Source organism: Coffea eugenioides, chromosome 4 (genome assembly GCF_003713205.1).
Source record: "Coffea eugenioides isolate CCC68of chromosome 4, Ceug_1.0, whole genome shotgun sequence".
Classification (NCBI taxonomy): Eukaryota; Viridiplantae; Streptophyta; class Magnoliopsida; order Gentianales; family Rubiaceae; genus Coffea; species Coffea eugenioides.
The window spans coordinates 16,023,944-16,096,032 of record NC_040038.1 but is presented as its reverse complement, the minus strand read 5'-3'; the positions used below and the strand labels follow the sequence as shown (position 1 = coordinate 16,096,032).

General features: G+C 34.1%; 2 protein-coding genes, 1 long non-coding RNA gene and 2 other non-coding genes across 5 annotated transcripts; 2 read left to right on the top strand and 3 right to left on the bottom strand.

The window, feature by feature from the left end:
- Nucleotides 1-7,643: 7,643 nt before the first annotated feature.
- On the bottom strand, nt 7,644-7,715 carry TRNAM-CAU. The gene has a single exon. It is a non-coding gene; the product is annotated as a tRNA-Met (tRNA).
- Nucleotides 7,716-30,670: 22,955 nt separating this feature from the next.
- Nucleotides 30,671-30,742, bottom strand: TRNAM-CAU. Its single transcript has one exon. It is a non-coding gene; the product is annotated as a tRNA-Met (tRNA).
- A 5,177-nt stretch (nt 30,743-35,919) lies between these two features.
- LOC113769130 lies at nt 35,920-43,018 on the top strand. Its single transcript, XM_027313605.1, has 7 exons — nt 35,920-35,976; nt 37,170-37,248; nt 37,706-38,220; nt 38,305-39,045; nt 39,311-41,661; nt 41,913-42,561; nt 42,737-43,018. Exons 1-7 carry the CDS (start codon nt 35,920-35,922, stop codon nt 43,016-43,018), a joined length of 4,674 nt encoding a protein of 1,557 aa, XP_027169406.1.
- Nucleotides 43,019-45,108: 2,090 nt separating this feature from the next.
- Nucleotides 45,109-60,124, top strand: LOC113768394 (alpha-N-acetylglucosaminidase-like). Its single transcript, XM_027312734.1, has 19 exons — nt 45,109-45,427; nt 48,443-48,519; nt 49,027-49,238; nt 49,356-49,477; nt 51,441-51,526; nt 52,548-52,642; nt 53,162-53,243; nt 53,781-53,887; nt 53,994-54,024; nt 54,760-54,877; nt 55,194-55,241; nt 55,953-56,062; nt 56,977-57,079; nt 57,829-57,927; nt 58,120-58,230; nt 58,733-58,977; nt 59,094-59,331; nt 59,407-59,485; nt 59,693-60,124. Exons 1-19 carry the CDS (start codon nt 45,200-45,202, stop codon nt 59,947-59,949), a joined length of 2,448 nt encoding a protein of 815 aa, XP_027168535.1. The 5' UTR covers nt 45,109-45,199; the 3' UTR covers nt 59,950-60,124.
- Nucleotides 60,125-66,023: 5,899 nt separating this feature from the next.
- Nucleotides 66,024-68,432, bottom strand: LOC113767581. The gene is made up of 3 exons (XR_003468029.1): nt 67,220-68,432; nt 66,133-67,141; nt 66,024-66,053 (listed from the first exon to the last, which is right to left on the bottom strand). It is a non-coding gene; the product is annotated as an uncharacterized LOC113767581 (long non-coding RNA).
- Between the last annotated feature and the right edge of the window lie 3,657 nt (nt 68,433-72,089).

The window sequence follows — 72,089 nt, the reverse complement described above, 5'->3', positions numbered from 1 at the left end:
AAATTTATTTATCGGATAAAATAAAAATAAACACATTTTTCAATAAAACACTAGTTCTTTATGACTTTCCTCCATTATAAGAACAGAGTACCCATTTTTTCAAAAAAAAAATTTTATTTATTGGATAAAATAAAAATAAAAATAAATCCGCTTTCCAATAAAACACTAGCTGTTTATGGCTTTCCTCTATTATAAGAACAGAGTACCCATTTTTCATAAATAAATTTATTTATTGGATAAAATAAAAATAAAAATAAATCCATTTTTCAATAAAGCACCAGCTACTTATGGCTTTCCTCCATAAATTATCTATTTTCATAAGTTAATTTATTAGTTGGATAAAATTAGAATAAAATTAGGTTGAACAACAAATTACCCTTTAGGATAAAATTGAAATACAGTAAAGTAACCTATAGCAAGTTTTAACTCCATTTCCAATACAAAAATATGCTAGAAATTCTTTTTGCAAATGCAAGACACCTAATTCTTCAAGTCTCAAGAAACCTTTACAACCGTTATGCAAAAGCAACTTATTCATTCTAAATTTTTAGCATCAATTTGATGATCTGTTGGACGTATCCACCTGAATAGGATAATATGTATTTTCTGGGATACGAGACATAATAAGAATTAAACTTGTATTAATGTAGACCTAACAAAATGAGAGAAATAGCGTAACAATTAATACAATAATAAGAATAATAGAGTTGGTATAACAAAATTAGTATAGTCTAGAATTTTATTTTTGTCTACAGATAGTTCACGAATACTAGATTCAACCACTAAAAAAAAGACATCTATATCTATCTATATGTATTGCAGAGGGAATTTTGGATAAGGAGCTTTCCAAATTGTCAAAAGTCTGAATACTATTTTATTAGAATTTTACATTTCTAAAATTAAGAAATGTTTATCTCACAACTAATCCTATAACTGCTCGTACAAATCCTATAATCATGCTCATGTTTTTCCCACATTTCCCTCACGTTTTCCCCACTAACCCATAAAATTAAAACTCCTAAATTTTAACTAACAGATAATAACCACAAATGTAAAATGATATCTGCAAATTCCAATTAATGTCTCACATTTACTGCTGACTTTACTGATAGTAATAACTAACAGTTATTACTGACATTCACATCTCATACTTACCACATTACTTATAGTAATAACTAACTGTTAATTTAAGAAATTCGCAACTATGAAAGTCACATATCCAAAATTTAGGAGCATGTTTAAATTATAATTTTCACAATTCAACGTATTTTATTGTCATAATATAGTTTACTCTCATAATCATTCACAAAACTGATGCTCACTAATCCAATTGACCCATTTCATTTGTCATCATATAAATTCAATACAGTGAAAAAATTATGTATCATACATTCACCATGGATAAATCTCAGTTACAGACATTTTAGTCAGTGACAAAGCCAAGATTTTTTTTCTAGAGGGGCTAAAATTGTAAAAACTTAGGAAGGCTAACTTCGTTTTATACAAATAATTACAAATGTGAAATAAAATTTTTAAAATTTGGGGGAGAGTTGAGCTATGGCCCCATTAGTCCCTATTGGTTCCATCATTGAATTCAATGGCGTCTTAATTTCAAATCTGCAAGATTACAAAGGAGAAAACAACTAATCATAAAACGAATTTTATACTATGGTGATCCCACTCAAATATTTTAAGAAGCTTCAACAAGTTCACCTCCAAAACTTTGGAAAATGGGTTTGATTTTTATTTTATCCGATAAACAAATTTGTCAAACGCGTCCAAAATGGGTACTCTTCTGTTATAATGGAGGAAAGCCATAAAGAACTGGTGTTTTGTTGGAAAACACCATTTTTTTTTTTATTTTATCCGATATATAAATTTCTTTTTCGCCTAATGGGTATTATTTTGTTGTAGTGGAGGAAAGCCGTAAAGAGCTGGTGTTTTATTTGAAAACGGGTTCGATTTTTATTTTATCCCATAAACAAATTTGTTTTTCGCCTCTAAAATGGGTACTTTTTTGTTATAATGGAGGAAAGCCATAAAGACCTGAAATTTTTGCCCGAAAAAGGGTTTCATTTTCTATTTTATCCGATAAACAAATTTGTTTTTTGCCTACAAATGAGTACTCTTTTGTTATAATGGAGGATAGCCATAAAGAACTAGTGTTTTATTGGAAAACGGGTTTATTTTTATTTTATCCAATAAATAAATTTGTTTATGGGAAAATGGGTGTTGAAGAGGTGGTATTTGATGGGAAAATAATACTTTAGGATACCAATGGATAGCAGTTAAAAAAAAATCACAGATTTGGTATTTTAAATAATGAAGAATCGGTTCCGTTTGGATTGGATATTTTTCGGGGTATTTTTCAAAAACAACACTGTAGTCCTTCGAACGTGAACTACAAATATTGTACGTAATTGCTATTCCTTTCCCTTTTAGACCATTCCTTTTGACTTATGTGCTTTCTGATAAAAGATTTTCATTAATTTTTTTAAAATGGAAAAAAAATTTAATGAAAATATGTATAAATCGAAAAAAATACTATTTTAATTATTGCCACTTTGTTCATACGTTGGACGACTGGTAAGAAAACCACGAAGAGCTGTTATTTTTATGAATGATAACTTTTCCTGTAAATAGCCTGCTCTTTATGGCTTTCCTTTGTTATATGTCAAGGTATCTGCTTTTAACGAGCATTTTACATCTAATTTATTTGGTACTTTAAACAATGATATTTAGATGTTTCTTTCCCTTTTAGACCAACTATTTTGACTTGTGGATTTTTGTGCTCTGGGAAAAAAGATTTTTGCTTACTTTTTTTTTAACTGCAAAAGAAAAAATTTATTTCCCTATAAATTCCAAAAATATTTATTTATTCACATACGATCAAGTATGTATACAAGTATATTAACAGTACTTACTAAGTAAGGTACTCAGTTTTAATCATTAATAATACATTTTAGTCTTATTTCAAATAACACAAAAAAGTACGGGTTTGGTATAAGTTTTTTTAGCATAATAGAATATTTTTGCCATAAATTAGCATATTTTTGTCATTAATCAAATTTACTATGTTATAAGTAAAAATCACTATTTATGTATAAAAACATACTTTTACTTCAAATAAACTTACTCCCTCAAAAGTATATTTGAGATATAAAATTGTAATTTATCTCTTTAAAAAGTATGTTTCATATTACTTTCAATTTACCTTTTCGACTACAAAAGTTACTAATTTATTACGTTAACTTACTATTTTAGATGAGAAACTTACTTCCTTATTTTTACCCATAATTCTATTCAAGCGGATAGGTCCAACGGGTAATCAAATGGTCGCTAAAATTTTTATAACCTATTACATCATGTCTAAAACTGTTTTGTTTACCATAACGATAGTTATGGCACCATTTTCCCGGATGCTTAAGCTGAACACTTGGGTACTAAATTTATATATGTATATAAATATAATGAAGCCTTCAATCCCTTTGTGTTTTGCGTTGCCACGAAACTGCTACGTTTACCTCTGCTCCACTTTTCCTTCTTTCTTCCAAGTTATTATCCCCCACACGTGTGAGATTTACATTTATTATTTGTTAAAACTTCGGTACCTTCTTTACGCACATTTTTTTGTCGCAGGCATTTACAGTATTTTTCCATTGCTAACGGGTAGATTTGCAAATGCATAAATGCCAGTGGTTCTGACCTGCAATTACCCTTTCCTGGCCCAATCTACTACATTGGAAAACGGAAGTCCGAATGTGTGCTTTTTTGCTTGCAGCCGCAGACAAAAAATTAATGTTTGCTTTCCACGCGATCTTCCACAGCTTAACGTCTCCGTTTGTACTCCATCCAACTCCAACACGTGTAGCTTTCTGCAGGCCTTCCTACCATAGGCACGGTCAAAGCGTTCCTACCATAAAGGTTTCCCTAGTTAATGCCGTTGGACTTGAAGTCCACATCACGTGATTGGTATATTGTTGGAATGATCGGTGGTCCATCACAAACAAGCCCACATTCGGGCCATTTTGTGAAGTACTACAACTTAAATGCCGTGGTTTGCGGTTCAATCACTTCTTGACTAGTTCAACCATTTTTTTTTTACGGATCAAAAGCATGACTGATTCAGACTCACTATTCAAACCAACCGTTCTGGTCACGGTCTAACTGGTCAAGTCACTGGTTGAATTTGACTCTTATTTGATTAATCGTACTTCTGAGGAAACTAAAGAATGCTGAAGGTTCTTGTTGATGCAAAGCTAACTGCTAACTGATTTTGAAAGGTGCACGAAGCTGATAAAAGGCTCAAGTTGATATCTGTTTGAGAAAAGACTTAATGTGCCAATATAACTTTTAAATAAGGATCGATCTAAGAAGTCAATATGAAATTTGGCTTATTTTGGAGTCTCTAAGGACACCCAAGAAGAGTTTTAAATATTTTCCTAGTGATCAACTACTCTAGAGGTAATTGGTTGGCTTATTTTTGGAGTCGATGAGAAGGCCGTTGGTGTAATATGACCTAATTACAGGGCCAATCGAAGAACCAATAATAGTAGCATCCATCCATGTTATGTAATTTAGCAAGAGGCAGTTAGTGGAAGTCTATCGGCAAGTCATGATCGGCAGCATATAATAGCTGATGACAGGCGGTGATTCATAGGAATGCTAGCAAGCCGATAATCTGCGAGCTGATAAAAGTATAATCAGAGAACTTAGTTACAAGATCACACCCCAAAAATAAGGGAATAGTGGAGCTTGTTAATGGCTTGATGAAGTAGTGGCCGATTTAGTGTTGGAGTGGTCCCTTAAATGTGATTGAAGAACATGGGAGAAGCATCTACATGCAGTTACAATCTGTTGGTGATTACCAGTTTTAAGAAATTCTCAACTATAATACTTGGGAAGAATGCCAAAGAAAGGGATAGAAAAACAACTTCCAGAAATACATCTTGAGAAAAGGTTCTCAACTTTCTTTCATATTCAAGCCCTTTAGATTAGGATTTCCAGCATTCTTGGTCATTTTAATTCGTAGAGCAGAGTTAGGAGCTTTGTTGAATTTCATTTGATTCCTTTTGTGTAAATTTATTTTGTTCAAATAGTCACCAGCCTAGTTTCTTTTCTTTCTCAAAGCCAATGACAAGTTCAATTTCAAGAAGTTTTCAATCAACTTCCTTCATCATTTATTGCCTTATGATCAGCCGTTTTGCAGGACGATTTTAACTTCTTGAGTCGATCAAGGTGGCATGAACGACAATCTCTGATGGGTTAGATGTAGGCACACTTTTGGTCAACTCTTTTACATTTTCAACCAGTTCTTTTTCATACAGCCTGGTCAGTTTTCATACAGCCTATTCTAAGGAGGCTACAACCCACGGTTCTAATCAGCCTGGTCGACAAACACCTCATGAGAAGGCAATGGAATGAACAATAAAACAGCTCTTTAGTATGGATAGCGACGATGTGCAGCACAATTAAGAAATTCACTACTAAAGAAGATAGCCATGCCACTATGTTGGGAAACAATATGAACAGATCGTTTCATTCATTTGAAGCCCGCGATATAAACACTATGGGGCATGTTAGAAGTTACTTTAGTTCGCCAACAGTTTGCATTACTGGAAGACCAAAATCGACAAGTTGATCATGCAAAGTTTGTCATATTTTATGCCGAGGAGAGGAAAGCTCAGCCGATCAATACCCTTGCAATTGACATTTGTTGTCGAGATTCCAAAAATTAATATTGGTGCTCTCAAGTTTGCCGATTCATCAGTGCATAGCGTTGCTAATTTATCGGTGCATGATGCCATCGGTTTACCGGTGTATTTACATGCAGTATGTATTATAAAGGTGTATATGGTCACAACCCATAAAAGGTAGAGCGGTTCTAATGGCCGATGGCAAAATAGTGTCTTCATGAGTTTTGATTGAAAGTGCAGTTTTAAAATCAAACATTCCTATTTTATATATTTCTTCAATATCTTTTTCTGGAATAGATCAATTTATAGTATTGATAGGTATGTGTAGTTCATTAATATGTACTAAGTCTGAGCCTTTAAAATCGGAACCTATCAGCATTTTTCTGAATCTTGCAGCCATCTTGACTGTTTTATCAATTTTGTTCTCTATGAGTGTAATTATTCTATTGGGAACACCGGAGTCCAATGCCGAGAACACCTAGACTCAAAACAAGCTTATCAATAGACTAATAAGGTCTTCCATGACTTACTAATACTAGGATAAGAATACTATATGCATGCAGAACTAAATATGAATAAACAGATATAACGAAAGCAAGAAACAGATTTATACCGTTCTGGCTCTAATGTCAATTCAAAAGGAAGTGTCAACATGAGATGAAATGCAAATGACGTTGGCATGGAGATTAAATGCAAATGAAATTATCCTAGACTATTATAAATAGATGTTTGTATATCATCAAAGGGAGAGTTTTTTTAGCTTTAAAATCACTATTATAAATAGATAAGCTTCCCTTTTGCCTTCTATTGTAATCAAATTAAATAAAAAGTTATTTTGAGAATTTATTCAATCTCAAGTTTTCTTTAAAATAAATTCAGCAATTTCATTTATTTTCAAGTAAGTCCTCATTCCAATCTCTTTTATTTATTACGTCTTGGGCTAGGTTTGGTATCAGAGCCAGAACAATATTAATCTGTTTCTTGCTATCATTATATCTGTTTATTCGTATTTAGTTCTGCATATAGTTTTCTAATTCCAGCATTGGTAAGCTATAGATGACCTTGTTAGTCTGTTGGTAGGCCTGATTTGACTCTAGGTGTTCCCGACTCTAGTGTTTCTAATAAAATAATTAGACTTATAAAGAATTAAATTGATAAAACAGTTAAGATGGCCGCAAGATTCAGAAAAATGCTGATAGGTTCCGATTCTAAATGTTGAAAGGTTTTTTCTACATAAGGGTGATAATTGTGCAAACCAAAATCTCTTATTTTCATTTTTTTCGTCATTAAAATCTTCTTGTAAGTATTTATGCTTAATTTTAAATTTAGCTTTTGTTTATAATATTTATTCTTCCTTTCATTTGTGAATGTGTTGGTGAATACTCAGACTAATTTTGATGTATTACCTCTGGTACTGGGGTTTTAAATCTGAATGTTGAATTATTTTCAATAGGAGGTACTAATTCAGTAAAATCGGAACAAGATTGTCTAACTGGTATCGATGAATAATTTGAAGAGGTTGAAGGTCTTTCTCGGAATGAATTAAATTTTATAAACACTTTCCCATCCGGTTCTTCTATTATTTATCCTGCTTCTGTTCTTTCTAAATTTCTTGGGACTTGAGGATTTTGTATTTGAAATTCGGGAGGTACTGTGATTTCATTCCATTTTAATCTTTTAGGTATATATACTGTTGGTCTATCTGTTTCTACTTGAAGTATTACGGTTTCATCTTTTAATGTAGGGATGCGATTAATGAAGTATTACAGTTTCATCTTTTAATGTATTACAGTTATTAATAAATAAAACTTAACATAAATTTGCAGTGCAATTCTATGACCATGTCATGCAGCCTTTTGTTATTGAGTTTGTGACTTAAAAAGCACACCGTCTAGCCATAACAATAACAATATGAGAATAAATGTATATTTATAAAAATAATAAACATATCAGAGCCAGGTTTCGATCCTAGGACCTGTGGGTTATGGGCCCACCACGCTTCCGCTGCGCCACTCTGATTGTTGTTTCAACTTATAGTTATTAATTAATACAACTTAACATAAATTTGCATTGCAATTCTATGTCCATGTCAAGCAGCCTTTTATTATTGAGTTTGTGACTTAAAAAGCACACCGTCTAGCCATAACAATGACAGGATGTCCTTAAGCCTATGTCATGTTTGAGTTCTAACTTGTAAGAGAAAGTAATTTATACCAACTCTGCAATTAATAGTGCAGTATAGACAATATAGAGAATAAATGTATATACTAAAAGTTATAAATATAGACACTAATACAATAAGTTAAAAACATATCAATAAATATCAACTCATAGCTTTTTTATTCTTTTCCTAAAAAATAGAAAATAGTGGGCGGAAACAATTCTAATATATCAGAGCCAAGTAGATTTTTTATTCTTTTCTTAAAAACATAGAAAATAGTGGGTAGAAGCAACTCAGATATATTAGTTAGGTTTCAATCTTGGGACCTGTGGGTTATGGGCCCACCACACTTTCGCTGAAATGGTCAGTTTATCAAGTTTCAAAAGGAAGTAATCGAAGCACGTCTCAAAAGAAAGACCAAACATCACAATTAGATGTGACAGCAAATGAATTTTTACTCAAACAAAATGATGCAAAATCCCGAAATATTGCAAGAATACATGAGCTTCTTCCAAAATCAACAAAAGAAATTAGATGAGTCAGCAGGATCCTCATCGGATTCTACTTTTGATTCGTTTGGTGGGCCATGCGCATAAGACCCAAATGATATCTAAACAAATGGTGTCGGCCAATTTCAAAAGAAGATAAGATGAAATCTCTAAAGAACCAATCAAATGAAGATAAGAGTGTCAGCATGAAAACCTGAAATGCAAGTGGCTGTCAAATGAAATTCAAATGTAATATTCTGATAGCTATAAATAATCCTCAAAATGAGGATTAGAGCATCGAGTTTTAGCAGAAAGTTCTATCTTGTTCTGAAATTCGTCCTTCTTTAAAAATTCCCCTCTCTTGTAAATCTTTAAATTCCAGCAACTTGTGTAAATTGTGTTTGCATTCAAGCCAAGATCAAAGCTTCCGCAATTGATAAAGCTTCCAACATTTCTGATTAAAGCTTCCTGTGACACCCCGAAAGAATGAGTGTGAGAACCCAAAAATTTTGTATATTTTCGAGACATTATTTTGTTTCCTTGTCTATAATTTTATGCCTTTCTTCAATATATTAATTTTCTATACATTTTTATAAGTAAATATAGTTTTCAAATCATTTCCTTGATACAAGTTAGTCCACGTTAATTTTGAAGTGTATTTTGGACGTGAGACCCGCTAGTGCGGTAAATGCATTATATTTTTGACAACTTGTTGGAGTTTTGTATTGAGTGATATTATTTTACAAGGTGCTAAGAGATTTGTATTAGAGAGACAAAAAGATAAGCTTTAAGCTTAAAGGTGACAAGTGTCACCATTCCATTCATCCTTGGACTTTTGACCAAGATATTTTTACTTTCTTAAAGCTAATGTTGGCCAATTTATTTCTTCATTTTTAGCTCCTTTGGCCAGCCCTCTCAACAAGAAAAGAAAAAAAAGCTCTCAACTTGTTTCTTCCATTTCTTGCCTTGATCTCACAAACCAACCGTTAAAATTCTAAATTCCTCCATAAAAGTCACTTGCTTAGGAAGATTGAAGATAGTGGTGGAGTGATTAGAGAAGGGAAAGGACTAAGCCATCACCTTTCTTGAGATTTCAAGGTATCATGTCTGGCAATCCTTTCTTTGTTCTTAATAATGGTTTAGTAGTGACTTGTGTTGGCTTAAGAGGTGATTTTATGGAAGATTTCATGGATTAAAGTGAAGTTAGTTAAATTTCTGATTTTTTTTGGGATTTTTCTGTTTTCATATGATGATTATGGTTGGCTTTGAATTGATGGCTCTAAAGTGTGTTAAATGGATCCCTTGTGCATCAATTGCGGTTATTTGCGGAAAATTTCTGGTTTGATACGAAATTCCAGGTTTAGGGTTTGAATCTGCCTTGTTCTGACCGGATTTATTTGAGCATGTTAGAGGCCGAATCAGGCTTAGGTTAAAACATGAAAGTTGTAGAAAATGGTGTTAACTAGTTTCCTGCAAAATTTCAACTCGATCCGAGTACTGTAACATATGAAATGACCGAAATACCCTTGACTGCCCATGAACCCTGTTTCGCGCCCAGATTTCTGTTTTCGTGGAGTTTTCCATTTTTGACCATGAAAATGCATGATTTGGCTTTGGAGGTCTACATAAGAAATGTAGGGTTATGGCTTGGCTTCAAAACGCCATAATATTCGTTTCAATCCGATAAGTGTAGCTTCAGTTATGGATATTGTGCCGAAAGGTGTATTTGATAGTTTATGATGTGTATGTGATTGATTTGAGATGAAATGGTGTTGCTTGTAGGATGGAAAAGTAAGGAAATTAAGGGGATATGCTGTCCGATCTTTGAAAGCATTTGATTGCTTTGAGTTTGAGTTGAAGGGCTTAGATTTGGGCAAGGCAATGATATATGATGGATGGTTCCTAAGCCATGGAGGTGAGTGACCCTAAACCGTTTCCAAAGTTACTTTTGAACCGTTTCTTGCATTATTTACTTGTTTGCATATCATGTGTGCCGGTATGTGAGTTCATGACATGATTTGGCTTAACTGAGTTCTTGGGAAGTCTATGCTGAACACCAACGTCTCCACTATCTGTTTACTAGTTATTTGGAGCACGATGGCTCCTTATTCCTGTTTATCTGTTATCTGAGCTATTTGAGCGTTGGGTGTTTAAGTGCAATGATTTCACTGGCTCACGAGAGCAAAAATACGTACATTTGATCTTGGAATCATGACATCATCGAAATGCATTATTGTGAAATATATTTGATTACTGATTTTATTGGTTACTCATTGAGCTTTTAGCTCACCCCAAAAATATTTTATTCCCCTCCACAGGGCTCGTGGTGAAGGAAGGCTTGTAGTACTTATTCACGTGGCTGGATGGCATATATCTTGTACAGTTTGGATTTGGAATCATTTTATGTATAGTTGGGAATTGTTTCCGCTTTGCTTATGACATGTAATTATTGGAGAATTTGATGTAATATTTGAGATTTATATTGTCATTTATTTGAGGACTGTAGTGACTGACTGAATCCCGGCGAGAGCTGGGCAGGCGGTCCGCCGAACCCTTTAGTTTGCCTTAGGGGGAGGTGGGGCTGTCACACTTCCAAATTTCCAATTTCAAGTAACACCTAGACTTAAAACAGGCTTACTAACGGACTAATAAGGTCTTCTCTGACTTACTAATACTAGAATAAGAATACTATATGTAGAACTAAATATGAATAAATAGATAAAACAAAAGCAAGAAACAATTTATACCGTTCTGGCTTTGATGTCAATTCAAAAGGAAATGTCAGCATGGAGATGAATACAAATGATGTCGGCATGGAGATTAAATGTAAATGAAATTATCCTAGACTATTATAAATAGATGTTTGTGTATCATCAAAGGGAGAGTGATTTTAGCTTTAAAATCACTCTTATAAATAGAAAACTTTGTTTGGAATTGGATATCTTTTTTATTTGAAAATCTTTTTTATTTGGAATTGGATATCTAATCCATTGTAAAACTTTGTTTAACGGTTTATAATTTATTACTAACCTTGGTACTCCTCTTTCTTTTTCTGCTTAATTCATAACATAGAATGCAACACAACTCCATGGTAATTTTGATAGGGTTATTAATCCTTTATCTAATAAAGTTTATATCTCTTTTTTACATAATTCTAATAATTTCAAAATTCATTTGTATTGGTCTAGCCTTTGTTGAGATATCTATTTCATTAAAATCTTTTTCATAGGGTAAATTGATTATATGCTTTTTTCTATCCCAAAATGCATTTGGTATTTCTTCACATACTTCTCTTTTTATTATTTCTTCTAAAATTATATCTATATGAATATGTTTTACTATAATAAAATTATGTCTTATACAATAATTATTATTACATATTGATCTCTTAGTAAATTTATATTTTACTTGTAATTTTTCTCCATTTGCAGTTCTTAATTCTTCATTTGTTCTTTCACAATGCTTTGTTGGGATTAATTCTTCTTTTATACAACTCTGATCTGCTCTATTATCTAATAGGGGTACAATTTTTTTTAAAAAATCTTCTACCATTACTGTTACTCATACATACCATTTTTGAAATGTTATTCTCTCAATCATATTTAAATATTGTTTTTCATCTGATGGATTTTCAGAAATAACTATTTCATTTGTTTTTTATGTAGAGGGTTGATCTATAGGTTGATATTTTATTAATGATATTCTTGTTTCAATCTCTAAGTCTTTTATTTTTAATTCTAATATCTCATTTTGTAATTATTTTACTTGTGTTTTTAGATTATTAATTTCTACTTGAAGATCTTTAGTAGTTTCTTTTCTTATGTTGTTCATATTTGGGTATTTATCTATTAATTTTGAAATACTAAAAGGTTCTATTATTTTTGGCATTTTATCTTCTTGTAAAATTAGATTTTTTAGTCTTTTTAAATATTCTCTTTTAGTTTTAGGGTCATCTATTTTTTCTATAATATCTAGTAAAAATTCTTTATCTTCCTTTTTTGTAATGACATTTACATATTTTAAGAAGTTTGAATAAATGCAATCTTCTTGTTCTTTTGAACTAGATAAATTATTATAATAGTCATTTTCTGTATTTTGTTCTTTTTCATTTATCAATAATGCTATTAACTTATTTTTTTAGTTCATCTTCTTCTGCGCATATTTCATTTATTTTTTCTTTTAATTTACATTTATCTGCTTTATGACCTATTCTTCCACATTTCCAACATACTATTTTATTTTTTCTAAATTTTCTCTTGTATTTCTTTTTATTATAATAATGTTCATTATTAATTTTTTACCCCCTTTTTCTTTCTTTTTATTTATTGATGACGGAGATTTTATTCTTTTAATACCAAAAGTTTCACAGAATGATCCTACATCTATCCTTTCTTATCTATATTTTATTTGAAGTTTCAATTCAGAGCATAAAGCTAATCCTTCTTTTTTGGCCAAAGAAAATAATTGTCTGAAAGAAATATTTTCAAATGAAATTGCTTCAATTCCCATTTCCTTTTGTAAATTATTCATAATTCGTTGAGAAAATAAATTTGGTAATCCAGTTATAAATCTTTCTTTCCAAAATGAAGCATTACAATCTAGTCTTCTTAATACATTAGTCAAAAACATATCTTTATATCATCTAAAATCTGATAGAGTTGGACAAGGGATGGCAACGGGGCAGGGTTGGGGCGGGGGACCCCTCCCCCACCCCCCGCCCCGTTGCCTATTAATTCCCCCCGACCCCGCCCCGTCCCCGCCTCCCACTCCCCCCGCCCCGCTCCGCCCGCTTCCTCCTCGGGTGCCCCCGTGGGGTTAATAAAATTGTCCTCGCGGGGTTAATAAAATTTTATTATAGTTAAATTTTAATAAATAATCAAGTACTAAAATATCAACACATCATCAAGTTATTATTCATTGTAATTTTACAATTGAAACTCATAAAAACAATCAAACAAAAGTTATTTGAATACAATCCAACATGATGAAATAAATACAACTAAAATAGTCAAGTTTTCACTTTTGGTACAAATACAATCACTAATTCATTATTATGTTTGTGCTTTTTTTTTGAGAAAAAAGTGTTATTCTATTAAGTGTAATTAGAAATTTAGTATAAATGTATTAGTAAATTTAGTACACTAATTAATAAATTCTATTAGTAGACATGTCTAATTATTCATATAATTGATAATATCAATTATATTACATACACTAATATACATTATATAATACATCTAACTAATAATATCATTATCATAAGTTTATAACTAATTAAATTACATATTATATATATTTATTTATATATATACTTTTTTTTTGCCCCCGCCCCGTTTCTAAACGGGGGGAAAAAATTCCCCCCCGCCCCCGCCCCGAGAGCCCCCCGCGGGGCGGTTGCCCGCGGGCACCGGCCCCATTGCCATCCCTAAGTTGGATATCTTAAATTTGTTAAAAATGATTTATTAGCATTTAACTCTTCTTTTGGATTTCCTACAAAATACATGGCTAATGTTACTACTAAAAATTCTGCTCCATCTGATTGGATTTGAATATTTCCTTCAGTGTCTTCAACTTCTATTGTGTGATCAAAGATTGCAAGTTTGTCCAGGAGACTTAGGGTATTATCCCACCAATTTTTTAATTATCCTGTGAATCCAGACACTAATAAAGTTGCTACATTTCTTTCTTGAATATTTTTTAATTTGTACGCTAATCTAGCAATTCCCATTTCTTGGAGTTTATTTAATATTTCATATTCTGTTTTTCCATCTATATTCCATTCATATATTGAATCTCCATCATATTTTGTAGTACGAAATTTTGATCGTTCTTCATATTGAATATCTAGGGTAATAATTTCTTGTGTCTATTATTTTCCAATCTTTTCTATGATTTTTTCTTCTTTTTATTCTATTGATTTGATTGTTTTCTTCTTCCTTAAACTGTTGTTCTATTGGAGTTATCATTTCTATTTCTTCTAAATATTCTTCTGAGGATTCGAATTCTTCTGATGTTAATTCTTCATTAATAATTCCACTATCTATTGTATTAATTCTTGGTGTATTAGTTAAAGATTGTAACGATTGAGATATTCTATTAAGTATAGTGTTGGTTGGACTTACATTTTGTACTAACCCTTGCTCATTATTTCTTGGAAGACTTCAAGGTTGAAAATGAGGTGCTGATATATCATTTGGGAATCTAGCTGAAGGTTTTGGAATACTATCTACTTTAGTACTTAATACTTTTATATGTTCAGCTATAGTATGAAGTATTTGGTTTGTATAATTGTTTGGTTGGTATAATTTTTTAATATCTTCTAGATTTACATTATTGTTAATACTTGATTCTGCTTCTCTTCCCTTTTTAAATGGCGATGCAATTATATCTCCTTTAGTAGTATTTATTTTTAGTTCCTGTGATGGATGAATAGTTGTAACTACTTGATTATCTTTTAAATTTCATTTTTTTATATAAATTAGTTTGTACATTTATTTGAGATGTATCATATATATCATATAAATCTATTTTTGAAGTATAGAATGACAACCGAGTGACAAAAGGAAAATCAAACTTCCTTTGTTTTAATTCATTCTTCCATTCCTTTTTCAAATTTTTTCTACATAAGGGTGATAATTGTGCAAACCATAATCTCTTATTTTTATTTTTTTTCGTCATTAAAATCTTCTTGTAAGTATTTATGCTTAATTTTAAATTTAGCTTTGTTTATAATATTTATTTCTCCTTTCATTTGTGAATGTGTTGGGGAACACCCAGACTGATTTTGATGTATTACCTCTGGTACAGGGGTTTTAAATCTAAATGTTGAATTATTTTCAATAGGAGGTACTAATTCAGTAAAATCGGTACAAGATTGTCTAGCTAGTATCCATGAATAATTTGATGGTTGAAGGTCTTTCTCAGAATGAATTAAATTTTATAAACACTTTCCCATCCGGTTCTTCTATTATTTGTTCTGCTTCTGTTCTTTCTAAATTTCTTGGGACTTGAAGATTTTGTATTTGAAATTCAGGAGGTACTGTGATTTCATTCCATTTTAATCTTTTAGGTGTATATGCTGTTGGTCTATCTATTTCTACTTGAAGTATTATGGTTTCATCTTTTAATGTAAGGGTGCAATTAATGAAGTATTACAGTTTCATCTTTTAATGTATTACAGTTATTAATAAATAAAACTTAACATAAATTTGCAGTGCAATTCTATGTCCATGTCTAGGGGTGTTTCGCGAATCGAGCCGATCGCGAGCGGCTCGAATACGAGCTCAACTCGAGCTCGTCAATATCGAGCTCGAGCTAATTAAGTCGATCTCAAACTCGAGTTCGAGCTCAAAAACATTAAGCTCGTTGGCTCGCGAGCTCAATTATATATATATATTTTTTATTTTTTATTTTTTATTTTAATAGTAAAATTACATATATATCCCTAATATTTTATTATTTATTAAAAAAATTATTATTTTATTCATTTTTAAAAATAAATAATTATTTTTTATTTTTTAAAAATAAAATAATAATAATAATTTTTAATTTTTAAGCTCGAGCTCGAGCTTGATATTTTGAGCTCGTCGAGCTCGAGCTCGAGTTCGAGCTTCACAAAATTAACTCGAGCTCGGCTCGATTAGCTAAAGCTCGACTCGAGTTCGGCTCGTTTGCACCCCTAGTCCATGTCATGTAGCTTTTTGTTATTGAGTTTGTGACTTAAAAAGCACATCTAGCCATATCAAGTGACAGGATGTCCTTAAGCCTATGTCATGTGTGAGTTCTAACTTGTAAGAAGAAAGACATTTATACCACCTCTGTAATTAAGGGTGCAGTATAGACAATATGAGAATAAATGTATATTTATAAAAATAATACATATATCAGAACCATGTTTCGATCCTGGGACCTGTGGGTTATGGGCCCACCATGCTTCCGCTGCGCCACACTGATTGTTGTTTCAACTTATAGTTATTAATTAATATAACTTAATATAAATTTGCAGTGCAATTCTATGTCCATGTCATGCAGCCTTTTATTATTGAGTTTGGGACTTAAAAAGCACACCGCCTAGCCATAATAATGACAGGATGTCCTTAAGCCTATATCATGTCTGAGTTCTAACTTGTAAGAAGAAAGACCAGACATCACAATTAGATGTGACAGCAAATGAATTTTTACTCAAAAAAAATGATGCAAAATCCCGAAATATTGGAAGAGTACTTGAGCTTCTTCCAAAATCAACAAAAGAAATCGGATGAGTCAACAAGATTCTCATCGAATTCTACTTTTGATTCGTTTAGTGGTCCATGCGCATAAGACCCAAATGATATCTAAACAAAAGGTGTCGGCCAATTTCAAAAGAAGATAAGATGAAATCTCTAAAGAACTAATCAAATGAAGATAAGAGTGTCAGCATGAAAATTCAAATGCACCTGAAATGCAAGTGGCTGTCAAATGAAATTCAAATGTAATATTCTGATAGCTATACATAATCCTCAAAATGAGGATTAGGGCATCGAGTTTTAGCAGAAAGTTCTATCTTAGTTGTTCTGAAATTCGTCCTTCTCTAAAAATTCCCCTCTCTTGTAAATCTTTAAATTCCAGCAACTTGTGTAAATTGTGTTTGCATTCAAGCCAAGATCAAAGCTTCCGCAATTGATAAAGCTTCCAACATTTCTGATTAAAGCTTCCAAATTTCCAATTTCAAGTAACACCTAGACTCAAAACAGGCTTACCAACGGACTAATAAGGTCTTCTCTGACTTACTAATACTAGAATAAGAATAATATATGTAGAACTAAATATGAATAAATAGATATACCGAAAGCAAGAAACAGATTTATACCGTTCTGTCTCTGATGTCAATTCAAAAGGAAGTGTCAGCATGGAGATGAAATGCAAATGATGTCGGCATGGAGATTAAATGTAAATGAAATTATCCTAGACTATTATAAATAGATGTTTTGTATCATCAAAGGGAAAGTGATTTTAGCTTTAAAATCACTATTATAAATAGATAAGCTTCCCTTTTGCCTTCTATTGTAATCATATTAAATAAAAAAGTTATTTTGAGAATTTCATTCAATCTCAAGTTTTCTTTAAAATAAATTCAGCAATTTCATTTATTTTAAAGTAAGTCCTCATTCCATTCTCTTTTATTTATTATGTCTTGGGCTGGGTTTGGTATCTGAGCCAGAACAGTATTAATCTGTTTCTTGCTTTCATTATATCTGTTTATTCGTATTTAGTTCTGCATATAGTTTTCTAATTCTAGCGTTGGTAAGCTATAGAAGACCTTGTTAGTCTGTTGATAGGCTTGATTTGACTCTAGGTGTTCCCGGTATAGGACTCCAGTGTTTCTAATAGAATAATTAGACTTATATAGAATTAAATTGATATAACAGTTAAGATGGCCGCAAGATTCAGAAAAATGCTGATAGGTTCCGATTCTAAAGGTTCAGACATGGTACATAGTAATGAACTACACATACCTATCAATACTGCTAATTAGTCTATCCCAGAAAAGATGTTGAAGAAATATATAAAATAGGAATGCTTAATTTTAAAACTGCACTTTCAATCAAAACTCATGAGGAAATCATTTCAATTCAATTGATAGAAATTTTTTCAATTTAATTGATAGAAACCATTTCAATTTAATTGATACAAATTTTTTCAAAAGTGTAATCAATAGTTTAGTGTAATATTGCAAGTTTGGCAAAATTATGCATATAAATTCATACTTTGATAGTACGAAATATTTGAAAGCTATGAAACTAAATATATAGCTAAGGTCACCACAACTTTAAAAATGTTTGCTACATTAATACCAATTTTAACTCTTATCTACGTATCTGAGGCATTAGATTAATTCAAAATTCATCACCTGTTATGAAACAATTAAAAGTATGGATGTCCCTTTGTATTCCCAAGAGGATTAATTCATGATTTATGGCTACATTATGTATATAAGTTACAATCCATAAATCTATTCATGTAGTGGAGAAACCGTTTCATAAGTTTCTTCATGTTATTGTAGTAGTGGGTGTTTAATAGGATTTATGTACCTTTGATCTTGTAGTACCTATATATAGAGGTACATTGACACCCTTTGTAAGGACTTTTGTATCTTGTTAGAATACAATAATATCACTCTCCATTTCTCTACTTATTTCTCTAATATCTCCAATATTTCACTTGACATTATAGTAGTTTATTTTATTAGTTTTATAACACGTTATCAGCACGAAATCTCTACTTTTGAGCAAAAGATGAAAACGGGGGCTCTACCTTGAACAAAGGTGAAGTACAAGATTTTGTCGAAATTCTGTCCATATTTCTTCAAGAAAATTTTGAGGTAAATTTCTAACTCAAAAACTTATTTCAATTTCTTATGGCTAATATTTGAATTATCGTAAAATACAAGTACCTACTGTTGAACAACCACTAAACACAAACATATATTGTTTGATATCTTTGAGGTAATATTTCTCCTTTTAATTTTACTTATTTATCTTTATAATTATTTGTTATAAATAATTATATTCTGATGCATTGAGTTTTGGAGATGTTATTATAAAAAATCAATTATATTTGAAGATCTACTTGTCCTTTGAAATACTTAAAGAAAAAGATTCGACCACCTGAAGATGGTCGTTGTTTAACGAAAATATTTGCCACTAGAAGATGGTCATTATTTCAAAAGCCTGGTATGATAAATTTACCTGTGGCTACAAGAACATAATTATGCAATTTTTAGAATTACTTCTCAGTTGAAATTGTGTTGAGAAAATTTTACTCATAAGATATATTAAAAATAATACTCTCCACAATTGATTTCTCGAATATGCTCCTGTAGTAGCAATATTGAGAGAAATTTTGAGAAGTATTTTGTACTTATTGCATGCTAGTTCTAGTCCATTCCCAGAAGTGAATGCGACTAAATTTCAATTTATTAGTTATGGTTGTTGCCATGACTATGATTTTGGTAAATATATATTTTACCATGACAAGAGAAAAAATTACCACTTGAAGTGGGATAATAATGATAAGGACAAGAAAATAAAGGTCCTAAAGATAAATGTCCTGAAGTACATTTGACAAATCAAAATTATAATCGCATCTTCACATGGCCAATTTCTTTAAACACCCTGAAGGTGTATGATGTTTGATTTAATTTATGATAGTAATTAGCTTTTCTTCCTGAAGAAGAAATGAATGTTAAATATTTGGGATCAAAAAAAAAAAAATTATGGTGATGATATTTGTCCCATAAGAATTATAGTGACAATGATATGTGTCTCATTAATAAGTGCTACTATATATACTATATTCCAATGAGAGAGACAAACACAATCTGTTGTAGTGTTTAAGTGATTGAAAGCTCCAGAAGAGCCACTACTATATTTCTCCCTGTAGGAGAAAAGTTTATCATAAATAAAACACTACTTTTTATCATGTCTCGAAAAATTTATTGAATTTGAATATCCGTTGAAATGGATATCAAATTGAGACATTAAATGAGACAATAATGGAGATCATGTTTAGAAATCAAGTGAGATAAAGGTTGATTATATCATAATAACCATTCGAGAGAGAAATGGTTATCGATATAGTTGTCTTCATTCTCATTTGATTTATAATTATCACCTGCAGTAACTCAGAAGTTTACTGATCCCAATGAATACATGATTTAACGAAAGTGAGAATATTTGAGAGCCGACAAATATTTATACATACCCCCTTTATATTATATATGGCTCCAAAAAGAAATTTAAAATTTATGTCGGGTATGAATCACTTTTTACGATTAAATATCGTAAAATATTGATGAGTGATTTATTGAATGATTTATTTATTCTGATGAACTACGAATCCCGACATTAGGGGGAGGACAAAATCAACCGACAGGAAATCACCTGAAAAATTGAATTTCCTCGATCCTCATACAAAATAATGTGAACTAGAAGTTCAAGAAATTCTTCATTTGTAGAAAGTTATATTTATCGACTCCAGAAGAGTCATTAAATCAACTATTCCTGCAGGAAATACTCTAGCTAAAATTGATGTCCCTGAAGGACATGCACAAGTGCTACAAATAAATTTAAGGCCGGCCTACCTAAAAAAAAGTATAAATTGATTTGAAATATCTCTGGAGATTAAATGTCATGACAAAATTCAACCTCTTGAAGAGGTCGCTCCTGAAGAGCCAACTCCTGAAGAGAATGAAATCATAGAAAATTTAATTGGAGCCTAATAAAATGTAGCACATGATATTATAGAAGTTGATGAGGATCATGAATCTAGATCGGTTGATGAATGTCGGTATAGAAATGATTGGGCAAAGTGAAAAGATGCGATCCAATCTAAATTGGATTTATTGGTTAAAAGAAAAGTTTTTGGACTTGTAGTCCAAACACCTAAAGGTGTAAAGCCAGTAGAATATAAATGAATATTGATATGAGAATTCCCGAAGGATTCAACATGCCTGAAGCATGCAAATCAAATTCTAAAAATATTTATTCTATTAAATTACAAAGGTCTTTGTATGACCTAAAACAATCTGGACGTATGTGGTATAACCGCCTCAATGAATGTCTGACTAAAGAAGGTTATATCAATGATCCAATATGTCCATATGTTTTTACCAAGAAAAATGGATCAAATTTTGTGATCAATATTGATGATCTAAATTTGATTGGAACTCCTGAAGAGATTCAAAATAATGTTGAATATTTGAAGAAGGAATTTGATATCAAAGATTTTGGAAAAATAAAATTCCTTGGTTTACAAATTGAACATTTAAAAAGTGAAATTTTTGTCCACCAAACTGCATATACCCGGAAGGTATTAAAGCGGTTTTATATGGATAAGGTACATACATTAAGTACTCCAATGGTTATCAGATCATTAGATCCTAATAAGGATCCTTTTAGATCACGAGAGGAAGATGAAGGGATACTTGGTCCTGAAGTACCATATCTCAGTGCAATTGGCAAAGAATATTGGAATGTGACGATTAAAAGATCTCAAATGATGTTTGCATCAGGGGGAAATAATACACAAGAATAGTGTACTCTTTTTCCTTCACTAGGGTTTTTGGTCCCACTGGATTTTTCCCTAGTAAGGTTTTAACGAGGCATATTCTTTGTGTAATGGACATCCAAGGGGGAGTGTTATGAAACAATTAAAAGTATGGATGTCCCTTTGTATTCCCAAGAGGATTAATTCATGATTTATGGCTACATTATGTATATAAGTTACAATCCATAAATCTATTCATGTAGTGGAGAAACCGTTTCATAAGTTTCTTCATGTTATTGTAGTAGTGGGTGTTTAATAGGATTTATGTACCTTTGATCTTGTAGTACCTATATATAGAGGTACATTGACACCCTTTGTAAGGACTTTTGTATCTTGTTAGAATACAATAATATCACTCTCTATTTCTCTACTTCTTTCTCTAATATCTCCAATATTTCACTTGATATTATAGTAGTTTATTTTATTAGTTTTATAACATCACCTTATTTGTTTTATAGCACAAATTTATAAAATTATGAAATGCACTACTTGCTATTTCTGAATTATAAGTACATAACATGTATTATACAAGTATAATATAATTTTAGATAAAGTGCATGAGAGGTCACTAAAAATTTAAAAAGTTTCATGTCTACCATTAAACTCTAAAAATGCTTTATCTAGGCAATTGTGTTAAATTTGGTTTCATTCCAACCTTTTTCTCTCAATCAATCAGTCACGTGAGAGGCAAGTTGGTCCTCGAAGGACATTTTCAATATTTTATCCAAAACCCATCATGCTTGTAGATTAACTAGCCTTTCTCGCACAAAAAATGACCACAATCTACACATTTCCTTGTTTGGATTGTGATTTTTTGTAGAAAAAGTTTTACGTTTTTCGTGAATATATTTTTCTATCACCTTTTTACCTTATATATATTTAATCGCTACAGTACATTTTTTTTTTATAAAAACTCCTAAAAATTGCAATCCAAATGAAAAGAGGCTACTTAATTGACTTAGGGATGGTAAGTTTTGAACGTGTTAAAATTGTATTTTGAGAACCTACGTGCGTGTCACGTGTATTGACTGCCATTCAACTTATGATGCGTTTGATAAATTGAAGTTTGAAAATTGAAAATTGAAAATTGAAAATTGAAAATTTGAAATTTGAAATCTCAAGTCTCAATCTATTAATTTACTGAATTATTAAGTACTAAATTTGATACATTTAAATTAAAGTATCACATTAAGTGATAAGTGAATACCTTATCACTTATTTATTGGAGTATGTTATGTCTAAAAAATTCAGTACAACTTAATTAATTAAGATGTTCTATTTTCAATTTTCAAACGTGTCTAAATATGTTAATATCTGAACTCATCAAATTTAAGTGTTTAATTGAGATATCAAACAAGGTCTTAACTTTCAAATTTTAATAGATTGGTTTGGATGAACACTTTTCGAAGTTTAGTGGGCAATTTAGTACAAGAAATAGTTTAATGGGTGATATGAACCTTTTCAATAGTTTAGTGGTCTTTCATGCACTTTATAACTTTTACTGAGTTGTTTGGATTCTACTTCTTGAAGAGTTTTTTGGGGAAAAATAAGTGCACTTTTTTAAGATGTGATGTATATGAGAAAAAAAAGATAATTGAAAAACATGTACAAAGAATATTCATGAAAAGTGGTAAAATTTTTCCATGAAAATTAACAATGCCAACAGGACCAAGTAGCCATACCATGACAAAAAATTGGCTTCTCAAGCCTATTACAAAAAGTTAAAAAAGTTACGAGTCACACCAACACTCCTCAATCTATGTTGTTAAATCGGTCTCTAATTTTGAGATTCTATTGGACCAATACAATTGAAGATAGAGATGGGAAATTTTGAAATTGGATTGTGGAGATTAAATGTAGAACACCAATTTTAATGTATCAAAAAAGATTTTTTCTTTTGTATTTTTTATCTTATTGCATTAATATCTATACCTATTATGTTAATATCTACATCTGTTGTACTGCTGTCTATATTATACTGTTAGAAATAGTAACGGGCCGGAGTGGAGCGGGGGACTCTTTCCCTGCCTACTGCCCCGTTGGCCAAACATCCCCTAGCCTCCATCGAGCTCCTCATCACTTGCCTCATTTTGTAATGGGGATAAAATTATCCTGTGTCCTGCTCCGCCCCCAATCCCATCAACCCCTACCGGGCAGACACTCACCTCAATTACCAGCCCCACGTACCATGTAGTCACTGCTCGCTAAGAGTGATAGTAGAAGCCCCTCGTACGATTCTACCAGAACCATAACCAGGATAAAAACCAGTTAAAAGAATTTAATAAATGAAGTTCAAAATATGATATGCTTACTTGAAATTGGAAATTTAAAAGCTTTAATCAAAAAAGTTGGAAGCTTTTTATCAATTGCGGAAGCTTTGATCTTGGCTTGAATGCAAACACAATTTACGCAAGTTGTTGGAATTTAAAGATTTACAAGGGAGGGGAATTTTTAGAGAAGGACGAATTTCAGAACAAGTAAGATAGAACTTTTTGCCAAAACTCGATGCCCTTTATCTCATTTTGAGAATTATTTATAGCTATCAGAATATTACATTTGAATTTCATTTTGACAGCCACTTACATTTCAAGTGCATTTGAATCTTCATGCCAACACTCTTATCTTCATTTGATTGGTTTTTTAGAGATTTCATTTTATCTTCTTTTGAAACTGGCCGACACCTTTTGTTTAGATATCATTTGGGTCTTGTGCGCATGGCCCACCAAACGGATCAAAAGTAGAATCTGATGAGGATCCTGCTGACTCATCTGACTTCTTTTGTTGATTTTGTAAGAAGCTCATGTATTCTTGCAATATCTCGGGATTTTGCATCATTTTTTTGAGTAAAAATTCATTTGTTGTCACGTCTGATTGTGATGTCTGGTCTTTCTTTTGATGCGTGCTTGGATTGCTTCCTTTTGAAACTTGATGAACTGACCATTTGAGTTTTCTCCTGTTTCTAAAAATTTAATAACATTTTCTTGATCACAAAGATCCAAATTGAATCCTGCCCACCACTTAATTTTGAATTCTCTTACTAATGACATTGAAAGTGGTTTTTCTAGTTTTTGATGAATTTTGAAACTCCAGCAGAAAATCCACGGGACTTTGAATTCAATATGGAACATTATTGGCCTTGAATAAATTTCTCCTGTGGCCTTCTTGAGGTAGGTTTGAAATCCCATTAATGCTCTTGAAGGTAAAATTTCTTTTTGGGATCCAAACCAGTTCCACCAATGATGAAACCAGATTGGAAATTCTCTACTGCAACTTTCTTTGAAAGTAAAGAACCAGAAATGATTGAATGGTCTAAATAAAAATGCACGGTACCAAGCCATTTTGTAGTCTTGGTATGTGAATCCATCTGGAATGAATCTGACTGAAAATAACTTTTTTGAGTATAAAGAAGTCCATTCACTAGGTGAACAAACTTTTTTGATTATACATTTAGAATGGCTGATTATTTCAGATTTTTCTTTATCCGAAATTAGTTAAATCTCCACAGACTAAGTATCTGTGAGGATTAATTCATAATAGTCTAAATTTTTTGCTGAATCATTTGGTTGCCAAAAGCATTTTGAAGGGAAAAGTCTTTGAATAAGAGTTGTAAGTGCACTATATGGTGGCACTTCTTGAAATATAGTCAACGTGATATGTTGAGTGAAAGGTTTGACGAAATAACCAGAATTTTCATTGGATTTATTTGGTGAGGAAGGTTTTGAAGAACTTGGGTTTGTTTTTGAAGTGGTTGGATTTTTGGCTGCTTGAATATAGCTTAAAGTTGGAAAATCCTAAAGTGTTTGGAATCTATTGGGAGTTGTAGAAATTTGAGTGATGGACATTTCATAATCTTTTGGAGTTCTTGGTTTTGAACCTCCTGCTTTGGAATCCATGTTTCCTGCAATTTTAACAGATAACACTGCTCATTTTTTCTTTCTCCTTTTTAATCCATCCTTTGTAATGAGAGCTGTTTTGACCACTTTGAGTAAGCCAATACTTCATCATAATAAGGTCATTAATCTTTCTTCTCATATGGTGTATAGTATATGAATCGACGAGAGGTTAATAAGGTTTCTTTTTGAACTTGTTGTTTTGAATAACGATGTTTTCGAATAATTTTTATAAACTGATCTTGAGCGAGTCTATCCTTTTGATCCATTGCCCTGTAAAAATTCTCTTGTTAAAAAATCAGGAGGGGAATTATTTTCTCCTTTAATAAATTCTATTTCGAAATCGAAGACTGACAAAATAGCTTGTCATCTTGCAAAAATTTGTTTTGAAACTATATTTTAACATCTTTTTGCAAAACTTCTTTTGCTGATTTACAATCTATTTTAAGTAAAAACCTTTTGTTATATAAATCATCTTGAAATTTTGATATGCAAATTACTATGGATAAAATTTCTTTTTTAATTGTAGAGTAATTCTTTTGTGGACCTGACCAGGTTCCAGAAAGATATCTAACTAATTCTTCTTTTGAATTATTTATCCTTTGTTTTAATATTCCTCCATACCCTAATTTCGATGCATCAGTTTCAACTATCATGAATGCTTTAGGATGTGGAAGGCATAAACAGGGTAATGAATGGATTTTTTTTTAAAGATATCTAACCTTTTGAGTATGAGCTTCTGACCAAGCTTGAGGACTTTTCTTAAATCTATCGAATAATATTGAACATTCTTGTCTAAGTTTTGGGGAAAAATTAGCAATATAATTCAAACATCCTAAAAATCTTTGTAATTGATTTTTATCTTTAATTTCATTTGAAAATTTATTTGCAAATTCTAATACTCTGTTTATAGGTTTTATTGTTCCTTTATTAATGTCGTGTCCTAAAAATCTTATTTGTGTTTGAAATAACTTTAATTTTGATGTTGAAACTACCAATCCATTTTTCTTTATAATTTTTAAGAAAATATTTAGATGCTTAAAATGTTGTTTTAATGATTCTACAAATATTAGTACATTGTCTATGTAAACTATGCTAAATGAGCTATAAGGGTTAAATATATCATTCATTATATTCTGAAATTCTGAAGGGACATTTTTTAATCCAAAAGGCATTACTTTCCATTCATAATGTCCAAATGGTGTAGTGAATGCTGTTTTATATCTGTCTTCTGGTGCTATTATAATTTGCCAATATCTAGATTTTAAATCAAACTTTGAGAATATTTTAGCTTTGAATAATCTATTTAGAAAATCTTTTTTATTTGGAATTGGATATCTAATCCATTGTAAAACTTTGTTTAACGGTTTATAATTTATTACTAACCTTGGTACTCCTCTTTCTTTTTTTTGCTTAATTCATAACATAGAATGCAGCACAACTCCATGGTAATTTTGATAGGGTTATTAATCATTTATCTAATAAAGTTTTTATCTCTTTTTTACATAATTCTAATAATTCAGAATTCATTTGTATTGGTCTAGCCTATGTTGAGATATCTTTTTCATTAAAATCTTTTTCATAGGGTAAATTGATTATATGTTTTTTTCTATCCCAAAATGCATTTGGTATTTCTGCACATACTTCTCTTTTTATTATGTCTTCTAATCCTAAAATTCTTTTTTGCATAGTTGTATCTTTTAATTGTTCTAGTATTCTTAAATATGAATTTTCTTCTTTAATATAATTTATTTGTTGTTTAAGATGTTGAATAGTATTTATTGTTTTATAAATAGAAGAGGATTGTAATATTAGTAATTCTTTTTGTTGTATTGGTGTTAGAAATTTAAAAGTTATAGTTTTTCCCATAATATTTGTGTGTACTCCTTCACTGTTTACAGCAAAATGATATATTTGAATAAAGAAGGGTATTCCTAAAATTATATCTATATGAATATTTTTTACTATAATAAAATTATGTCTTATACAATAATTATTATTACATATTGATCCCTTAGTAAATTTATATTTTACTTGTAATTTTTCTCCATTTGCAATTCTTAATTCTTAATTTGTTCTTTCACAATACTTTGTTGGGATTAATTCTTCTTTTATACAACTCTGATCTGCTCTACTATCTAATAGGGGTACAAATTTTTTTTTAAAAATCTTCTACCATTACTGTCACTCATACATACCATTTTTGAAATGTTATTCTCTCAATTATATTTAAATATTGTTTTTCATCTGATGGATTTTCAGAAATAACTATTTCATTTGTTTTTTATGTAGAGGGTTGATCTATAGGTTGATGTTTTATTAATGATATTCTTGTTTCGTTCTCTAAGTCTTTTATTTTTAATTCTAATATCTCATTTTGTAATTATTTTACTTGCATTTTTAGATTATTAATTTCTACTTGAAGATCTTTAGTAGTTTCTTTTCTTATGTTGTTCATATTTGGGTATTTATCTATTAATTTTGAAATACTAAAAGGTTCTATTATTTTGGCATTTTATCTTCTTGTAAAATTAGATTTTTTAGTCTTTCTAAATATTCTTTTTTAGTTTTAGGGTCATCTATTTTTTCTATAATATCCAGTAAAAATTCTTTATCTTCCTTTTTTGTAATGAAATTTACATATTTTGAGAAGTTTGAACAATTGCAATCTTCTTGTTCTTCTGAACTAGATAAATCATTATAATAGTCATTTTCTGTATTTTGTTCCTTTTCATTATCAATAATGCTATTAACTTATTTTTTATTTCAACTTCTTCTACTCATATTTCATTTATTTTTTCTTTTAATTTACATTTATCTGCTTTATGACCTATTCTTCCACATTTCCAACAGACTATTTATTTTTTCTAAATTTTCTCTTATATTTCTTTTTATTATAATAGTGTTCATTATTAATTTTTTTCTAAATTTTTTACCCCCTTTTTCTTTCTTTTTATTTCTTGATGATGGAGATTTTATTCTTTTAATACCAAAAGTTTCACAGAATGATCCTACTTCTTTTCTTTATGATCCATATTTTATTTGAAATTTCAATTCAGAGCATAAAGCTAATCCTTCTTTTTTGACAAAAGCAAATAATGGTCTGAAAGAAATATTTTCAAATGAAATTGCTTCAATTCCCATTTCCTTTTGTAAATTATTCATAATTCGTTGAGAAAATAAATTTAGTAATCCAGTTATAAATCTTTCTTTTCAAAATGAAGCATTACAATCTAGTCTTCTTAATACATTAGTCAAAAACATATCTTTATACCATCTAAAATCTGATAGAGTTTGACATCTTAAATTTGTTAAAAATGCTTTATTAGCATTTAATTCTTCTTTTGGATTTCCTACAAAATAAATGGCTAATGTTACTACTAAAAATTTTGCTGCATCTGATTGGATTTGAATATTTCCTTCAGTGTCTTCAACTACTATTGTATGATCAAAGATTGCAAGTTTGTGTAGGAGACTTAGGGTATTATCCCACCAATTTTTTAATTATCCTGTGAATCCAGACACTAATAAAGTTGCTACATTTCTTTCTTGAATATTTTTTAATTTGTATGCTAATCTAGCAATTCCCATTTTTTGGAGTGTATTTAATATTTCATAGGGTAAAAAACAAAAAAGCCCCTGTGATAAACCTAATATTCTGTTTTTCCATCTATATTCCATTCATATATTGAATCTCTATCATATTTTGTAGTACAAAATTTTGATTGTTCTTCATATTGAATAACTAGAGGACTTGGTCTAGGGTAATAATTTCTTGTGTCTATTATTTTCCAATCTTTTCTATAATTTTTCTTTTTTTTATTCTATTGATTTGATTGTCTTCTTCTTCCTTAAACTGTTGTTCTATTAGAGTTATCATTTCTATTTCTTTTGAATATTCTTCTGAGGATTCGAATTCTTCTGATGTTAATTCTTCATTAATAATTCAACTATCTATTGTATTAATTCTTGGTGTATTAGTTAAAGATTGTAACGATTGAGATGTTCTATTAAGTACAGTGTTGGTTGGACTTACATTTTGTACTAACTCTTGCTCATTATTTCTTGGAAGACTTCAAGGTTGAAAATGAGGTGCTGATATATCATTTGGGAATCTAGTTGAAGGTTTTGGAATACTATCTACATTAGTACTTAATACTTCTATATGTTGAGCTATAATATGAAGTATTTGGTTGGTATAATTTTTTAATATCTTCTAGATTTACATTATTGTTAAACTTGATTCTGCTTCTCTTCCCTTTTTAAAAGGCGATGCAATTATATCTCCTTTAGTAGTATTTATTTTTATTTCCTGTAATGAGGGATGAATAGTTGTAACTACTTGATTATCTTTTAAATTTCATTTTTTTATATAAATTAGTTTGTACATTTATTTGAGATGTATCATATATATCATATAATCCTATTTTTGAAGTATAGAATGACAACCAAGTGAAAAAAGGAAAATCAAACTTCCTTTGTTTTAATTCATTCTAACATTCCTTTTTCAAATTTTTTCTACATAAGGGTGATAATTGTGCAAACCATAATCTCTTATTTTCATTTTTTTCGTCATTAAAATCTTCTTGTAAGTATTTATGCTTAATTTTAAATTTAGCTTTGTTTATAATATGTATTTCTCCTTTCATTTATGAATGTGTTGGTGAACACTCAGACTGATTTTGATGTATTACCTCTGGTACTGGTGTTTAAATTTAAATGTTGAATTATTTTCAATAGGAGGTACTAATTCAGTAAAATCGGTACAAGATTGTCTAGCTGGTATGCATGAATAATTTGATGCGGTTGAAGGTCTTTCTCGGAATGAATTAAATTTTATAAACACTTTCCCATCCGGTTCTTCTATTATTTGTTCTGCTTCTGTTCTTTCTAAATTTCTTGGGACTTGAGGATTTTGTATTTGAAATTCAGGAGGCACTGTGATTTCATTCCATTTTAATCTTTTAGGTGTATATACTGTTGGTCTATCTGTTTCTACTTGAAGTATTACGGTTTCATCTTTTAATGTAGGGGTGCAATTAATGAAGTATTGCAGTTTCATCTTTTAATGTATTACAGTTATTAATAAATAAAACTTAACATAAATTTGCAGTGCAATTCTATGTTCATGTCATGCAGCCTTTTGTTATTGAGTTTGTGACTTAAAAAGCACACCATCTAGCCATAACAATGACAGGATGTCCTTAAGCCAATGTCATGTGTGAGTTCTAAGCCTATGTCATGTGTGAGTTCTAACTTGTAAGAGAAAGTAATTTATACCAACTCTATAATTAATAGTGCAGTATAGAAAATATGAGAATAAATGTATATTTATAAAAATAATAAATATATCAGAGCCAGGTTTCGATCCTAGGACCTGTGGGTTATGGGCCCACCACGCTTCCGCTGCGCCACTCTGATTGTTGTTTCAACTTATAGTTATTAATTAATATAACTTAACATAAATTTGCAGTGCAATTCTATGTTCATGTCATGCAACCTTTTATTATTGAGTTTGTGACTTAAAAAGCACACCGTCTAGCCATGACAATGACAGGATGTCCTTAAGCCTATGTCTTGTCTGAGTTCTAACTTGTAAGAGAAAGTAATTTATACCAACTCTGTGATGCCCCCACTTCTCCCAAGGGCGAACCCGAGGGTATCGGCGGGACGCCTGCCTAGCTCGCGCCAGGACTCGAAAATACAAAATAATAAAAACTAAAGAAACCAAAAGAGCACTATTCACAATATACAATCCCCAAAAGATTTCTATTTACATCCTCAAAAGTAGATATCCAGATCACTACATCATCGCATGATAGTAATCAAAATTAGAAAGTAGACTCAAAGAAGGGTTTTAATACAGGTCACCAAAACAAACAAAAACATCTTAGTTGTTCAACTATTACAAACCAAACCTAACTATACTAGTTATGGTGCCCAAATTTCCCCGCGTCGGCCTCTGCTAAGGAAAACAAAAGAAAAGGGGGTAAGCTATAAGTTTAGTGACTAACCAGGGGTAAAAATGTAATTTTTTTCATGTCAACATTTGCACAGTGAGAGCAAAGCAAAAGCAGAAAAGTAACACCACATGGTAAGGATACGGGTGGCTCCAAAGCCAACTCATTTGTCGAGTTTGATCACTGGTTGACCCTTGAGATCCTGAGCCACACAGCTCGCTTCTCTTAAAGGATCCCACATAGAGAGACCATGAGCCTCAGCTCAAGTCACGAGCAATAAATGCTCTAAAATATTTTTCAAGCAATAAATGCTCTAAAATCGTAGTTCAAGCAATAAATGCTCTGGTTCAAGCAATAAATGCTTTCAAATTGCGTCACAAGCAATAATTGCTCCGCAAATGTTTCACAAGCAATAAATGCTCCATAACAAATCACAAAATCATATTTCACAGGTATCAATAGCAACTAATGGGGTTTAGGTCGAGTGCGATAAAGTACACCCTCGCCTAAGTGCCCATTTTCATAGTAAACTCATATTAGCATTGAGTTACACAGAAACCCTAATTACTCACCTAAAGAGCAAGTATAACGAGAGAAAGTACGGAAATGAATTCAAGTCGTCAGCTAGTGGGCCCCATCGGCTCCGTCTAGCCCGTCACCGCCTGTAGCAGAAAGTTGAGCCATATTATCACACAAACAACTACTAAAGTGCATAAATTAAGCAAAACGGCAAAATTGGCACATGCATGTGTGGAATTAGCAAACGGAAATGGAAACGGCCGGCAAACGGAAATGGGCATAGTTACTGTCCAAAACTGTTTTGATTATAAGTTGGGCTAGGAATGTCGGATTAAAGTGTATGAGATACCGTTGTGAAGCTAAGAGGAAGGGTTACAATTTTCATGAAGACACCTTAATCTCGATCTGAATGGAAGCAGATTGAAATTATGGAAAACAGTACCAGAAGTTTGCACTTTAGGGTGACGGACAGGGTCTGTTTGTCGGACCATAACTCACAGCTCACAAATCCAAATTAAGAAATTCCAAAGGTACTAGAAAGCTATGTCATAATGCTAAAACCTTTATGTTTAGGCCAAAACCTGAATCAATACAGAGCAGGGTGAAAAATGGGTCCAAAGTTTCTGTCAGAACTGTCCAAATTCAAAGGCAGTTCTGACAACCGATCTTGTTTTGGTTATAACTGGAGTTACAGAACTTGGATTTGGACGCACTTTATACTGTTTCGAAGCTAAAACCAAGATCTACATTTCTTATGAAGGGGTCAACACCCAGTTCGCACGTTATCCAGGCGAACCGAGCATGGTCAGAGGCTAAATCCAAAAGCGTAACACAATCCAGTGTTCAAAACAGGTGCAAGGGTTTTGGCTATAACTCGGGTTACACTGATCCGTTTGACCTAAAATTTTGCAGGCACATTAAGGACTTAAGAAGCTACAACTTTCATGTTTTGAGAAACCTCTGAATCCGCACGCAGAATAAAGAACAGAACCCAAGTTTGGATTTGTGGACTACCCTGTTTCCAGTTTTACCGGTTTCGAACGTCCCAAACGCATGGTCCGTTTCCGAGGTTTCCATGCAAGTTTTCTACCAATAATATACCGAATATACACACATATACTAACTTCTAAATGACCTACAAATGGGCCGAAATTTCCCTCTAAATCACCATAAAATTACCAAACACTAACCATAGTCCCTAACCTCACTTCATTAGCATCAATAAACTTAATCTAACAACCTACTAACCAAACCCTAACTAACTAAACATTAGCCAAGCTAAACTAACCTAAGGAAGCCTAGGGTTTCATGGTCCAAACCAGATTTTGCCAACAACCAACCTATCATATGAAACCAACCATCCACCACACCGTAGGCAAGCTAAAACAACAAGAACAACTTACTAATTAGCATATAAGCATGAAACCCTATTTATTCATCATGATGGCCGAATCTCATGCTTCCACAATCCACCAAAATAAACCATAAAATTCCTTCACAAGCATCTCATAAGCAACAATACATTAAAACAATTCCATGAAACATCATTTTAATCCATCAAAGATTAACCTTAACTTTACCAAGTGTTCAAGTGAGATTTTTACCTTCTAGTTGCAAGTTTCCTAGGTTGATCTTCCAAATCTCAAGCTCCAAGTTGTTCCTCCAAGATCCAAACTCAAGATTAATGGAAACAAAATGCAAGAAACAAAAGCTTTTCTCTCCCTTTTTCCTTCTCTCCCTCACGGTTTTCTCTCTCTCTCTCTCCCTTAGTTTTTGGTTTGTGTTTTGTGTCTTAGCTTGTGTTTGTGGTTTATAGCTTGCAAGACTTAAGATGGGTAAGAAATTTGTTTCACCATCCAATCAAAATCAAACACAACCATGGCTTAATTTCCACCACAAGCTTCTTTGCCCCATTTCACACTCTTGCCCCAAATCATTTAATTCTTTGCAAATTAGTCCATAGGTCATTAACTTAATCTAATCTAAAATACCTTGTCACACTTAATCATTTCACTAATCACCTTATTATCTTAATCACCCATCCTTAATTATACTTTCTCCATAATAAAAACAATAAAACAACAACCTTTATAACATTGGCAAAATTAGGGTTTTAAACCCAACTTAATCTTTCTAATGGATTGTAACACTAGAGGTTTGACTAGTTTAGGGTTTTCTAGCTCTCAAACCTACCTAACCTTTGCTAAAAGAATCGAATCCTATACTTACTTGCACGATAACGTATTTTAGCATGCATAATATTTACTACCACATACACTTATGATTAATACGTAAACTAGGGTTTTGTGTAAAAATATCAAAGGTGTAAATCCATTAGGGGTTTAATAAAATTCCAAATTAAGGTTTTTCGATTCTAAAAAGCAAAATCACATGTAAAGAATTACCATCATCCTTAAAATCAAATTTTATAGCAAAATTTAGCACTAATATTCCTTATTCAAAATTAAGGACGAATCGGGATCTTACAAACTCTGCAATTAATAGTGCATGGACAATATATAGAATAAATGTATATACTAAAAGTTATAAATATAGACACTAATACAATAAGTAAAAAACATATCAATAAATATCAATTCGTAGCTTTTTTATTCTTTTCCTAAAATATAGAAAATAGTGGGCGGAAACAATTCTAATATATAGAGCCAGGTAGATTTTTTATTCTTTTCTTAAAAAATAGAAAATAGTGGGTCGAAGCAACTCAAATATATCAAAGTCAGTTTTCAATCTTGGGACCTGTGCGTTATGGGCCCACCACACTTTCGCTGAAACAGTCAGTTTATCAAGTTTCAAAAGGAAGTAATTGAAGCACGTCTCAAAAGAAAGACCAGACATCACAATTAGATGTGACAGCAAATGAATTTTTACTAAAAAAAAATGATGCAAAATCCTGAAATATTGCAAGAATACATGAGCTTCTTCCAAAATCAACAAAAGAAATTGGATGAGTCAACAGGATCCTCATCGGATTCTACTTTTGATTTGTTTGGTGGGCCATGCACATAAGACCCAAATGATATCTAAACAAAAGGTGTCGGCCCATTTCAAAAGAAGATAAGATGAAATCTCTAAAGAACCAATCAAATGAAGATAAGAGTGTCGGCATGAAAATTCAAATGCACCTGAAATGCAAGTGGCTGTCAAATGAATGCAAATGTAATATTCTGATAGCTATAAATAATCCTCAAAATGAGGATTAGGGCATCGAGTTTTAGCAGAAAGTTCTATCTTAGTTGTTCTGAAATTCGTCCTTCTCTAAAAATTCCCCTATCTTGTAAATCTATAAATTCCAGCAACTTGTGTAAATTGTGTTTGCATTCAAGCCAAGATCAAAGCTTCCACAATTGATAAAGCTTCCAATAGTTCTGATTAAAGCTTCCAAATTTCCAATTTCAAGTAACACCTAGACTCAAAACAGGCTTACCAACGGACTAATAAGGTCTTCTCTGACTTACTAATACTAGAATAAGAATACTATATGTAGAACTAAATATGAATAAATAGATATAACGAAAGCAAGAAACAGATTTATACCTTTCTGTCTCTGATGTCAATTCAAAAGGAAGTGTCAGCATGGAGATGAAATGCAAATGATGTCGGCTTGGAGATTAAATGTAAATGAAATTATCCTAGACTATTATAAATAGATGTTTTGTATCATCAAAGAGAGAGTGATTTTAGCTTTAAAATCACTATTATAATTAGATAAGCTTCCCTTTTGCCTTCTATTGTAATCATATTAAATAAAAAAGTTATTTTGAGAATTTCATTCAATCTCAAGTTTTCTTTAAAATAAATTCAGCAATTTCATTTATTTTCAAGTAAGTCCTCATTCCAATCTCTTTTATTTATTATGTCTTGAGCTGGGTTTGGTATCTGAGCCAGAACAGTATTAATCTGTTTCTTGCTTTCATTATATCTGTTTATTCGTATTTAGTTATGCATATAGTTTTCTAATTCTAGCGTTGGTAAGCTATAGAAGGCCTTGTTAGTCTGTTGATAGGCTTGATTTGACTCTAGGTGTTCTCGGTATAGGACTCCAGTGTTTCTAATAGAATAATTAGACCTATAAAGAATTAAATTGATATAACAGTTAAGATGGCCGCAAGATTCAGAAAAATGCTGATAGGTTCCGATTCTAAAGGTTCAGACATGGTACATAGTAATGAACTACACATACCTATCAATACTGCTAATTAGTCTATCCCAGAAAAGATATTGAAGAAATATATAAAATAGGAATGTTTAATTTTAAAACTGCACTTTCAATCAAAACTCATGAGGAAACCATTTCAATTCAATTGATAGAAACCATTTCAATTTAATTGATACAAATTTTTTTCAAAAGTGTCATCAAAAGTTTAGTGCAATATTGCAAGTTTGGCAAAATTATGCATATAAATTCATACTTCGATAGTACGAAATATTTGAAAGCTATGAAACTAAATATATAGCTAAGGTCACCGCAACTTTAAAAATGTTTGCTACATTAATACCAATTTCCTCAACTTTAAAAATGCTTGCTACATTAATACCAATTTTAACTCTTATCTACGTACATGAGGCATTAGATTAATTCAAAATTTATCACCTTATTTGTTTTATAGCACAAATCTATAAAATTATGAAATGCACTACTTGCTATTTCTGAATTATAAGTACATAACATGTATTATACAAGTATAATATAATTTTAGATAAAGTTCATGGGAGGTCACTAAAAATTTAAAAAGTTTCATGTCTACCATCAAACCCTAAAAATGCTTTATCTAGGCAATTGTGTTAAAATTTTGTTTCATTCCAACCTTTTTCTCTCAATCAATCAATCACGTGAGAGCCAAGTTGGTTCTCGAATGACATTTTCAATATTTTATCCAAAACCCATCATACTTGTAGATTAACTAGCCTTTCTCGCACAAAAAATCCACAACCTACACATTTTCTTGTTTGGATTGTGATTTTTTGTAGAAAAAATTTTACTTTTTTTGTGAATACATTTTTCAGTCACCTTTTTACCTCACATATATTTAATCGCTACAATACATTTTTTTTATATAAAAACTCCTAAAAATAGCAATCCAAATGGAAAGAGGCTACTTAATTGATTTGGGGATGGTAAGTTTTGAACGTGTTAAAATGTATTTAGAGAACTTACATGCGTGTCATGTGTATTGACTACCATTCAATTTATAATGCGTTTGATAAAATTGAAGTTTGAAAATTAAAAATTTGAAATCTGAAATCTCAAGTCTCAATCTATTAATTTCCTAAATTATTAAGTACTAAATCTAAGTTTAAAAAATGCAATTAACTGCATATGAGTCTTCTTTTCAAACCATTGCCGGCAGCATCATCCCAAGGGAGCTGATCTATTCCTTCTACCAATAGAGGTTTTCGATCATCCTAGGGGCGGTGTGTCATCAGGCGGTGAGTCTTCTTTTCTATCTAAAGCTATTTCCGAGCATTAATCCTCCCCATTTCAAAAGAAATTTTGACAGTGATTGAAGATAATCTTTAGTATTCTTTAGTATTCCTTTCATCTTTTTCTTTTCAACCTTTGTTTGTTGAAAATTTTGGGATTTATATTCTGCTAAACTTCAAGAAACAGAGGAACTTAAGTCATGCATACCACATGTCTGACATAATGCCTAAAGAGTAAAATAGCCTTGGAAATGGTAACCTGGATTTGGTTTTCTAGCCAAAGGTGAAGTCCATTTCGGTTCAATAGAAAAAGTTCTACATTCTTTCCAAAATAAAAAGGTAAGGATTCGGTGCTAAGGTTTCCAAGGAGAGGCTTGGGCAGGTGTGGCAGTCCATGGCTGCCCTCTGGCCACCTGATGGAGGGCAGCCTGCCCCCCTACCTTTCAATGCAAATCCTTTTCAGAGTTGTTCACGAAGAATTCACAGCAACCGACGCTATCCTTTGCGGCACAGGAGGCGACACACAAAGGGGAACCTGCGTTGATTTTCCCACAGGCAGCGGTCGAAGCTCTGACCAGTCCATTTCGTTTCGCATTGATTGGGAAATTCTCTAGAGGAAGACCGAAGTTGGAGGAGGTGAGGAAGTTCATTGCATCGCTGGATTTACGTGAGAACCCGGTGGTGGGCTTGTTGGACGTAAGACATGTGTTAATTCAGTTGAACAATAAAGCTGATTTCCATCGTGTATGGTTTAGGAGGATCTGGTATGTGTCTTCCTTCCCCATGAGAGTATTCAAATGGACCACGGACTTCCATGTTGACAGGGAGTCGTCGGTGGTTCCGCTGTGGTTTCAATTACCAAAACTCCCGCTGCACTTTTTCAATAAGGAGGTGATTTTCCAGATTGCTTCTATGGTAGGTAACCCTTTGTTGGTTGATGTGGCTACCCTGGCGGTGTCACGGTCAAGTGTGTCACGGGTATGTGTTGAGATGGATTTGTTGCGGTCGACACCGTCGCAGGTTTAGATTGGCAATGGAAATCACGCTGGTTTTTGGCAAGAGCTGGTGGTAGAGAACCTTCCAAGGTACTGCTCACATTGTTTCCGCCAAGGTCACGATGTAGAGACTTGTCATGTTGTAAAGCCCGAGTTGCGAGGAGCCTCTGGTCACCATGCCAAGACTACTGGAACAACACAACTACGGTGGGCAAAGACGTCGAATACAGACATGCCTGATGGGCCTTTGGAGGGTAATGGAGAAAGGTCATCAGTGTTGATGCAAGATGCGGCAGCGATTGATGGGGCAAAGGGAGAAGTTAATGGGACTGTGGCTGGCAAAGAGCTAGTTGCTCACGATCAGTCACCAGGTGGTACGTCTCACGGGCCTGAGCAAGGGGACCAGGTGCAGCAGTCCAGTGCTACTATACCAGTGCAGCAGGAGAGGAAAACGGAGGCGGACTGTGGGACGGTGGCGGTCGAAGGTATCGAGGCGGTGTTGCGACATGAGAAAGGAGAGGAAGGTTCTGAGGATGCGGGAAGTGGGTTGCCCGCGAGGGTGGTCGTGCGTTCTGCTGAAGGGCAAGTTGAAGACATACAGGATACTCAACAAAGGGTGGGTACCCTCTCCCCTAGGGGCAAGGATCTTGTCCGACAGCAAGAGTCATCACTAGAGACCAGGCATATAGACACGGGGGTGGTTTCTGGTACCCTGGAACAGGAAGAAGTGGTTCGTAAGGAGCAAATGGATGCAAGGTTGTGTGGTCTCCGGGCTGGTCTCCCGTCAGATAGAACACTACGCTCCATGGTTAGTTCTTTAACAAATTCTTTTTCTGTCCTTTCTGATGATTAAGTTACTTTTTTGGAATATAAGAGGGGTAGCTCGTGCTCCTAATTTAAGACGGTTAAGAAAACTTATTAAACTGTATGATCTTCAATTGGTAGTTGTTGTTGAACCTAAGTTGAGGGTGGAGTCGATTACGGATATTAGAATTAAATTGGGGATGGATTGTTGCATGTTCAATCATTGGGGTTCTGTTTGGGTTTTCTACCGGTCGTTGTTTACGTGTCAGATTACTAGGGAGTCTCCCCAACATTTAACTATTAGAGTGCAATCTCATCTTTTCCAAGACTTCATTATTTTGTCTTATATACACGCGAAGTGTACGGAGTGGGACAGAGAGGATTTGTGGAATGCACTTTTGCGGGATAAACCAGCCTTCAACCCTTGGTTTTTGGTGGGGAATTTCAATGTGGTCACAAATACCGAGGAGAAGAGGGGTGGATTGCCATTTAGACCGTCGGAGGGATCAGACTTTCTGAATTTTATGGCAGTGGCCGGTGTTAGTGATGCGGGATTCTCTGGATCAAGATATACCTGGTGTAATAATCGTTTGGGAACAGAACGGATCTGGAAGCGTCTGGATCGCTTACTTCTGTGTGGGCGTGCTTTGGAGCTTCCGTACCAAATCATGGTGCAACATTTAGGCCGTGACCGGTCGGATCATGCTCCCTTGTTGCTATCGGTGGGTACGAGGGTAGACAACAAACCCAGGCCGTTTCGTTTCTTAAACATCTGGACCACTCATCCTAGTTTGCTGGGGGTTATCAAGGATTGTTGGGCTCATCCAGTCAATGGCTCTTCTTTGCAAATATTGGTCTTGAAGTTGAGAAATGTTAAAAATGCCCTCAAGCTATGGTCTAGGACGATATTCAGGGATATTTTTGAAGGGGCACGTAGTGCAGAGCGTGTGGTAACCGAGGCTGAGACAGCATACGACTTGGATCCTACTGAGCAACGGCGGAGCGAGTTACACCATGCTCGGGCTCGGTTGCACCGAGCGCTTGTAGTTGAGGAGGGTTTTTGGAGACAAAAGACGTGGGTGAGGTGGCTTTCGGACGGAGATAGGAACACCAAATATTTTCACTCCTTGGTTACGGAAAGGAAACGTAGGGCAGTAATTCATCGAGTCAAGGGTACAGATGGAGAGTGGATCGAGGGGGAATGCCAAATTGGGGAGGCAGCGATGGGTTTCTTTAAGGACCTTTTCACGGCAGAGAGGGATCTTCCCTCCCTTACCGGTCTGGAGATCATACCGAAACTGATAACGGACCAGGAAAACTCACGGTTAACGGACATTCCATCTCTTACAGAAGTTAAAAACATAGTCTTTGCTATGGATGGAGAGAGCGCAGCAGGCCCGGACGGGTTTACCGGGAAATTCTTTACCTTTGCTTGGGATGTGATGGCATCAGATATATACCGAGCGGTTGTCAGCTTTTTCTGCGATGCTGAATTACCTAGGAGTATCACGGCTACCTCAATTGTGTTGCTACCCAAAGTGGAGAACCCCCAAGATTTTAAGCATTTTCGGCCGATCAGTCTGTGCAACTTTACTAACAAAATCATCTCCAAGCTGTTATCCGCAAGGTTGGCGATTACATTACCCCCGATTATATCTCCACAGCAAAGCGGGTTTGTCCAAGGGAGGCAGATTACAGATAATTTCTTGTTAGCTCAGGAATTAGTAGCCGATATCAGGAAATCAAATCGGGGTGGTAACATGGTCATCAAGTTAGATATGATGAAGGCTTATGATAGAGTTTCATGGCCCTTTCTCCTACAGGTGCTACTATATTTCGGATTCAGTGAGACCTGGATAGATATGATCTGGAGCTTAATATCGAATATGTGGTTCTCGGTACTTGTTAATGGCGGTTCGCACGGCTTTTTCAGATCTTCACGGGGTTTACGGCAAGGGGATCCCATTTCACCAGCCTTATTCGTTATTGGAGTCGAGGTGTTGTCTAGAGCCCTCAACACGCTACTCACACAAAGGGGATTTACTCCGTTTAAAGTACCTCCTCATTGTCCTATAATTACGTATTTAGCATTCGCCGATGACGTGATTATCTTTTCCAGTGGGGGCCAGTCATCCCTACGTCTGATTAAACGGGTTCTGGATGATTATAGTGCAGTATCAGGTCAGCGGCTCAACCCTCAGAAGAGTTGTTTCCTTACTCATTCACGGGCACCATCTCAGAGGGCAACGGTTATTAACCAGATATTGGGGTATAATAAACGAGCCTTTCCGATACGGTACCTTGGTTGTCCCTTGTATGCCGGAAGGATCAAGAAGGTTTACTATACGGATACATACAATGTGGTGGCGAATCGAATTTTGTCTTGGAGGAACCAGATTTTATCGCCAGGGGGCAGGGTGGTGTTGATTCAGAACGTGCTAGCATCTATGCCAATTCACTTGCTAGCAGCCGCGTCCCCTCCAAAAGGGATATTGATGGTCATAGAGAGATTGTTCGCCAAGTTCTTGTGGGGATCTTCGAATTCGGGGGACAAGTTCCATTGGATACGTTGGGCAGATCTGTGTCGGCCGAAGGATGAAGGGGGTGTAGGCCTGCAGGGGTTGGAGCAGGTCTACGACCCATTTTCCATTAAACTCTAGTGAAAATTTCGGCAACAAGAATCATTATGGGCAAAGTTTATGTCCCAGAAGTATTGCGCAAGGCAGCACCCTTGTCTTGCTGATATTAGGTATCGGGGATCCCAAACTTGGCAGAGGATGGTCACAATGCAGCGTTTTGGGGAGGAGAATATTAGTTGGGTAATTCGGTAGGGTGCTTTGAATTTTTGACATGACAATTGGATGGGGTCAGGTGCGTTTTGCGACAAGGTAGAGGTCTCCATGATCATTCGGTGGTTGATTTTATAGATCGGGGGGTCTGGAATGTGGACATGCTCCATCAATTCTTGGATGGAGAATTGGTTAGACAGGTTTTGGAGATTGACCCTCCTACCGGTAGGGGCAATGATAGAATGGTATGGGCATTGACGAATTCGGGTATTTTTTCCACTGCATCGACTTACTCATTGAACCGTCAATCCAATGACAGCTCTTGGCTTTTTGGCCGTATATGGCAGCAGGGTCTTCCAGTCAAGGTTTCTTTCTTTATGCTACGACTATTACAGGGGAGGCTTCCTCTTATGGATCGCCTAAAGAGGTTTGGAGTCTGTGGCCCATCTAGATGCTTGTGTTGTCAGAATCCCCAGGAAGAGGACTTGAATCATGTGTTTTGCTCAAGAGAAGGGGCACGATTGGTCTGGCGTCACTTTGAGAGTACTGTTGGTGAGTTTAGTGGGGTGCATACGGTGCGTCACATGGTGTGGTCTTGTTGGTTAAGGAGGGGGACTAATGACCGTGTAAAGTTTTTACAGAATATACTTCCTTCGGTGGTATGCTGGGTTTTGTGGAAGGCTAGGAATGAAGGGGTGTTTGAAGATCGGAAGATGAGAATCGGAGCTACGGTGACTCGGATTATTCATTTTCTGCATGATTTCCTTTAGTCACGGTTCCCAGGGGTACAGTGTTCTGCCCCTACATGGGAAGAGTTGCTTCTCGAGTTAGGTAGTCATCAAAGGCGGATGGTTATTAGACCAGTTTACTGAGTAACTCCGTGTGAAGGATATAAGTTGAATTCAGATGGATGCTCTCGGGGGAACCCAGGAAGGAGTGGGGGGTGGGCTTGTGCGGGATGGTCGAGGAAACTTTGTATTTGGCTACGCGGAGCCCTTCGGGGCGATAACCAGCATGCAGGCGGAACTTCGAGCGTTGCTATGGGGCGTTAGACTTTGTGTGATTCGAGAGTGCTTGGAGTTACACTTAGAGGCGGACTCTCTCACCCTGGTTCAGATTGTTCAAGGGACTAGTGCTTGTCTTTGGCGTCTACAGAGAGATCTGGATGAGTTGATGATATTCAAATAGTATTACAAATCGATAACACACTGCTACAGGGAAGCAAACGCACTGGCAGATCGTCTGGCAAATTTTGGTGCTGACTCTAGCGCAGGTCATGTGTTTAATACATTCTCAGAATTGCGGCAATTGGTCAGGGGGGCTATTAGATTAGATCGATTAGGATTTCCTACGTTTCGTACAAGGTGTTTGGCATGAATGGGAATAAGAAGCAGAAAAGGCCAATGGAGGTGAAAATGGCTGTTAGGAGGACATCAAGGGGGAAAGATTGACCGCTGATCTTCAAAGATCATCCTTCAGATTCACTGGAAGACATCCTAATATGGAAAACGGAAGATTTAATCTTAGTTTCAGTTTTTAAATGCTTAAACATTCACTAGGTTGTAATTTTATTGTGAAATTGTGGATTGATGGCAGGGAGTTTCGTCCTTTTTTAAGGGGAAACTCTGCCGAAATTTTTATAAAATAATAAAATTTAAAATAAAAAAAGTACTAAATCTAATACATTTAAATTAAAGTATCACATTAAGTGATAAGTGAATACCTTATCACTTATTTATTGAAGTAAGTTATGTCTAAAAAATTCTGTACTACTAAATTAATTAAGATGTTTTATTTTTAATTATCAAACGTGTCTAAATATGTTAAAATCTGAACTCCTCAAATTTAAGTGCTTAATTGAATTATCAAACAAGGTCTTGACATTCAAATTTTAATAGATTGGTTTGGATGAACACTTTTCGAAGTTTAGTGGGTAATTTAGTACAAGAAATAGTTTAACGGCTGATATGAAACTTTTCAATAGTTTAGTGGCCTTTTATGCACATTATAACTTTTACTGAATTGTTTGGATTCTACTTTTTGAAGAGTTTTTTGGGGAAAAATAAGTGCACTTTTTTAAGATGTGATGTATATGAGAAAAAAATAATTGAAAAATATGTAAAAAGAATATTCATGAAAAGTGGTAAAATTTTTCCATGAAAATTAACAATCCCAACAGGACCAAGTAGCCATACCCTGACCAGAAATTGGCTTCTCAAGCCTATTACAAAAAATAAAAAATAAAAATAAAAAAGTTGCGAGTAACACCAACACTTCTCAATCTACATTGTTAAATCGGCCTCTAATTTTGAGATTCTATTGGACTAATATAATTGAAGGTGGAGATGGGATGTTTTGAAATTGGATTGTAGAGATTAAATGTAGAACACCATTTTCAATGTATTAAAAAAGATTTTTTTTTGTATTTTTTTATCTTATTGTATTAATATCTATATTTATTATGTTAATATCTACATCTGTTGTGTTGCTGTCTATATTGTACTGTTAGAAATAGTAACGGGGTGGGAGTGGAGTGGGGGACTCTTCCCCCGCTTGCTACCCCGTTGCCCAAACATCCCCTTGCTCCTACCGAGCTCCTTATCACTTGCCCTGTTTCGTAACGAGGAGAAAATTATCCTGTGCCCCGCCCCACCCCTAATCCTATCAACCCTTACCGGGCAGACACCCACCTCAATTACCATCCCCATGTACCGTGTAGTCACTGCTCGCTATGGATGATAGCAGAAGCCCCTTGTACGATTCTGCTGGAGTCTTGGACGCTTTTGATAAAATTGAAATCTGAAAATTGAAGTCTGAAATCTGAAATTTGAATCCATTAAATTATTGAATTGAAGAGTATTAAATCTAATATATTTGAGTGCATATCACATTCAGTGATAAGTGAATAGCTTATCACTTAATTTTGAGAGCAACTTTTGCCTAGAAAATTCAGTGCCATTTAATTAATTCAGATGTTCAATTTTTGATTATCAAACGGTCTGAATATATTAAGATCTGAATCTATTAAATTTAAGTGTTAAATTGGGTAATAAAAAGGGGTTTAGTATCAAAATAAACAACTAAGAAAAAAAAAAACTGCTAAGAAAGACTGCCAATGTCCAAACTACAGAATAGCCCAAAAATTGGTCAACCCGCGCCAAACCGGCTGGTAGTTAGTATGTTGTCCGTTTTCTGAACCTGTAACAAAACAAACGTTTCTCTATCTCTCTGCCTTGCCGGCCCATCAATTGTCTTCAAACACCAACAGGAAGCTGCCAATGTCTGACAATGATATGATCTCACCGCTCCTATTAAAATTTCTCCATTTCTTCTTCTTTCCAAACACACTTGGAAACCCAATCAAAATCCATGTCTACTCTCCCGTCAAACCCTCTCTGGATTTTTTTCACAGTGCTGTGCACCTTCTTGGTGGCTGCAAAGTCATCAACTGTTGGCGTGAGCTATATTTCACGCTTTCTTGAGATTCAGGACAAAGAAAGAGCTCCTTCTTCTGTTCAACTCACTGCTGCTTATGGTGTCCTCAATCGCCTCTTTCCTTTTCATTCTTCCAGCTTTGAGTTCAAGATCATCCCCAAGGTCATCTCTTATATCATTGCTCTATTTTGTTTTGCATTTTTTTTGAATTCTTGAAATATGTTAATTGCAAGTTGCTTAAATAGATTTTCGCCTATCTACTGAAAATTCAGGTTTTGAATCAGGGCCTTGAAATTGTTCTGATGGTAAACTTTTGCTTTTTGGCTACTCTTAACTGCTGAAAGTTTCAGACAACTTGCTTAAATTTCAAAAAATGAATATTTTTCATTTCGTTAAGTTGAGACATATTAAATTGAAATATAAAAGGATAGAAATCCATCAACTACTGTACAATATATTCTATGTTTAAGGAATAAGGAGGAGATAGTGAAAATTATTGGAACCCGAAAAAGGAAAAAAAACCACAATGTTGCTTGATGCTTTTTATTTTTGTAATTTTTAGATATTTCTTATGGATATATATATGCCACTAAATTAACCAAACTCAAGAGACTTAACTGCGGAAGTCAACAGAACGACCATTAGTTTATAGAATTAGAAGCTTAGTGGGCCATTTGAAATTTTTTTGATAGTTGAGTGACAAAAAGTTTATGATAAGAATGGTTTAGTGGCCTCCTAGGTTTTCAATGATTCAATTCAGTTTGGATCCCAAAAGGCTTTCCTTCGCCTGTGGAGGTTATAGTTCAGTGTACTTTTTCCTTTAATATTGATATTTGGATCTTTTTCTTTTTCCTTCAATTCTGAGAGTAATACATTTCTGAGCTGGTAATGTACTTATACATGATCAAGTTCAACATTTTTTAGGTTTTTGAATTTTAGGTTTCTATAATTGTTTGACCAAATTTGAAGGATGAATTGGTAGTCTGAAAATTTGAAAGAGGAACAGCTAGCTCAAGCTGACGTCGCATATTTCGATATAGAAAGGTTTGTATCATAGGATTCGATACAATCAGTAGATTAAGGAAAGGATCTTCCACAAATGTGGAGAAATATGCTCTTGTACTTGGTGTTGAAATTGAAACATAAATTGCTTGAGTTCTCATGAGTTTGAGAACCTAAATGTGGCTGTATAATTTTCTGTGCTCGGAGCAAATGTTAATCGGAATTACGATTTGAGCTTAGGGTAATCAAGCGACTGCACGCTGATGTTTATATAAGTGATTAGGAGTCTTTTAGCTATGATGTTCATGTAAGTGATAAGGAGTCTTTTAGTTATGAAACCATCAAAACCTGTCAAAACTCATAAGAGCATGGTTGTTCGGTCCGCATTGCACAGTTACTGTTAATCAGCTATTACATTGTAGAACTTGGAATTAAGTTCCTTTTGTTGCATATGAAACTATACTTAAAGAGCTTTCCTTCAGTATAAAGATCATGATCTCAGTTTGTCAGAGTCTAGTTACAACCCAAAGTTGGCTGAAAATTTGCCTCTGCAAAAGTGGGTGCTGAAGATGTTCTAACATTGTTGGCAATCTTGAATAGGTTATGATCTGTATCATAAGATGACTTCTTCTTTGGAGTTTTAGGTATCTAAATATATTTTGAAATGGTATACATATCACAGCCATACAAATTTGGCTCTCAGATATGTTAGTTATTTGTAAGGACTGCCTAGTTTGAGATTCAAATCTGTTTAAAAATGTTCAGTAAATTTGTGACTAGTCCTGGACGTCCTACAATGAGAATCTGAGAATAGTTTCTTCTCGAGAATTTTTGGAATAAAGTGAAGATTCTTATGTTACAATATTTATGGTTGTATGATTTTTTTTTAAAGATATGTTGATTTATTATTATCTGGAATTCAGCATGTAAATTTTAAATGATTCTGTGAAGTTGAGATCATTCTGTGGAGTTTATGATGATATTTAATGATCTCATAAGAATTTTAGCATGTGAAGATTACTTTTTCTAGATCTTTGTGCCTCAAGATATGCTGAATTTTATAGACCTTTTCAAATCTTGAATTCAGTTTTAACAATGTGATAACTTGGGTTTGAATTCCAGGTTATTTAAAGTGAGAATCTGATCAGTATTTTTTTATGACAATTTCTGGATTCTGAACCTTGCTTCAGAAGTTAGGAATACCATTGTTGTATGACATGTACATTACCAGATATTTTGGTTTACTAAGTGCAACTAACACTGAAAATCAATGTGGTGATTTGAAATGTTCTGAAATTCGTGACATATTTTGGATATGATGAGAATCTGGAAATGGGTTCCACTTAAGAGATTTGTAATTTGAATGTAGATTCTATTTCTAAACAGTTTATGGGTGCTTAATACATGCAGCTTTTAGTAAATACCACCAACTTCAGAATCTGTACCTTGTTCACTTGGATGTATTGCAGCTTTAGGAGCAATTTCAGATTATTTGTATTGACAATTCGTGAATGGATTATTCTTGATTTTTTATCACCTTAAATTTAATTTTCAACAATCATAGGATCATAATTGTTCTATTCGTGCATCTCAGGTTATGTTTGTTTAATTAGGCAATGCCAAAATTTGGAATTAGCGTTGCACATTTTTGGCTAGTTTGTTACTAACTTCCAATTGGATAATTAAATCAATGCAATTATTATTTTGAATTTCTACTAAATCATAGATCTAATAGCGTCGTATTTACTGGTTCTAATATAGTAATTTGGGTTACCTTTGGGCAGAAATAATGGGGACATTACAGATATGGATATGGACTATTGCATTAATTCCTTTTATGGGATATAAAGCTGAACAAATACATTATTGTAGTTCATATTTGTGCTGTTACTATGCATATAGTGCTGAATGCATTCTAACGATAGTTGCTCTACAATAGAGCGATATCAGTTTATGGTGGAACTTAGAAATCGCTTAACAAAATAAGATATTCTACCCTGTAAGATGATATTTGAACCCATATTGAGTATGCAGCACATTCGCACCCTATCAAGCTGTATCCTGTAGCTAACTCCATGTAACATGGCTTGTAATTTTTCAAGACTTTCTCTTTCATGTGATTATTATGACTCAAATATAGAAAGATCTGACAGTTCACATTGTATTCTTTTACAGGAGCATTGCGGTGGGGAGCTTTGCTTCAAAATAAGCAATCACCCTTCTTTTAGCTACAATGGCTATCCTGAAATTTTGTATGTTGAGAGTGTTTCCTTGTTATCCTATTTTGTTTATAATTATTGAAGTTCATGGATGGAATGGTTCCCCTTGATTTTTCTCAACCAATCTCTTTGAACTTCTACACTTTTCCCTATATGAAACCTTAGCTTAATAGATGTTTTATATTTTGAAGTCAAACTAAATGCTTTAGTGGGCTTCAATTAGAATTCAAGTTTACAAAAAATGAACAAGTAATCTAGTTCGTTTAGCAAGCTTTATAATGCTAGATTACTGCTTGAACATAAGGAGAGTTCCTGGAGCTCAGATCACAGGGTATTAAACGACAAAGGCACTTAGATCAGGATTCATACTCTCAAAACTTACATCTTCTTTCATCAGATAGAACAAACCAAAAATTGCTCTACATCGGTAAACTCTCTATATTTCTGCCAGAAAATTGTTTGACACTTTGGACGAATTCCACTTGAAAATGACACATGAAAACTTTTTTAGTTGATTTGTTTTGTTTGTGTTATCCACAGGATAAGTGGAACCACGGGTGTGGAGCTTGCAGCTGGTCTGCATTGGTACTTAAAATATTGGTGTGGAGCACACATATCATGGATGAAAACAGGTGGAGCACAGCTAGCTTCTGTTCCAAAAGCTGGCTCACTGCCGCAAGTTCAACATGCTGGTGTAGAAATCAGGAGACCTGTTCCTTGGAGTTATTACCAGAATGCTGTTACATCAAGCTGTAAATCTCCACTTTCACCTACGGCATATGATCTGTAATTTGATATCCTGAGATTCATAACTTATGGCTTAGAGCTTCTAGGTCTTGGTTAACTTATGACCTGCATACTTTTGGTAGATACATTTGCATGGTGGGACTGGGAAAGATGGGAGAAGGAGATTGATTGGATGGCTCTTCAAGGTATCAATTTGCCCTTAGCATTCACAGGACAAGAAGCTATCTGGCAAAAGGTCTTCCAGGTATCAGTTTCTTTATTCTTCCTTCTTTGTTAGATCAAGTATCTCATACTGAACAAAATCTTGGCTGCTTGAAATTTGTTTTCTCATAAAAAATTATTCAGAGATTAAATATACTAAGGTTCTTGATGGTTGAATATACTTCAGAAGACGAATGAAGTTAATTAACCAGGCCAACTTCTAAATGGTCTCCTGTGTGTAAGTTTTGACTCTGTTACATGATTTTGTAACTGTTAATTAGGTACTATAATACGTGTATGCATATGACATAATTCTGTACATGTATGACATAATTCTGGAAATGTAAATTTTTCTGCTAAGTATTGGCATTTTCTTTCAATGTTACTGCTGTCCAGTTTACACGATTTTGTAACTGTTAATTTGGTACTATAATATGTGTATGCATATGAGATAATTCTGTACATTTATGACACAATTCTGGAAGTGTAAATTTGTCTGCCAAGTATTGGCATTTTCTTTCAATGTTACTGCTGTCCAGTTTATATTATCAGACTTTGACCAAATCAATCCTATTGAAATGGTCCAACATTTCTCCAGTTTTGAACCAATTAATTCAATCTTCATCTTAGTCCATCAAATTTGACGCATCAATTCAAAGGCACAAATGAAGAATGTCAGCAAAGCACTCAATTCTTTTAGGCATTGTTCCTTGTAATAATTTCGCACTTGTTGTAATTTTTTTTTTTCAAGTATAAGTCCTGTAATCTGCATTCTGAGATGAACTTTTAGTTATTCTTTTGACTGGCATAGTCCTTGACGCATCAGCCAACTAAATAGTTCATATATTGAGAACTTTGATAGGTTTGTTCCTCCTCTTTCTTGATTATATGACTAGCTTTTTTTGAGCTATTTTTAGGTTGTATTTCATCCACTTGAATACGAATGCAAGTAAGCCACATGATTTGAATTGCTGCATGTATAATTTCTTTATGTAACTTATTTTCAGTTCCAAGCTGTATTGACCTAAACATTGAATTATATGCATTTAGACAAAAGTTACCATATTGATTCTTCTTTAAAATAATGAAGTTGATACCAGAAAATGCAGCTTCAGAGTTAATAGCAACTGTGGACTCCCAAATGGGTGAGTTGACGCACAAAGTAAAGAAGTAAAACAAAGAAGTTGTGCTCAAAGATGTTGACTTCAAAGTCAATGTCTTAGACTTCATTTTCTCTTATGCTCTTTGCTGTCACATTTTTTTGGGAATTCGACTATAAATTGCAATCCAAGACTCCAATTGAATGATCATCAATTCCTACAAGTCATATTCATTGAATGGGTTGTGTGCATGTTAAGGTCTTTTGGGAACTTTTGCAACTTGCAACTATGGAGGAGAGAACTATGGGAAGGAGATTTGGAGAGAAGAGGAAGCGGGAATCAAGGAACAAGCTAGGGAGAAATGGAGAGAGAATTGAGAAGGGAGCTTCACAAGTCCATAGCTGAGGAAAGGGGAAGGAGGAGAATGAGTTCTTCTTGCAGTGGACTTGGAAGAATAAGCTGTGATGGATTCTTTTTGTTTGAGAACTAGTACTGAAGTCTCATTTCCTTTTCTTGAACTTGATCCATGGGTTTCGACTAAAGCTGAAGTCTGGGTTCTTTAAAGTCCATTTTAGTGGTATCGACTTCCATATTTCAGAAAAAGAATAAAACCACAATATGTATTTAAACTAGAATGAAACCCTAAATATCGAGGTCAATAATTCTGAGTTAAAAGGTATATTATAAAGTTTACTATCTGTTCCTGAAGTGTGAACATTTGGATTGTAAGATGATTTTACTGTCTTTCAATTCAAAATGTCAAAACTTAGATTGTTGAATTATTCTACTGCCTCTTAGCTCCCTAGATATGAACATATTTGCCTTTGCTTTTGTTGTTTGCTTAGTTTGAGTTATGTGGAGGTGAAGTTCTAATTTTTTCACGAATGATCATGTACATACAAACAGAAATTCAATATTAGCACTTCGAGTTTGGATGATTTCTTTGGGGGTCCAGCATTTCTTGCATGGTCAAGGATGGCAAATTTACATGGGTAAGCTTTCATTGAATTGTTGATTATGATTAAGTCTTCTACTATAATAACTACAATAATTGGCAATACAGATGAGAATGAGTATGAGATCGTCAACTTTATAATTTCTATTCAACTAGTTTCTCCCAGAACCCGATGTTTACTTCTGATTGTTGTGAATTTGAATGTCTTATGTGGTCAAGTACCATAGCTCTTGCTATTCAATGAAACAGAAACTCCTGAGACCTTAGGAAATTTCGGAGAAAATCTTTCACATTTTCTTGAAGGAGGAAAAAAAGGATAGAGTTGAGTTTTTGAAAACCAATGATTGGATGGTCTGCTACATGATAGTACAACATTTTTGTAGTGGCAACTGGAATTGCCTTGCTTAAGTTGTCTTAAAATGAGTAATTGGTGGGTACAAATAATAGCTAAGAAAGAGAACTGAAATTTTCTTTTGCCTTCATCCTAATGCATGCAACATTAAGAAAACAATTAATACCAGCAGCAATTTCTCATGGGTGTGGTAAGTTTCCACCTATTCTACAACTTCCTCTTCCCAGACCATTAGAAAGGAAATATGATTTATCCTTTCAATGCTTTCTTCATAAGGATCCGCTTGCCATTCCACTTTATCTGCTTATCTCTCTCCCCAAGTTGAAAGGCCGACTACCTCTTGCTCAATCCATGTGATGCTTCAGATAGCAAGCTATCCTTGATAAGGAATCTACTTGGTCATGGAAGATGCTTTAACCCCAATTTCCTTCCTTTTCGCCATTTCCTTAATGATTTCTTGAAGCTTATTTATCTGCAAAAGATTAATATGTTGAGAAGTTAAGGAAATATCTAGATGAAGCTAAAATAAGCATTTTCCTTTTTATAAACTTAGAAGTGTATAAGAATCTGTAGACTACAGGAGGACTTTTGTCTCCAATAACTTTCAACAAAAATGAGAAAGTTACAAGTGTGATATGTTTCTATTCCTGAATACATCTATATTGTTATTCTTTGCTTTCGGGCTGATGTTTTCATTTAAAAACAGATGGGGAGGGCCTCTTCCTCAGAGTTGGTTGGATCAACAACTCCTAATGCAAAAGAAAATTCTTGCTAGAATGTACCAACTTGGAATGACTCCAGGTGCAGTTATCATATCTATTATTAATGACATGTCATGGATTTATAGTTAGCGCATTCCTTTTATATTATTAGTAATTATCCTGTCTTTGATCATGAATTGCATCTCATTTGTACATGTTCTAAAAGATGCATCCAGAAGAATTGCAACATCAGAATTTCTTGTTTCCATTTCTATAGATATGAGGCCAAAATGAGCTACAATAATTTTTAGTAGATCAAACTTCTTAAGATGCACTGCTTAATGTAGCTCTACCTTTTGTCAGTGGAACTAGCAAAATATCTTATGATTTTACTACCTATTTATTTATTTATTATTATTATTATTATTATTATTTGAAGATTAGATTGCTTTTATAGCTAGATTTAAACTGCAGAATACAGGTTTAATTGCACTTCCATATACATGAAATTCCTAGTTGGATGTAATCTGTAAATAAGATAAACATTTTCAAGTTTAACATATAGCTGGAATGTTCAAAATGTTCAAAATGTTCTGAACACTTTTTTTGAATGTTTCAGTGCTTCCTGCCTTTTCTGGAAATGTCCCTGCTGCACTAAAACGTGTTTTTCCATCAGCAAAGATAACACACCTGGGAAATTGGTAAGTATTTGTCAGGTTTGATTACTTGAAAACTTGCAACAACTGCTATTATATGTATAATTTCTGTTGGAGTTGCTGTGGTGATCTGTGTTACAAATTGATTCTATAACTCACATTTTCTGAAGGGTAAAATGTTTAAATTAGCATCTTTATGAAGTCAAATCTGCTTTGAAGGGTAATTTTGGTTTTGCAACAGTAATTATGCATTAAAGGACTATAAGGTTTTTGTGGCTTTGATGGTATACGCAACTTTTGCTGGATTCTCTTTCTTGCCCTCATTGTATAAACCTATATAAGCCTTTTTCGTTTAGGTGAAGGATGAAAATTTTATTTGTGAGAATGATAACAAAATAGTCATGGAATTTCACAAATTTTATTTCCTTAGCCTGTTGCCCATCCTTTTTTTTTTTCCTTATTTGTACTTTTTCGTCACTCGTTTGTATACTTTTATATGTTAAGGACACATACGTGTAACTTCTGTAAGGGTGAAAAGCAAGTTTCTTTGCACATACTAACTTTTTAAGATTCTGTCCTTAGGTTTACTGTTCATGGTGATCCTAGATGGTGCTGCACTTATCTTCTTGATGCAACTGATCCCTTGTTCATTGAAATTGGAAAAGCATTTGTTAAGCAACAAGTGAACGGTATCCACATAGCTTTCCTACCTTTGTCTGTACGTGCAGCTCCTTCAATGGCATACTAATGGCAATTTCATGCTCAAACTGTTAATGACTATACATTTTTGTGCAGAATATGGAAGAAGTAGCCACATTTACAACTGGTAAGTCCTCTATGTTCCTGCTGTGGCGGCTAAAGGATTGTTATTCCAATTGCTGCCTTCAAAGTGATAAAAGCTGTAATTATACAATATCAGATTTTTCAACAGCTTTTACATCTATACTTAGTTTTAGTTTGTCAATTGAGGAACATGACATGAATGGAATAAGTTCGAACCTGTAATATGGTCTTGATTATTGTCCTGACTGAATCTTAGAGTTGCTTGATCAACCCATGTTCCTAGTATTCAATTGCCTTGAAAATCCTGAACTTCACTCTATTGCTTTGCTTTATAAAAGTAAAACATTACTTCTGATGTCTTGTGTGCCTCTTGACGAATGAACTGAGATTTGATCCTTTTACAAACGTAAAAGTTCATTTCAGTTTCTCTTGGTAAACATCAGATATTCTATCTCTTGAAGCTCTTATCAATATGGATCTTCAAGAAGTCGAGCATTTAACAGAGGTCCATTGATAGATGTCATGAATGGACATGCATTTGCTTGTGGCATTTACTTGGGCTTCCATTTGAGTAGCATATCATAGTTTAGAAATAAATAGAGACAGTTTCTGTAAGTTACTATTTTGAATTTCTGCTTCAATATGTTTTGTCTGATTCTTCACTATCGTCATTCTTAATGTGGTTATTTTAGCAGTAGTTGTGTACATCATGAGAGGTTCATAAAGAATGACTTATTCTACCACGTAATTAAGAACATGAGAGACTTTCTTGTTGCAGTGATACCTTTGATGAGAACACGCCACCCATAGATGACCCAGAATATATCTCGTCCTTAGGTGCTGCAATTTTCAGGGGAATGCAAAGTGGTGACAGTGATGCTGTTTGGCTAATGCAGGTGAAAATCCTGTTTCTTGCATATTTTGGTGTTTTATTGAGGTAGTGCAACTTGACAAAACAACATGATGATGGTACTTGATGACGAAACATTGTTAAATGTATAATTATATGTAATTCAACTCAGAATAAGAATCAAGCAGAGCTAGTCCTTTCCAAGGAACCCCTTTTTTTTTCTTTCTACAGTATGTAAGTTTCTGGCTGTCTCTTATTTTACATTGGCTTTTTTCTTAATTCTACCAGTGATCTTCAGCCACTCTTCCTCTTTTATGTCCCTTTAAAAATTCCATACTTCTGATCAAGAATTTTTCTGGCAGGGATGGCTTTTCTCGTATGACCCATTCTGGAGGCCTCCTCAGATGAAGGTTAAATCTATGAATTCTGTTTTGCACTTTCTAGACAATGCTTCTTAGATGGTGCTTATAATGGACTAAGAAAATAATTGATTCAGATATGGGTTCATGATGCATTCCAGAACATTTTTTTTCTATACATGGTACTCTTTTCCTTGGAGATGCCAAGCATAATATAAGAGAAACTTTAATCATGCTGAATCCAAGGACACTTGGGCTCATTATTTCCATAAGTAGAAACATGAGGCGTTAAGTTGTTCCTCAACTTGCTCTGGTAGGAGGCACATTAGCTCCATTTTGGCCCATACCAAACCAAATTTAAATCTGACTGGTATGCTTTGACAAGGAGCAAATAAAAGAGACTTTTTTAATTTTATCCCACAACTTGAAAAGACAGTAGCGTAGTTGTCAAGCCAGGATCTTTTTTAATAGTTTCTTCAGTGCTCCCAACCCTTAGCTTTGTGCTGTAATTGAAATTATTGAGCATACAAAACCTCCTATCCACGTGATCTTGGTGCCTGAAAGAACAAATAATCAAAGTTTTACAAATGTCAAAACGGGCATATACACAAGACATGCGTTGAAAGTAGAAACCCATGTTGGTCTTTTGTATCAAAATCTGTGATTTGCACAGTCTTGTCAAAGAAGAAATGTTTCAGATTTATGTTCTCTGTCCAATGTTATTCATGTCATTTTTCATTCTCTGATTTGATGTTTTTTCAGGCACTCTTACATTCTGTTCCTGTGGGTAAGATGATTGTCCTTGATCTGTTTGCTGAAGCAAAACCAATATGGTCCTCTTCAGAGCAATTCTATGGTGTTCCTTACATCTGGAAAGTGACTCTTCTTTTTTTTTTTTGTTCCTAAAGAGTTATTTAACTTTTCAATTTTATATCTATTACCTGGTCATCTGGAAATGTTCTTTTATGTTAGTCCTCTCACTGATGCGATTACTGAGTGGTAGTAGTGACAATATACATAGTACAAGGCTCTTAAACAAATAGGAAATTAAGAACAACACTACCTAATACTCTTCTTCCATTTGCTTTGAAATCAAAAAATGTTGCACATTAGCCAAACAAATTTCATTGGTCATGACCTTGCTAATTCTTAACATGATGCACATTTCATGCCTTTGGGCTAATAACAGGTTTTGTTGGTTTTTTGGAAGGTGGGGGGGGGGAGGGGGGGGGGTTATTGGAACTTCTTGTCACAACCAGAGTGGGAATTGGTCTGAATTCACACATGCATATTTCATAGTTATGATATAAATTTGAATATAAAGCATACAAGTTATGATTTTTAATTTCTTATGTGCTTCTCCACTGAAATCCCTTTCATAACCTTTTATTTGACTAAGCTTCATGGCCTGCATTTAAAAGGTACGGTAGCTTCTCCCATTTTAAATTCATCCCCAGCTTCACATCCTCATGCTTTGTCATGAGAAATTCAAACTGCCATTTCCACAGAACAAGAAATAATAAACTTCCATTTCCACAGAACAAGAAGTTTCCTTGTTTTTGCTTTTTAAACTAGCAACCCTTGTCCTTCCGCAGCTCTGGCCGGAATATATCATCTCTACGGGGAAAAGAAGATTTTAGTGATATTTTGTTGTAGATACATGATATCCTTTTGTTGTTTTCATCCTTGGTTAATTTTTTTACAGAAACTGATTAGCTATTTATTTTTGTTACTTTTAGTGGTGCTCTCTCATTTTTTTTCTCATCTAAAGTAATTCAATGTTCAGGTGTATGCTACACAATTTTGCTGGCAATATTGAGATGTATGGTGTTCTGGATGCAGTTGGGTCTGGACCTGTTGAAGCTCGTAGAAGTGAAAACTCAACCATGGCAAGTTTGTGCATTATCTTGTTTTGACAATGAGCCTTTTTTCTTTGTTTTATCTTATGTGTAATCAGCAGCCAAAACTCTCAGTTCGTAATCTTCTTAACAATATGTTCTCCTTAATCCTTCTAATCTTCTCAACAAAATGAACTTAATCTCTATCACTGATCACGTATCAGGAGAACCATCATATTTGTAATATCAACGCACATGTACCTTTCCTCTCATTCTTATTATAGTGGAGGCTAATGCTTGTTTTGTCCAGTCTAATTCCTCTTAGGTTGGAATAAGTAGATATTTTATGCGTTGGACACAGAACAAAACGCCAAAAAAGGGAGTGGCCCACTAGAAAAACTCTAAAATTGCCATCAACCCCCTGAATTGTGTACACTTTTGCATTAAAATATACACTTTTTTCTTAAAAGCGAAATGGAGCCCAACTTTTATACTGTGCCCTGAGCCCATAGAATAGAATGATCCTACCTTTATTACTAAGCTTAGTTTTAAGATTTGATCTTCATACAACCTCCTGGATTCTCCCTTTAACATAGCATGCGCGAACCATTAATATCAAAACCCATAGCTTACCCTAAATAACCAATCCCTGCTTCAGTTGTTGATGAAATTTATTCCAATGATGCATTTTGTTTAGCTGAGAGCAACATACTTATTTTGTTGTTATTGATTACTAATATTCATGAATTTCCCTCTGGTTCCCTATTCCTTACTTGTTCCCAATAATTACTTTTTTTTAGGTTGGTGTTGGGATGTCGATGGAAGGCATTGAACAAAATCCTGTTGTCTATGATCTTATGTCTGAAATGGCATTTCAGCATGAGATAGTCGATGTTAAGGTAACAAGAAATTCATATTTAGTGTTTAAAATTATATGCCTAAGCATAGTTTATTCTCAAGTTGTCTATCCAGTCATTGATAGATTTGGTTTTCACGCATGTCTACTAGTCTGCTAATGTTACAGCCATTAGTACATACAATAGTTACATGGCTAGATGAATTAACTAAACTGCAGTAAAATCTTCTTTCAGAAATGGGTTGATCTTTATGCTAAAAGACGGTATGGTAGATATGTGCAATCTCTGCAAGATGCCTGGACCATATTGTATGGTACACTTTACAATTGCACGGATGGCTCCCAAGTAAGTAGCATAAAATTTTTTTTATAGCAATTAAAATTAGAGGTAGTAACTAGGTACTTTACTCAATCAAAAGGTGTTGTTTTTCCTTAAATATTATACTACACCCCATAACTGACAATTCATAGCCCCTAGGTTATTTGTGTATCCTGTTTCCCTGCTAAGTGTATTAAGAGATCCTAGTACCCTTCGTGCAAACTGAGAAGCCTATGTTTATCTTCTAGATGACACTAAATATATAGCTTCATTGCTTGTAAAGACAGGTTTCCATTCACTTCATGTTCATGAATCATTTAATTCATATTGTATGTTTTTTTGTATATGGAATTACATTAATTTGCAAACAATGAGATGAATGCATTAACAACTCAAAGGGCTATAATATTTGGACCCTATTTTACTTTCATTTAAGTTACCTGTCGCCCTCGCTTGAATTGGCAAATGATAAATGCTTTTAACTTAACAGACAGCGAACTTCAGAAAGTCCTTTATGATTGTGTAACAGGATAAGAATAGAGATGTAATTGTGGCATTCCCAGATGTTGATCCGTATTCAATCGCAATACCTCAAGTAACAATCAGTAGAAGATATCAAGATAACAGGATACAATTTTTGTTGAGAACTGTCCGTGAAGAGTTAACTGATTCCTTCAGCAAACCCCATTTATGGTATTCAACTTCAGAAGTAATAGAAGCACTGAAACTTTTCCTATCAAGTGGAGATGAAGTACCAGAAACTAGTACTTACAGGTCCTACATAGAATCATATGAAGTAGCAACCTTATCAACTAATATTTATTTTTAAATGATTGCTCCCTTTCTGTCTCTCCTTTCATATCAACTTGAGGTCCTTTCTTTATTCTTAGATACGACCTTATTGACCTGACAAGACAAGCCCTGGCCAAGTATGCAAATCAGCTATTCTTGAAGGTCATAGAATCATATCAGCTAGCTGATCTCCCTGCAGTTGCTCACTTTAGTCAAGAGTTCCTTGGTCTTGTGGAAGATATGGACATACTTTTAGGTTGTCATGATGGATTTCTATTGGGACCTTGGTTAGAGAGTGCAAAGCGACTTGCTCAGGATGAAGAACAGGAAAGACAGGTATTAATTTCTGCAATCCTTTACCTTATAAGAATTTGATAAGATAAGATACTTGACCTTTCAACCAAATTGCAGTTTGAATGGAATGCAAGAACCCAAATTACAATGTGGTTTGACAACACACAAGAGGAGGCTAGTTTGCTTCGTGATTATGGTAAGTGGTATGCTGTATACTTATTTCCACTGCTATCTTGACTTGGGAAGACTATTCAAAAATCAGTAAATGCAAAAACTTTATAAATACATGACATTTAATTGCTCATAAAACCTACTCGACATAATGCATCTCACAAGTTAAAGAGAAAAATAGAGCATACAGGATAAATGTTGTCAATTTGAAGTGTTCTTTCTTTTGATTCAGGAAATAAGTACTGGAGTGGGCTTCTACGAGATTATTATGGCCCTCGTGCAGCAATTTACTTTAAGTTTCTGATTGAGAGTTTAGAAAAGGGTGATGGCTTTCGTTTGCAACACTGGAGGAGGGAGTGGATCAAGCTTACCAACGACTGGCAAAGTAGTAGGAACATTTTTCCTGTGAAAAGCACAGGAAACGCCCTTAATGTATCAAGGTGGCTTTACAAGAAGTATTTAGAAGACCCTAGTTTTCATGATGTCTAGAAATCTAGATGCAACATATTGGATAAAGTTGCAAATCTGTTAACTTCGAAGTATTGTACGGGAACCATCTCTATCACTAGTATGCAGATGAGAACTAAAATCTCCCCATTTGGTGATGCCCATTTTTCTCATTATGTTTCATGTCATTTTGTGTTGAGACAGTCAACTTGAAGCACTATTTTCTCTTCTTTTGTACGTAGGAATGGAGTTCTAAACTACTGCAAATGTAGAACTACAAAACTGGAGAACTTTAGCACTGATAAATCCTCTAAGGAAAAATCTTTTTACCTGCAAAAATGTGTAGGGGTAATTTCTACTGTAAGAATAATATTTTGGGCATCTTTTGTTCTCAACTGAATGCTAGTAACAAAGTAATCGACGAGCAACTCTGTTTTAATGATTAAAGAACATCTACAATGAATTTTTATTGGATCATATGCCAAATACCTTACTAAAACTTGACTGTAGCAAAACCTAAACTATAGGGAAAAGGATGGGTTGGATGGTTCGAGGGGAGGGAATGTAAGTAAGAGGTATGAGATTCAAATTCTCTCATTTACGCTTAAAAAAAAAGGCTGGACAAGAAAACTAGTAAATCTAACAGTTTTATTTTATACTACAAAATTTTTTTCAAGTTTGAGATCTTAACATGTTTACAAACGTTAAAAGATCAATTGCTTGCTAAATTATAAGCAAGCCCAAACTTATTTAGTTTTGTAATTGCAAGATCAAAACATGCAACTACTTTCCTCAATAACTCTCTCCTAACCCATACTATTTTCCAAGTAATTTCCCAATTGATAGCAACAAATGCTGTTAGGCTGCTGCAATTTCCCAATGCTAGTGAATAGGGCTAAAAACAAGTCTCAACGAGTCGGACAAAAATATGTTCAGGATTGGTTTAAAAATTAAAAGAAATATTTGAATTTGGCTTGTGTTTGATAATTTTTTGAAAGAAATTGATCGAACTTGACTTGAAATTTTTATGTATGTTCACGAAAAGTTTGGCATAACTTGTCTCAATATCGAGTTCAAACACATATAATCAAAACTTGGCTTCAAATTTCATGTTGTATTATATAGAGATTTTCATCCTAATTTGTTATTCTTTTCCCTTAAGTTTTGCTCTCTGATATTCAAAAAATCTATTACGATGAATTACGAATGTATTAAAATCAATTATGCCTATTCAAGAGATAAGAGTATTATATGTTTGTTATTTTATAAGATACGCAATATATGAGAAGGAAAGAAGTGGAATTAAAGAAGAAAACTTTAGGTATATTTTCATGAAATTTACTTGTCTTACATATTCTTTAACATATTGATCCAAACAACGTGAAGATTGTGATTCATTTGTTAATATTTTCGAGTTTGAAATTATATTCGGGTTTGGATTGATACCTAAACAAACAAATTTAAGCGAGTCTAGTTCGAGCAGCTGTTTGGTTCGATTTATAGCCCTATTGGTGGAATGCTTCCCATAAAGTAGTTGAAAGAGAAATCCATTGAGTTCATCTCTTTGCTATTTCCTGAAACTAAAGGAATGTTGTCTTTAGCATGTTGGTGCTCAAATCGAAATAAGCTAGGTGCTCTAAATTGTCTAAACTCTTTGGTAATGATCCAACAAGAAGTTGTCATTCAAATAGAGTCCTTGCAAAAGAGTGCAATTTCCTATGGAGGGAGGGATGGTCACTAACGATTGATTTCCATAAAGCCACAAAACCATAAGCTTAGTTGTGTTTCCAACATTTGATGGGATGGTGCCAGTTAGTTGATTAGTGTCGAGGTAAATGGCGTGAAGGTGAGGGATTGAAAACAAGGATTGTGGTAGGCTACCCGTAAGAGAATTGGAATACTAGTTTAAGTAGGATAAATGGTGAAATTTTCTAAGACTTTGAGGTATTTGTCCAGTGAAGCTATTGATAGAAAGATCCAAGTGCTAAAAGTTTTGCAGTTGTGAAGGAATTGATCCAAACAAAATGTTGTTGGTCAAGTCAATTATGATCAAGTGGTATAAATGAGAAATTTCAAGTCCCCTTTTCTTGAAATATTAGCAGTTCTTGAAATATAGTTTGGCAAATTAAAAAATACTACAAATTGATTATTAGGGTCTTATTGTACTGAAACCCATGAAGAACAAGGGGTGGAATAAGAGAATTTTGGATGGATTTGATAGGAGAAGCGACAGTGCATTGCCTAAGCAGTGACCAGAGTTTTTTCCATCAGAATTCCGAGTAGATATGGCAAATATTGATGCAAAGAAGTGTTAGGTTTATGAATAGAGAATTGTGTCCCACATTGGTTCGAAAGATGGAGAAAAACTGTTTAATATGTGAGTAAGGATTCAAGACCTAAAAATTTAACCTTTTGAATCAAGTTAGGTTCCTAACTTACATATTGGACCTTTTTCGTGGACTCTCTCGAGATATTTCTCCCTAACAAGTGGTATCAAAACTTTCGGTTGCGAGTCTGTCTATTCATTAGCAAGTGGATTCTTTTTAGAGTTGGGTCGATGAAAATTCTATTCTTGGTGGTAGATCGAAATGTCAAAGAGTTTGATTGGTGTTAGACAAGGTACACCATAGATTTGGCAGGTAGTCCAATTTGTGTCAAGAAGTTTGGTTGGTGCTAGACAAGATGTGCCATGGGTTTGGCAGGTGGTCCAATTGGTGTTAGACCAAAGAGTTAAAGATTGGCAAGGGTCCTCCTTGAATGGTGTTAGACAAAGTGAGCCATGAATTTGACAGGAGGTCCAATTGGTGTCAGACCAAAGAGTCAAGGAATGGTAGGAGTTCAGAATACGATTTGGATGTCGAAAAAGAGTGGGTCCATGAGTAGAAGAAAAGGTGAGTGTCAAGAAGTTTAGTTGGTGTTGGACAAGGTGCGCCATGGATTTGACAGGTAGTCCAATTGATGTTAGACCAAGACTAAGGAGTCAAGGGTTGGCAGGGGCTTGGCATATACTTTGGATGTTGAAGAAGAGTGGATCCATATTGAGAAAAGAAGTGATTTTGGGTGTTAAGGTGGACTTGCGTTGAGTATTAAAATGAACTCGAATAAGAGCTTGTAAACTTGGGTTCATTGTGAGTGATAACTCATAAAGAGAGAGATTATTAGGTTCATGAGTAAAAAATTGCATCTCACATTAATTCTAGAGATGGAAAAAGAGTGGTTGATATATAAGTAAGGGTTCGAAACTTAAAAGTTTAAACTTTTGGGTTAAAATTGGATTCTTGACTATATTGGGTCTCTTTAATTAGTGGACTAGGTATTTCTCCCCAACAAGAAACACAAGAATTGCAACCAGTGAATCAAAACAAAATTTTCCATTCTATTTTTCTGTTGATCCCAAACAAAGTAAAAGAACGAAAAAGACAACAGAAATAGTAAGAACTATCAACAATTAATTTTTTACTCTAAAAAGATGAAGAAGAAGAAGATAAATCATTGCAAAGATGAGTCTGGTGAGCAGCTTTTACTCTTTTTTTACATGCAGTAGACCCGTCAATGAACAAGCTAGCCACCACCATCCATGACCCTTCCATCCAGTTTCTTTAACTCTTTGTCCTTTTTACGCCTTTTAAATTAATTATTGAAGAATTACTAATCGTCCAAATTTGCACCCTTCCAAAGTCCATGTAAAATGACTTTTAGACAAAGTGTGAGGGATAATGCAAGGGAGGATAATACAGAGAAAAATAAAAGTGATCCCGCTTTTAAAACAATAAACATAACTAACTGTTTAAAGCAAAGCATTGCACTTTGGGTTCTCTATGTTATGTTTGGTGAGCTCCCAGGTTTGTTGGTATCAATGAGTTGGAAAATAATGTAATAAAAATTAGATTTGGTGTAATTAAATTAGAATATGACAATAACAAAAGTTAAAATAATCATTTTACCTCAAAATAGAGTAAAATGGAACTTGTAAGATCTCAAATCTCGTAGATGGACGGAAGATCAGGAATAGAGTTAGAGCCATAGTCGATTATCTTTTATGGGAATGAGAAGGAGAGAGGTTACTTTCTCCTCTATTCCCATTATAAATGGCTGAAAAGTTTAATAAGCTTTATTTTAGTGAAACCTTAAAAAAAGCTAAGGATCAAATTTTGGACCCATAAATTGTTAGTGGGTCAAATCAAAATCATAAATTCCTAGTACTACTACTACGGCTCCATAGGTAATTGCAGAGACATCAACTAAGCAGAAACAATTTTTAGATTACCTGAATACAAATTCAATAAGCATTTTTGTTATGCGATTGGAGAGTGACTTGCAGGACCAGTATGCCATCTACGGATCTAGGGCCTCGCAAGTTGCATTTTACTCCATTTCGGGGTAAATTAATAGTTTTACATTTTATTAAACTATTTTTTATACTCAATTATACCACATTTAAACTTTTGTTACACCATTTTTAAATTCAAGGGCAAATTATTCGTTTGGCCATTGAACTTTTAATTTAGGTAAAACTCAACTCTCTCAAACTATTAGCAGTCAACTTTTAGCCCTCTAATTTGTAAAATTGGGAAGTCGTGGCCCTTTTGACGAGTTTATTTGATTTTGCAATCGAAAAGTCAAATCACACGAATAGCAGTATGCTTTATAGAAGGACTTTTTGGTCCGCATAGAAATAAGTAAAAAGTGAACGAATCCTCCATCTTCTTCCCTTTCTCTAATCCAAATCCCTAATAGATCTCAACACATGAAACAAGCAAGAACGCGCAAATATCGCAACCCTCCGCTTCCTATTTGTCCCTGTGGTAAAGTCACAAAGATGATTATTTCGTGGACTGATAGAAATTCAGGGAGAAGGTATACCGTTTGCTTACAAGAAGTTGGTGGCTGTGGGTATTGGAATTGGATTGACGAGGAGATGTGTTGACATTCTATTGAGTTGATACCCAAATTTCTAAGGACGATCAATGCAACAGAAAAATAAAGAGAGGAATTTGAAACTGCATCATCAAGATCCAAGACAAAAGCTACTAAGCTGAAGGCACAATTAAGAGAAACAGAGGAGCAGCTACGGTGTCAGAAATGGTTGAATAAGTTTCTTGTAAGGGTACTTGTGGTAAGTTGGTTGCTTGCTGTAATAATGATGCTTATAGAGGAAAAAAAAGGGAGGTGGAGTCTCTGTTGGGATGCTGCAAATTGGAGATAAATATATTGGGATGATGCAAATTGAAGGCGATACATGAAGGGTGGTGTGTAACTATGATTTACAGCCATTGATATTACTAGTTTTGAGTAAAATGAATGGAGCAAATGGATGTATGGTGTATGCTATAGAGGATTAGGGAGAAGTGTATTGAATTCTTTAGTTTTACTAGTCTTTGTAGCATATTGGATTAGTGTGAAAGTGTGGTGAAACCCAATCAATGATAACTACATTTTTCTCCAAGTAATGTGATGAGAATTATTTATCCCAATTCCCATCTCATGAGTTTTGTTGGATGTATTTGATTTGAGTAGTCAACAAAAACTGCTATACCAAATCATACAAATATAAAATAGCAACTACATAACATTAGAATATAATTAGCAAAAGGAAATTACAGTGTACATTGTGTACATTGTCTCTAAATACATAGAAGAATCACTTTCATAGGAAATAGAAAAATGTCCAAAAAGTAATGACCTTTGTCCGTATTATTAGATACCAAGCACACTAACATGCTTTGATAACCCCACAAAAGACCAACCAAAAAAATCTATGAATCTAGCAAAGTTTCTAGTTACATCCATTTACAGTCAACAAAATCATCACAAAATAGCAGGTTTTTCCCTTTGCTAGGCTTGGTGACTAAAATGATGGAATCTGTCAAGAACTTTTTCCAAATCCAGCAGATCTTCATCTTTCTCTTCCCCTTCCCCTTCCCTTGCCTGTTCCTCTTCCTCCACCTCTTCTCTACCAGTTTCCAATATTGAAGGGTAGATCTTTACCCAAATAAGTATAGTTGAGATTAATAAAACTTTTGTCTACATTAGTCAATGGCTTTTTTTATGTACTTCTCTTTTGCCTATGAACTGATGGTCTTGTGGTGGATTGCTGGGACTGAGACTGATGTGTTCTACTTTCTTTGTCCCTAGTTGTTGCTTACCTACACATTAAAGAAAAGATTTCAGATCACAGAAAATTTTCAAAAAAAAAAAGGAAGTTAGCATGAAATGCAAACTTACATGTCTTTTTGTTGGAGCTTGTTGCTGCTAATTACATGGTTGTTCAGTAGCTGCTGGTTGTTAAGAAGTTTGTTGTACATTAGATGATTTAGGAGGATTCTTGCAAGTCACAGCATTATGCCCAATCCTTCTACACTTTCTACAATGGATAACAATCTTCCTTCGCAACCTTTTGTCATGATCTTTTCCTTTTGTAACATCTCTCCTCCAAACTTTCTTTAGCCTGCCAGGTTGAGTGACACTTGCTAGTGGGTCCACCTCCAGCATATCTAATTGTGACTATTGAATGTCTCCATTAATAGGCTACAATACATTATCATAGATGGTAAAGAAAAACTCCCTGCGACAGCAGTCAGCCAATATCTTGTGTGGGTCCTTATTAGTTCTATGTAGAACACCAATTGCATGACAACATGGAATGCCACTCAAGCTCATAAATTGCATGCACACTCATTCTTCTCAAGGTCAACAACCAATTGGGCTTCCCGTGGCCCTTTTGCTTGATAACTTGTTTTTGCATTCCATGTTATCTCCCATTGTGTTGCACGTTTAACTCTTTCTTCCACAATATCTCTAATGAGTGGTCCACCATCTAACTTGTATTTTTCTATTGTTGTCCTTCTCTTTTGGATATTTTCCATTAGATATTCTCTAATGGCCTCCATCATAAAATAATAGGCTATTCCCTAGCCTCTAAAATATGGCCATTAAATAATTCACACAAGTAATTAACCAGTATATCACACTATGTATGTCTTGGAAAAAAGGCCTCACACCAATGACTAGAGCGTGATATCTTCTTCAGCCATGCATGTGCTTCTTTGTCATATTCTTCAATCTCATTTATGGTTTTGTTGAAATGTTCAATTATTGTGTAACTTGCTATATTTCACAATCTGTCTTTTAAACCTAATCTTGAATATTTCTTCTTGAAATTTCTATCTATGTGTTGAACACAGTGTCCGTGCTCAAAATTTGGGAGAACCTCAGCAAGTGCCATATCCAGTCCCTACACAAAATATCAAAAGCAGGTATAAGTTAAATATCCAAGAAATTTCATAACATTTTAGTTGTTTTGTACTTTTACCTTTTGTTGGTCAGACATTAAAGTATAATGTCCCTGATTTTCTATTTCCAAGTTGCCACTCAAGATGGTCAAGAATCATCTCCATTGCTCCATAGCCTCCTTCTCAACAGCTACCCATGCAACTGGCCAATTGCCATTGTTGGGATCTACAGCAATAGCAGTTAGCAGTTGGCTTGAATTTTTACCTTTAATATGACACCCATCCAAACACAAAATAAATCTGCATCCATCTTTAAATCCTTTCTTCAGTGGGTTAAGATAGCAGTACATCCTCATGGACCTTGGATTACCTCCAGGTTCTCTAAATGGAGTGAACATAACATCTATTGTACTGCCAAGATGAGTCCTCTTAATATCTTCACAATACTACTATCTTTTCTTGTACCGTGACTCAGCTGACCCCTTAATCTTCTCAATGGCTAGTGTCGTTGTCTTAGCTGCAACATGCTTAGAGATTTTTGTCTTATAGTCTTAGTGGACCATTTGCCGTAACTCTCTGGTTGGCAGATTGTTGTTTGATCTTATTTTCTCTACATACCTATTAGACAACCACTTAGTAGTACTACTCTTATTTTTTCATGCATGGTTGCATGTTTCATGAACATCATACATAGTTTTTACTACCAAATCTTTTGTGCTAAGAGTCTTCTTTATTGAACCAAATACAAACCATTTACATGGCTTTCTACACTTGGCCCTCACCCTGATGGGTTCATTTGTACAGGTCCAAACATGTTTACCCATCCTAATCCCATACTCAGTAACAATAGATTTGAATTAAACTCTTGAGTCAAATTTCATTCCAATCTCGAATTTGGGATCTTTGAGAAATTTCTCTAGGACAAAATCCTTGTATCTCCCTTTGAATTCATCATTTTCTTCATCTGATGAGCCATTGTCACTACTTAGGTGATTAGGGATGTAATCTTGCTGGAGTGAATCTATATGCTCTAGTTCTTGACTCGATTGGTTTGTTGGTCTAGTTTTTCTTCTCTTAACTTGTTTCTTTCTCGCATCTTGCTGCTGTGATTCCACATCAGTTTCTGTTTGCATGTATAAAACCTCTGCCTCTTGCAAAGACGGGGTTTGGTAAGTTGTGGTGTCATCTCCCTGGTACTGCTGTGAGGTTTCACCACTGCCATCAACATTGGAAAACAGAATGTCCAACATTTCCTCATCATTGCCATAGTCATTGGCACCACTAAATCTATCATTTTCTTTATCTAGTTATAATTCAAATTCATATTCAATATTTTCTATACCTATTGATTCATTAGCCCTACAATTAGTTGCTACACGAGTACAGTCTTCTCCATTTTGACCATCTAGTGTCCCAACATTAGTAGCTGCATGACTGCATTTTGCTCCCTTTTGACCCCCTACTACCATAACTATAGAATTCCTTCTAGTGCTTCTTAAATTAGGACAAGACTATCTAGTTATGCATTTTTGCTTATCTAATTCCTCTCTGACGACTCCAAATTTATGTTTTGCCTCATTTGGTGACTCCATTATTGGATTATTATTTAGTTCTTCAATTTTCATTGCTGTTAGATGATGATAATACACTTCCAACACCTTGAAATTATATGCCTAATCACAAAAGGCCCTAACATGAGTATCAATGGACAATTCTCTCAATCCAGTCTCCATGTCTGCAATTGGTTCAAAGTAATAGTACAAAATGGCTGTATTAGGATGACCAACTTTTTCAACCATTTTATTTGAATTCATGGATTGACATACGCTCAACATCACACATATCTACGTAGCCCATTTCTCCATTCTCATAGCTTATGTAATTTCCCCAATTTATTCTTTCCTCGTGGTGTAACCTTATGCTAAATATTTCAGATTCTGGAGCTGCATACCAATATGTGAGTTTTTCGTTTCAATATAAGTTCGGCTTACAAGAAGTGCAGATAAATATGATATTCAAAATTAAACTATATTTAATTAATTTTCAACTTCTACTTCACATGCTTTTTAAAAAATAACTCTAATCTAATACCGAAATCCAAGTTAAACAATAAATAATTTAAACAATAAATCCAAGCTAAAAGATTATTTATAAAGCCCTACACTTTTTGAACAACAAAACAAGAAAGTTAGATTCCCACCACCATACCCCACATCTAGAACCACTATCACCTCACTTTCAGTACCTCTACCACCAAAATATTTCTACCCATCCAACCACTGAGTATGATAGCCATTTCAAATTTAAAGTTTCCAAAGTTATGATAGGTCGCAATTTTTTCATTTAATTTATAATTCATTTCCTCTTATTATCTTATCAAATGTGCATTAATTGGCAGATTCTATTCACTTTTGGAAATTTGTACTGATCGTAGGGAGTTGGAACAAAATATGGTAAAAAGGCGCAAATTTCTCACTACATTTGCTGTTTGGCGTGGCCGTGTCAACTCAAGACTTAACGTGTCTAGGAAACTCAAGAATAACGCGTGATATCCAACTGACAATTGGAAGTGCAACGTGGGATCCCAAATATTCCATTAATGATTGTTTGATTTGAATTGACAAAAATAGTTTAGCACGAATAGGAAACTTACCAATTAGTAGATTTCCTTGCTTTTTGGTTGCGGCTGAGTAGGATAGATAGAAGTCAATTGAGGCTAGGTCACTTCACTCAGCTTTTAGAGGTCAGCTGCCACAAGCAAGAGGATGATTTACTTTTGTCTGTTTTTTTCTTATTCCATCGATTTCATCATCATAATTGAACACAATGCATTTGACAATGGATTTTGCAATTTCGCGTGAGTTTGTTTCAACGGAAATGAACTAAATCTCTTTTTCTAGTCAAGAAACAACGGAGGATTTGGTTCAACTTAAATTGTGAAATCGAACTGATTTTACTTTTTTCTATTATTTTCTGGTATTCGTATATTTCTTGCTTTATGTTCTTATGGTTGTTGTATTATTCAATTATCCTGAGCTCGGATTTTAGATTAATTCAATAATCTAAAATCAATTAGAATAATTAAATCGTAATTGTTTAATTATTTTAAATTAGTGGTAACTGACATGATTGAATTTGTGTCAGGAAAATATACTGGCTAATTTGAAACAACCCTCGTAGCGTGTTGTTTGATTAGAATATGATTTCTCTAATTCGTAAGGCAATTGGAACATTGAACTTTACGGTCGTACCTAGGGTTATTTCGCAATTAGAATAATAGCTAATGGTTGTACCTTGACTATCGATAATTTAAGGAGAAATTGACTGTCATTGCTTGTTTGGCAGTTATAACGTGTTTATCAGTGGAATTATTCTTGCATTGATGATCAATTAGGAAAACAATTTGAATTTATTTCTTGGTTAGAGCTTGTCCAATATTATTTGAGTCTTTATAATTTATCATTTAACTTTTATCTATTTGTTATATTCAAGTAGCATAATTTATTGTCAATTTTTATAAAATCCCCTATATCCTGAACTCTAGAAGAAATTAATTTCACCCAATCCCTGAAGATTCGACCCTACTTACCACTAGATACAAAATTTATATTTAAATTGAACAGGAATTTATTATTGCACAGACTCGACAACCTGTCAATTTTTGGCGCCATTGTCGGGGCCAAAAAAAATTTTAAACTTAAACAAAAAATGTTTAAACTTAAAAAAAAAATAGAAACCTATTTTTTTCTTTTTTTCTTCTTTCTTTCCTTCTTTCTTTTTTCTTCCTTTCCTTTTCTTTCTTTCTTCCTCCCCTATTTCTCTTTTTCCTCTCGGCCGAAACCTGAATCGCCGCTCACCACCGCCAATTCCGGCACACCGCTCACACACCACGCTCACCGCTCGTTCGCTTCACGAACGCCTCTGCCACTTGGACGAAAACACGTCCGGCTCGTTACGCTAAGCTACCTTTGCCGCTGCCTGCAGTCGCATACGCCGCGTGGAGCGGCATACACGCCGTGACCATCACTAACACGCTGTCGGCTATCGTTGCACGTTGTGCACCGTTCCGCCTCCTCCGCATGCTGAACCTTCGCTTCTTGTTGTCCTCGGCGTGGAGGTATTTGATTATATCAACTCCTTGACTGACTCTCTGGAGTATCAATTTCTGGAGTCAATTTTTGGACTCAATTGAGGATTATTTTGCTGCATTATTGATTGATTGAATTGAATTGAATTGCTGGGAGTAATCTGACTATTGATTGAAGTGTTGAATTATTTGAACATGTGCTAAGATTTTGGTTGGATAGATTGCACAATTAATTGTCAAATTGGGAGACAACGATACTTGTTGAGTTGATTACTGGTTTCATTGGACATAATTGCTACCCCTGGTCTATTTGATTGATATTTTCGCTAGAATTCTGGTTCTGTGTTGATTTTCTGGTGGATGATTGGTAACACAAGTAGTATTGATTAATTGTTTCCTTTTTTTTACTGCTCACTTGACTAGATTGTTTAGGGGAGACAATGGTTAAGCAAAAGTCCACTTCTAAATCTCGAACTCCTAAAACTCAACCTACTACACCCCAACCCACCATCCTGTGAACGAACCTACCAACCAACCATTTTCTTCGGGTGTACGGACACGTCTAGGTAGGGGTAAAGGTGTCCATGTTTCTACACTCTCTCACATGGAGGGGTTATCTAAAACTTTACTAAGGCTGCTGATAAACAGCGATATGCTGTGTTGTGAACGGTGAATTATCCCTTGCAAATGCCTTGACAAAATTACCATGGGTGCCTTGGGTATTCGAGAAGAGGTTGAGAGGATGTTTACGGCTATTGGGCGGAGCCAGAGACCTTATGTTGAAATTTTTTGCCTTGCTTTCGTTGAACTGGTTAGAGTTTTATACCACTTTTGAGTTCGATTTGCCCACGGGGTTATATTGT

Excerpts from the sequence above, each read along its gene's own strand:
- LOC113769130 (XM_027313605.1), top strand. The coding sequence starts at position 35,920 with ATGGCCGCAAGATTCAGAAAAATGCTGATAGGTTCCGATTCTAAAGGT. Across the intron at positions 37,249-37,705 it reads GGGCGGTGTGTCATCAGGCG|AGTTGTTCACGAAGAATTCA; the intron begins GTGAGTCTTCTT and ends AATCCTTTTCAG. Across the intron at positions 38,221-38,304 it reads CACGGTCAAGTGTGTCACGG|CTGGTGGTAGAGAACCTTCC; the intron begins GTATGTGTTGAG and ends TTTTGGCAAGAG.
- LOC113768394 (XM_027312734.1), top strand. The coding sequence starts at position 45,200 with ATGTCTACTCTCCCGTCAAACCCTCTCTGGATTTTTTTCACAGTGCTG. Across the intron at positions 51,527-52,547 it reads AGGATGGCAAATTTACATGG|ATGGGGAGGGCCTCTTCCTC; the intron begins GTAAGCTTTCAT and ends ATTTAAAAACAG. Across the intron at positions 59,486-59,692 it reads TAGTTTGCTTCGTGATTATG|GAAATAAGTACTGGAGTGGG; the intron begins GTAAGTGGTATG and ends CTTTTGATTCAG.